The sequence below is a fragment of the Pinus tabuliformis genome, chromosome Q, assembly GCF_031772625.1.
Source record: "Pinus tabuliformis cultivar Carrire ecotype Pingquan chromosome Q, CPIR1, whole genome shotgun sequence".
In the NCBI taxonomy this organism is placed as follows: domain Eukaryota; kingdom Viridiplantae; phylum Streptophyta; class Pinopsida; order Pinales; family Pinaceae; genus Pinus; species Pinus tabuliformis.
In genome coordinates, this window is record NC_142296.1 from 1,050,513,685 (window position 1) to 1,050,585,773 (window position 72,089).

The 72,089-nt window shown below is 35.7% G+C and overlaps 1 pseudogene; it reads right to left on the bottom strand.

Annotated features, from left to right (window-relative positions):
* Positions 1–20,843: 20,843 nt before the first annotated feature.
* On the bottom strand, positions 20,844–34,153 carry LOC149223107 (receptor kinase-like protein Xa21 pseudogene; annotated as a pseudogene).
* Between the last annotated feature and the right edge of the window lie 37,936 nt (positions 34,154–72,089).

Here is a 72,089-nt window from a genome sequence, read left to right on the forward strand (position 1 = left end):
CTAATTATAACTCAAATATAACTCAATCTTATCTCCTTAATTAAGGGATTATCTCCTTAATTTACGGGATAACTCTTGCATGACTTCAGAAATACTTCTAACTTGAATTTCTCGAACTAATTAATCCATAATGAATTAATTAATTAATTCCAAGTAGCTGGTGAGAATAAATTCGATTTTAATTCACAATTTTAATTCAAGGACAAATTAAAATTGGAATTTCTCGATTCTATTTTTATCTTTTCTTATTGCTATTTTCAACACCCCCTCTCAACAATAAAGGAATTCAACTCAATCACGATCATGAACCTTTGGAATGTTATGCATGCAACACTTTTCTCTAGTGTTGTTGCTCCAGCAACTCCAGAAACAAAAAAACATCCAACTTGAATCGGTATGATGTATCTGTCATAAAAGTCTCTTACTGTTATTGCCTCTGTCAACTGAAAACTTTGCACTTCTACTGACTCTGCCTTTCTGCACTATTGTCAATCCTTCTCTGTGCTCTTCAGTATCTAACTGCTCTAGCCTATGTCACTTTGATCTCTGTCTGCATCAATCCCACTGATTCCTCCCGCTACTATGTACTTTGGGCTCCCATAGCAAGGTACGATCCATGAAATAAAACCTCTCAATGGACCCTGCCCGATTTCAGTTGTTTTGGGACTATCACTTCACATAGCTCCACCTCACACCTAGAGGTATGGCTGCATGTGATCCCTCTTCCCACTTGGATCAAAATTCCCCCCTAATGGAGGTATCTGCATGAGTGGATCTCTTCACTCGGTCTCCTCTCTACTTCTCCAATTGTGGCTCCTCCACAATTGTCTGATACTTCTTCTGGGACTTCATGTTGAGAGGTAATTTACTCTCCCTCTCAACCACCAAGTCTCTAATATTTGACTTGCTCCTCAAGGCTTTGCATGCATCTTGAACCTTAAGAGAATACAGGTTCTTAACTCATGAACCAATTTGTTTCACCTGTCTCGTGGTGATCTGTCTAAGGAAAACCTTTCCCTTACTAAAGACAACATCGTAGCCTTTGTCCTCCAACATCACGACCGATATCAAGTTCTTCTTCAGTCCAAGCACATACTTCACATCTTTCAAGGTGATAGGAGGTCCATGCTCCCTCTGAAAAGCAATTGTGCCCACTCCTGAAAGACTACACCTTTCGTCATCACCCATCTCTAGACGCATATTGAGGTCTTTCTCCTCCAAGGTACTGAATAACTTTTTATCACCGGTCATGTGGAATGAGGCTCCACTGTCAAGATACCAAACACAACCCATCATCAATGACACCATGCATGCGATGAGGGTAAAGTCCATTTCGAACTGAGAGGCTAATGCCTCACCTTCCGATCCTACTGGGGATCCCTTCTTGGACTTCTTCGATGGGAAATTAGTCACATAATGTCCCATCTCAATTAAAGTATGATATGAATTCAATTTGTGCCTGCAACCCCGAACTTCAAACTTCGAATTCTCTTCTCCATATACTATTCACAACTTCGATAAGTTAGGCTCTGATACCATGTAGAAATTTCTCTATAGATCAACAAGCTCTGATACCATGTATAAATTTTGTAAATTCTCTACAAATCTCGTTCTAAGACCATGTAGAAATTTCTCTATAGATCAACAAGCTCTGATACCATGTATAAATTTTGTAAATTCTCTACAAATCTCGTTCTAAGACCATGTAGAAAATTTGCCTGTAGATTAGCCCGATAATGCAATATAACCAAAGAAAAATACTATAATCTGCTTCTACTATCAATTTTCTTTGCAGAAGCTTAAAGATCGAGTTGAATCAAAGTTGAACACATATAACCATAGGAAGAAGAATTAATGCACAATACATATGAAAATACTTTGGGGAAAGCCTCAGCTAAAAACCCCACTATCTGTATTATCATACAAGGTGGAAATACATAGAGATTATACAAAGCCTTAGCTCTCACAGCTAGCCAGCTCTTAGTACAATCCTCACATATGCTCACAGGAAATCCTGGCTTCTCACAAGCCTTCCTCTCTACCCTCCAAGCTCCTATTTCCTTGTGGTGTTCCTCTGGTATGATCTTCTCCAACCAAGTGGAAAATTGATCTCACACACTGATCTCACACCCTGTATGAACTGTGCAATCCTCAAGGAACCTTATTCCTTCTGCATACATGAGTTTCCTTTATAGGAAAACACATGAAACTGATAGTACACTATCTTTGTCTTTAATCTCAACTGGGTCTTTCTCAGAATAGACAAGCATGAGTTTCTGATGAGGGAATCTTCAGTTATCTGGAGTACACTAGTTGAGTGCATGCATGCATCAACTGACTGATAACTCACAATTAGTTCCTCAAATAGCTTGGAACTAATTTAACTAGACTTAACTTAGTAAACTGAGTTAGCTAATTACAACTCAAATATAACTCAATCTTATCTCCTTAATTAAAGGATAATATCTTTAATTTAAGGGATAACTCTTGCATGAATTCAGAAAGACCTCTAACTTGAATTTCTCCAACTAATTAATCCATAATGAATTAATTAATTATTTCCAAGTAGTCGGTGAGACTAAATTCGATTTTAATTCACAATTTTAATTCAAGGACAAATTAAAATTGGAATTTCTGGATTCTATTTGTATCATTTCTTGTTGCTATTTTCAACAAGTTTCCTTAAAATCGAAAGTGGATTTACATCATTATCTCCTGATCATTTGATTTCATGAGTGTTCAACACCAACTCATATATTCACACTTAGTGGATTGTACTAGGTACCTTAGGGTACATTTTCATTATTGGTGGGTCTCCTCATGTCTATTAATGGTATACCTCATTGACTGGTAATCAAAGGGTTTCTACCATGCTCAAAATCAACTCATATATTCGCATGTCGTAGATTGGTACCATCAAGGTTATTTCAAAGAGTTTGAGTTAGGGACATTTCACTCTTATATGACACCCTTCCTTGGTTGTATTGGAGTTATTTATTCATTATATGCTGACCAGGCGCTCAAGTTTATGCTCAAAGATAAAATTGTTAGAATCATTTTAAGCTAAGCTTCAGATCGAAGAGATCATAATTTTGAATCCAATAGTGTGAACAGAACTCAAATCCAAGCTCGTATGAAAAAGTTAGAGCAAGTCAAAGTTCAAGTTTGACTTGTCTACATGGTAGGATTAGATAAAGTGGAAAAGGTCCCAGCGAATGAGGAGGTGCCAAGTAGCAAGATGCCATTGACCTTAGCATATCACATATCACATATCGTAGGTGGATTGGGCTAAGAATCAGCCCTCAGGTAGTGCTGATTGTGATTTGCAATATCATATATCGCAATCGCAGGAAAGGAGTTATAGAATCGCAGCCCGAAATAGTCAGGGTTGTGATGCAATATATCAATCGCATATTGCAGCTACTACCTGCTGATATATATATGATACAGGGATTATCTACCGATAGCAAAATGCGATGAGTTCCGATAGTGATAAGACCCTGGGCACGATATTTTATATGTTGTAGTTTATACTCCTGTCGGGTCTGTGATATTGTTATTGCAACATTCTGTCATGTTAACAAGAACTTCAGCTTGCCAAACCTCACCGATTGCGATGAGCGATAAGTTCCTGGATGCAATACATTTATGAGCCACAGTTTAAGTTCCCTTCGGGTCTGCCAATACTGCATCGCATAATCACCGCTTTGTTTACAAGACCATCACTGGGTTTTTATGTCGATTTCGATTTGCGATACGACCGATAGGTTATGGCCCATGATGCAGTCAAATTATTTCTCAGTTAGGGGATTTTGGAGTGAATTTGTAGGATTATGTCGGTTTTGGAGAAATTTATGGAACAAATAGTGGGAGAACTAGGAGAAGTCATAACTTCTTCAGTTCTTTTCCAAATTGGATGCAAAAAGAGGCTAGATAGCCATCTTTGAGAATTTTGAACTCATTGAGACAGGTTTCAGAGGCATTTGAGCATTGTAAACACACTTTTGTTGTAATTTTGAGCAAAAGGCCTAAGCATTGGAAGCTGGACCAAGGAGACGTAGCCCAGGAGGGGTGAACTCCTCATCAAATCTCTATGTTGTGTGTTATATTTTTATGTTCTTTGCTATTTTTTGCTTATGTTCAACAAATTTTTTATGTTAAATTGTTTATAACATTTACATAAGAAACTCTCATGGGAATCAATTAAGTTAGCAAAATTGTGAATCCTTAAGAACTTGATAAGAAAATGATAAGCATCTTGAGTTTTATTCTGAATGGGGAATTAGCACAACATTACTTATCTTTTCCATTTCAGATCAAGTTGGTATCAGAGGACTGATTTTTTCTTACTAGATTTTCTTGTGCAAAAGAATAATTTAATTATTTGCTTGTTTTGTGTCATGCTAACAATGTTAAAACTCAAAAGAGGTGAAGGAAAGCTGGTTTGAATCCCTCAAGTTGGGTCAAGGGGAAGAAGAGCAAGGTTTCCAAAGTCCTCTACATCGGTACATCCTCAAATTGTAGAAGTTGCATTTGAGTCTTTAGAGACCATGACTCATGAAGGAGAACCTACAAACATGACAGAAGATGAGAAGACCTTCAGAAAGGCTTTCTTTGATATGACAGAGATTAAGTTCCTCTGTGAAGAGAGGAATAGTAGATTGCAAGGAAAAAGTTCCAAATTTCCCAAAGGAGAAGGTTCTTCAGGAGGAGGTAATGGGAATGGATACAAGCCTCCACCTTCTCCACCATCTTATTCATCTTCTACTTCACAAGCATCTTCACACTCTTCCACTAATACAACCCTTACTCATACTCATCATCATTCTGCAAAAGGAATTGGTAAATCACCTTTTCTAAAGCTTGATGTTAAATTCGAGTTGCCTATGTACAATGGAGAAGTTAATGTAGAAAAGTTGGATAACTGGATTCGTCAGTTGGAGGTGTATTGTAGAATTCAGAACCTTCAAGAGGATGATATCAAAATTCAGTTGGCTTCATTGAGAATGGAGGGTGCATCACTCATTTGGTGGGAAGCAAGGAATCAAGATGAGATCAAAAAACATGTTAATATCTCTATTATTTGGTATGATTTCATTGCTGCTATAAAAGGCCAATTCTACCCTTTAGCTCATATGCAAAAAGCTATCATGAATTGGAAAATTTTCAAACAGTTAAAAGGTCAAAATGTGTAAGAGTATACTCAAGAGTTTAGGAGAAGAGCTCTTATGTTAGAAGTAGACTTATAGTCACAAGATACTTTGCTGAAATATATAGGAGGTTTGCATAGCTATCTTTGACACACCATTCTTATGTTTAATCCCACGAATCTTGATGAGGTCTATGTTCAATCTACACACCTTGAAGCAAGAGGAAAAAATGTACAAGAAGAAGGTAAGAAGAAGCCATTCTAGAGTGGTGGAAAAGGAAAGAAATTTAAAGGAAAGCAAAAGAAAAATGCTTATGTTAAGAAAGAAGGGGAGAAACACGTGTCCAAGAATTGTTCCAAAGAGGGCCATCATAAAGCACATTGCTGGATGCTTCATCTTGAATTACAACCGAAGAAATTTATCAATAAATGGAAACATAAGACCAACACTGTTGTACAACAAGACTTGGGTTCTAACTTAGGTGATGAAACCAAGATTTCAGCCACGGTCACTAAGGGAAAATTCCTGGCAAAAGCAAGCAAAGAGGAATTCGTGGCAAACATTAGTGTAGCAAATAACTCCAACAACGTTTCAAATGAGGAAAATAGAATTGAGTTGTTCCACATCATATTTTATTTCCAAACACACCAAGATCGATACACTATTTTAAAGTGGATCCTAGGCAAATTTAAATTCTACAGAATTGGTTAAGAAGTTGAATCTAGAAACCGTGCCTCATCATGAACTGTATCCGTTGGGTTGGATAACCAAGGATGCCAATATTTAGGTCACACGGAAATGCATTTTCAGGTTTTCAAGCCAATTTCGTTGATGAAGTCAAATTAGATGTGATACCACTGGATATTTCTAGAATTGTGTTGGGAAACTCATATCCGTATGACAGGAAAATTGTTTTCCATAGATTTGAGAACAAATATCATTTGTTCAAAGATGGAGTGGAGTATATTGTGAGAGCCCATCGTAGGAATATTAATCTGTCTTTAGCAAGCGCAGGGCAAATGAAGCAACTGGTCAATTCCAACAAGAGCCTTGTGCTCCTTATGATCAAGCAGAAGAATGGCACGAAGCATGAATCCTTTGTAGGTTGTGATGTGAAGTCGTAAGTTGAATTGGTTAATGTCGTCAATCAATATGGAGACATGTTGTTGGGCCTAGGAATTATCCTTAAAATACATCCACTTTCACTCCATTTACACATTTTCTCACCTCTATTCCACCATCATCTCACCACATCAGCTTCACTTTCATCATTATATGGGTTACCTTTGTGTTTTCCAAAAACATTATTAATTCTTAGTATTTTTAAGAGAATTTATGGTTAAACTTTAGAAAATAATCTCCATATACTTATACCTAACAATTAGAATGAGTTTGTTGACATGTGTAGGTACAAAGGAAGCTTCCAAGGCATATTTATGTGGCACTCTATGTTCAAATTCGAATTTGAGGAGATCATGGACCTCATGGAGGATAGGGTTACGTGTCACCATTGGTTGAGAAATATGTGGGTCAAAGGAGGGAATAGTGGATTTACATTTATGAGTTTGTTATCATAGCTTTTGTATAAATAGGAGTGTTATCTCCTTTATTTGTAATCTTCATTTTGTAATCTTAATTTTTAGAATCTAGAAACTTAGTCCTTCATTTGTAACTTTAGATTTTAGAATCATTGTAATGTAGAGTTTAGGACATGTTGCAATGTAGAACTTGGAGCTTGTAATTGCAATTTACAATTGACGATAAATAAAGTGGATTGGATTTTCTTCTACATTTGACTTCTTTTTAAAGCGTGCTTGTGGAGCTATGGAGGACCTCCATTGCCTCACTTGCATACTTGTTTTGGTATAGTAAGATTTCTTTCATTTATGTTTTTAATTTCATTAGTTTAAAGATCTTGATGCTGGAAATATAAATGAATAGTCTCTTGTAAGAGAGATTTAATATTTCTTGTAATCAATTTGAATTATATTTAAATGCCTTCATTTCTTAGTTAATTGGTTAAGATGTTAGAAATATTAATGAACAGTCTCCCATAAGGGAGCTTTAATATTTCTTACACTTGTCACAATGTCTTTAGATTTCATTTTGATTAAATGACTAAATAGGTGTTGGAAATCCCAATGAAAGACCTCTTGTAAGGGAGCTTTGGCATTTCTTCACCTAGATTAGTTTAGTTTGTCTCTAAGTCCATATATATTGGATGATCCTTGAAGTTTACTTACTCGGATTGATAGTAAATGAAACTCTAATTTGCATCCGCATTTTAGACCAAACATTTTGGCATCGTTGCCGGGGAGGATTATTTAGAGATAGACTTAGGAAGTCATTTTTATTGCAATTTCTTTTTATGGACTAACTTGTGAAACCTGGTGACAACAATATTTTCATAAAGGAGTTCAAGTTGAGTTTTTTATTTTTTCTTTTTCATACTTGGTTAGTTTCAAATTCAGTTTTTAAACCCCCCATTTCTTACTAATCCATCTACAGATGAGAAAATTAAAGATGTTGAACAGGTACATCTTGGAGAGCAAGGATAATATCAAAGACTAGCTTCAAAAGAACCCTGCGCCAAATCCAAGGATCAAACATGTTACTCACATCCTTGTAAACAATCAGGTAAAAATTTTAAATTTAGATGTGCGCATTTCTGAATTTTTAGTCCATAGATGGCTTCACTGGAAGGATTCTTTTACCTAAGAAACAAAAAAAAACTTTCAAGTTAAAATAGAATAGATTAGCAAAATAAAACCAGATCTGGTAGAGTTTTATTTTAGTCTTGTTTTTTTTTAAACATAAAAATAATAAAAAAATCATCATCATTTTTCATAAATAAATTTACATCCACACTAACCTGAAAAAATAAAATAAAATAAAATAAAAAAATCAATATGTTAGTATGCTCTCTTCCTACGCTTCAAGCGATCAGGAAGATCAGAAAATATATTGATTTATTTTCAAAATTAAATAATAAAAAAATTCTTGTTGGGAATGTGATGGAATCATTTCTTTGTCATGCACATTCGGAGAGACATCTAACACAAAGAGGGAGATGAGTTAATTTTCAAGGTAAATTTTTATCAAAAATGGACTGTTAACAACATCAGGAATTGGACTAAAATTACGGTTTTGATTATTCATAATCCATTTCATTCGGCATAAATTTTTGCGTAAGAATCATCAAGGAATTGGCCATTCCTTGATGAACACACTAATGTTTTTTATGCCAAGTTTTCTTTGTAGATTTCAGATGATCAACTGATCATTAAGGAAACTAATTGTGCGCTGACAAGGTTAAAATTTTGGTCATTGTGAATTGGCCAATACCCAAATCAGTCATAGAAGTAAGGAGTTTCCTAGGAGCAGTGCAGTACTGGAGGAATTTCGTTGCCAATTTCTCTTCCATAGCAGCTCCACTACATTCTTTGACCAACTTGAAGGTTGTCTTCCAGTGGGGAGGCAAACAACAAAAAACATTCGATGCTTTAAAACAAAAGATCACTTCAACCCCAGTTTTAGCATTGCCAAATTTGAAACAACCATTTGAAATACAAATAGATGCCAGTGACTACGCCATGGGTGCAGTTATTTTACAACATGGTAAGCCCATTTCATTTCATTTTGATATTTTTAATGGTGTTGTTATTAACTATCCTACATATGATAAAGAGCTTTACGCATTGGTGCAAAGTGTGAAGAAATGGAAACATTATCTAATGGGAAAAGAAACCATTATTCACACTGATCATCAACCTTTGAAATATCTATAATCTCAAACAAAATTGCGGCAATCAAGGCACTTCCGTTATATGGGATTATTATAGAAATTCCACTTGGTAATCAGGTATAAGAAAGGTATTTATAACATAGTTGCTGATATGCTTTCTAGACCAGTTGTTAATGTAGCCATTTTGCTCAAGAATAATTATGTTTTTCCTAAACGTTATGTTGAACAATACGCACATGATGCTGACTTTCAAGAGGTATATTCAAACTTGAGTCAAGGCCACCAAGTGGAGGAATTAGACTACCATGTACATGATAATTTGTTGTATCATTTGGGAAAACTTTGTGTTCCATAGGGAGAGAGAGTAAATGTCACAAGGGAAGCGCACAATTCTCTTATTGCTGGACATTTTGGTGTATGTAAAACAATGGAAAATATTCAGAGGTATTTTTACTGGCCTTGTATGCTTGAAAGTGTTTCATGTTTTATCAAATTTTGTTCATTGTGTCCAGACAATAAGCCTAATAATAGGAAACTAGGATTGTACACACCACTTCCAGTGCCTTCATGTCCATGGGAAAGCATTTCTATGGATTTTGTAGGAGGTCTTCCTTTATCAAGAAAAGGTTATGATTATTTGTACATAGTTGTGGATAGGTTCAGCAAGATGTGCATACTAATGCCTTGTAAAAAACAAATTATGCTGAAAAAACAACTCAACTTTTCTTTCAAAATGTAGGGGTTCATTTTGGATTACCTACTTCTATTGTAAGTGATCGTGATTCCCAATTTGTTGGGCATTTTTGGTCAAGTTTATGCAATGTGATGGACACCAAGTTGAAGAAAAGTACAACCTTCCATTTGCAATTAGATGGTCAAACTGAAGTGGTTAACATGACAGTTATTCATTTTCTAAGAGGATATTGCAGCAAACATCCTAAGTTGTGGGATGAATAGTTGCATTATATTCAGCATGCTTACAACCGAGAAAAACACTCTTCTACTCTAACTTTTCCTTTTGAGGCATGTCTTGGTTATTTTCCTAAATCACCTTTGGATTTAATCTTTGAGAAATATGTAGTTGTAGATGGACATAGTGACATAGACAAAGAAAAGAAATTCATTGAGCAAATTCAGTTGATTCACCAAACAGTTCAAGAACAACTAGAAAAGAGTCAAGGCAAGTATAAGGCAAGGCATGATAAGCATCGTGTGGATCATCAATTTCAAGTAGGTGATGAAGTTTGGCTTTACATTAGCAAGGAAAGGCTTCAAGGTGAAGGTAAAAAGTTGAAACCAATCCGTTATGGTCCATTTAAAATTCTGGAAAAGATTGGTAATAATGCTTTCAAGCTTGATTTTCCTTCATATATGCAAATTTATTTCGTTGTTAATGTTGAAAATTTGAGATTTTATGAGCCTCCTTTGATTCAAGATCAAGGATAAAGTGTACAAATTCTAGCAATTGAAGATTTTTCTCCTAAATTTTTAAATGAGCTTCAACAAGACACCATACTTGACAGAAGAACGAGGTCATCAAAGAGGGGAAATTTTGATTATCTTCGAGTGGGTCTCAAAGGTACAAATCCATCAAAGGAAAAATGGATTGAAGAGGGGAAGGTGAGGGAATAGTACCCTCATATGTTCAATAACTGAATATAATATTTTGGGGTCCAAAAGGCTTCCAGTGGGGAGGAGTGATCAGGTGCTCAAGTTTATGCTCAAAAATCAAAGTGTTAGAATCTTGTTAATCTTAGCTTTAGATCTAAGAGATCATCATTCTGAATCCAACGAAGAAAATGATACTCAAATCTGAGCTCGTATGCAAAAGTTAGAGCAAGTCAAAGTTCAAGTTTGGCTTTTCTACAAGGCAGGATTGGATTACGTGGCAAAGGTCTCAATGAATGAGGAGGTGCCAAGTAGCATGCCGCCATTGGCCCTCGCATATCACATATCGTAGGTTGTAGGTGGATTAGGTTAGGAATCGGCCCTCGAGCAGTGTCAATTGCAATTTACGATATCGTATATCGCAATCGCAGGAAAGGAGGAATTATAGAATTGGCCCCCGGCACAGTCAGGGTTGCGATGCAATATATCACAATCGTATATCGCACCCAGTACCTGCTGATATATATATGATACAGAGATTATCCTCCAATAGAGAAATGTGATGAGTCCCAATAGTGATAAAACCCTGGATGCAATATTTTATATGTTGCAGTTTATACTCTCGTCGAGTCCGCAATATCACTATTGCAACATTTCACCATGTTAACAAGACCTTCAGCTTACCAAACCTTGGCGATTGTGATGAGCGATAAGTTCCCAGATGCGATACATTTATGATCCATAGTTTAAGTTCCCATCGGGTCCGCCGATATTGCATCGCACAATCGTTGCTTTGTTTACAAGACCATGTGCTATTTTTTTACGTCGATTGCGATTTGTGATATGGTTGACAGGTTATGGCCCACGGCAAGGTCAAATTCTCACTCAGTTGGTGGATTTTGGATTGAATTTGTAGGATTATGTCGGTTTTGGAGCAATTTGTGGAACAAATAGTGGGAGAACTAGGAGAAGTCATAACTTCTTCAGTTCTTATCCAAATTTGATGCAAAAAGAGGCTAGATAGCCATTTTTTAGCATTCTGAATTCATTGAGACAGGTTTCAGAGGCATTTGAGCATTTTAAAAACACTTTTGTTGTAATTTTGAGCATAATAGAGAGGACCAAGCATTGGAAACTGGACCAAGGAGACGTAGCCCAGGAGGGGCGAACTCCTCATCAAAACTTTGTGTTGTGTGTTGTATTTTTATGTTTGTTGCTATTATTTTGTTTTTTTTCAGCATATGTTTTATGTTAAATTTTCTATAACATTTACATAAGAAACCCTCATGGGAATCAGTTAATTTAGCAAAATTGTGAATCCTTAAGAACTTGATAAGCAAATGATAAGCATATTGGGTTTTATTCTAAATGAAGAATTAGCACAAAATTAATAATCTGCTCCATTTCACATCATGTACTTTGAGGACTACTCTAAGACACCCCCTATATGTTATGTGTCCATAGTCTTACTGACATATACTGTGACATAGATCCACACTCTATTTTCTTGTGGCTATGATATTTCTGATTCGTCACATGGATCCACTATATATTGTTTGTGGCCATGTCCTAGAATTTCATGTAATGGATTTGGATTGTATTTTTGGCGGCCACGTTTAGTTTCTCTTTGTGACGGAGCATGGGTATGCATGCCTTAGTGATGTTATTAGAACAGTTGAGACTTCAAAACTTGAGTTCCTATGATCCAGCTTCATTGTCTTGGCTCCTTCCTCCCATTTTGAACTTTGAGTTTTGTTGTAATGCATTTCATCCATCAGTTTCTCTTTTAACCTCATTCATTAGGGGGCATCAATTATAACCCTATTTTCCACTCCATTATAATGAGAGAAACCCAAATTCAACTAACCTCAATTTCTAGCTAAAATGGATCCCCTTTAACCTTTTCTTTTACTTATGTGAGATTTATTCCATGATAAAATTATTGAATAATATCTCATAATTATTTTGTCGTAAATTTCTAATTTTTAGATAATAATTATTTCATAATTGAGATAATTGAGAAAAAGCCCATAATTGTGAAAAATGTTTCTAGAGTTTGTCATTCCTAAGGAGATCAACTTGACCCACTTGTTTATGAGTTGGCTAGGGGTCCATTATTGTAGAAGTTTCCTAACTTCTCAAGCCCCTAAGTGTCTAGATACATTCTCCCAAATGATAGAATGAACCTATAATATCTCACTAAGAGGAAATGGGTTTAGCGAGAATATCCATATTATAGTGTGAGATCTTTGTTGTATTGGGAGGAGGAGACCATGCTACAAGTTTGAGAAGAGGATCTCATTTGTGTGAAGGTATACTTATTGTATTATTTCATTTTATGATCAATGAAAGTGAATGTTCCCTTCCTGTAAATTTGAATTTATGATAAGTTATTCATGCCTATGTTTATTTGTTTATGCTTACAGTCCTTTACAAAAGGCCATTTGTGCTCCTTGTTTGGTGGTGGTTGTGTGTAGGTTCTAGATCTATTGTGGAGGATGGGATATCCTAGTTGGAGCGAGGAATATCTGCATCAAACACAACATCTGTCACTAATCTGTGAGGATTACAGGTTTCATCTCAAACCTTATTTAAGAAAATGTATGCATGAATGCTTGGATTGGATCATATGGTTTGGGATATATTTTCTTAATTTATTTTGGTAACATACTCCTTTATATGGTAGTTTTGTCAGGTCCATAAGATTATGGATCAATAGATCCTAGTGGTTATGTGTAATTTTCCATAAAAACATGCAAGAGGCATACTTATTGATATGTTCTTCTATATTTTTTTCAATACCTTCAAAACCATCTCCTTGTTTCCACTCATGTTGGATGATAGGAGATGCATTAGTTATTTCCTTCCATTGGATCTCTTCTCATTGAATTTGGCATATTTTCTGTACGAATTAGATTTAGAGACTTTATAGTACCTTAAGGCTTGTAGTAATCAGTGGCGGGATCCATCACTATCAAAAATAGGAATACATCGATGTCCCCTAGTCTATATATTCTTTAATTGTTTGATCATAGCTCATATATTCACACAATTTTTAATTTAGTTGGTACCTTGGTGCCCATTACCATTATTGGTGGGTTTTCACATCTGTTGATTGTATACATTAATGACCAATAACCAATTGATGTCTCTCATGTTCGATAATATTATTTATTCAAATAGCATATATTTTTTTCTTTAGTAGGTTTGGATTGAAGACCTTGGGCCAATAGTAGAATTCCCTCTTTATGCTATTACCTAAGCTACAAAAAGGAATGCTAGTCACCCATATGACATTGGTACTTTTTGAGGATCAATTTGTCTAGTTCATTGTTCCAGAGCTTCAATTCTAATATATATTGAGACATACATCCATTTTGTATTTTTTTATGCTTATGATCATGGTTTTTGTGTTTTTGTACTTGTCCTATCTTAATAACATCCTTAATATGATTCTCGATATTATAATTTGGCTTTGTGTCACTTGATTTTGGTTCCACATGTTCAAAATTGGATGTAGTTGAAGTCATGATTCCCCTACCTTGTAATTAGATGGCAATGGCTATCTTGTACAATTATTGTGGTTCATCAATATCAAGGTTGCAAGTTCATTATATACTTCCTATAACTATGTAATAGTTTTGTTGTGGGATTCATGTAGCCTACTTATGGCATAAGATGATGACACACTTCTAGGAAAGATAAGTATGTCATAAAATCAAATTAACACCAAATAGGTCAACAATATGAAAAAACATATTCTAATAAATATATTTTCTAAAGTTTCATTTTAAATACCAAAAAAGGTGGAAAACACTAGAAAAGGTAGGTAAGGTGTAGGTGGGAAATTGTTAAATTTGTGTAAAAACGGTGGCCATGCTAGGTTTCATCATCTCCCCCCAACTGATATTAGTGCATGTCCCCATGCAATTTTATTTTCTCATCCTAGTTTGAGGTCTTTGATTATGGAGTTCTCAAGGAAACACACTCTAGTCATATGAGTGGCCCTCTTCTTCCACTTTATCGTAAACCAAATTTTGGTGTGTAATGGTCCAAAATATTCTCCATCTTTTCCTTCCTCTCTAGTGTTCCATAAAATGGGTAAATTAAGTTTCAATTCAGTCCAATGATTTCCATGTTTTTTTAGAAAATTAATATATTTGTAAAATCAATCTAAAATTATTTTCATAGGTATGTTCCATGCACTTGGAATAGTTTTCTTTCGCTATGACATTGGTGATTCGTATTTATAAAGGAATGAATGAAATACAAACTAAAAATAGAAGCACAAAGATATAGTGAAAATGGAATTCAATTAATAAATAGAAAATGTTGGAAAATTGTTTACCTTTAAGAAGAGATATGATGGATACATGCCTTATAAATTGTCTTACAATGAGGTTTTGAGGCCTTTTATCTATTATAAGGGTTTATCCAAGTACAACTAATTTTGTCTACAAAAATAATTCTTTATGTGTTTCCATAAAAAATGTCATTTAGGGCCTTAAAATGGCTCCAAAAGTTTAGGACCCAAAAACTGACAAGAATAGAAAACTGTTGAAATAGAACTGTGCTGAAAATTAGGAAACTAATAAAAAAATGTTGGGGGTCCAAGTTGAATAGGTGGGTGGCAACCAATATCGACTTGGATCAATCCCCCCCCCTTAGGAGGTAATGGTACCTATTGTGTTGAGTGCCTCCATGAGGTGAGGAAACTTATGTTGAACTTGGTCCCTAGTGAGCCACTTACCTTGGTGCACGAGATGGTCAGCGTTGACATCCTCATACATTTGAATCCTTTATTGGTGAGTGTTATTAATTTGTGTTTCCATGATCCAATCATTTTTGGCCTATTAAATGCAATCTGGGTTGAGCTTTGTTTGTTTTAGCTGCTCAACGATGTTTGATTTGTCCAATAATGGTGGAAAGTATGGCTTAAGGTAGTCCACATTGAATATTGGGTGTAGGCCAAGGAATGGGGGAATACTTAGCTTGAAATCATTGTCACCCATTTCCTTGGTGATGGTGTAAGGCTCGTATCAAAGCAATCAAAGATTCCAATGGGCTTCAACAAGGCTTTCCTTCTAAAAATGCAACCAAACCTTGTCACCCACTTGAAACTTATATGGGACTCGATGTTGATCATGACATTGCTTGTATTTAGTATTAGAATTATCTAGGGTATCATGAACCTCTTGGAAGATGTGTTGAATGCATTCAAAAGACTTTATGGCCTTATCATCTTCAGATCGAACATGTGCAATCTTTTTTGTGTAGTTGCAAGAGGTATTGGGACACAATGGTTGAAATATCAGGCCCACCTGAAAGTTGTGGCATGTTAAGCTATGGAGAGCTCTATTGTAGATATTTTTTTCATGGTGGATACTCTCATCCCATGTTTGTGGATGCTTAGAGTTGTACATGCATAGTATGTGCACTATCATCATATTGACAAACTCTATCTGGCTATTAGTTTAAGGGTGGAATGTAATTGACTTGGTGATATTGGTGTCCAATAATGACAAGAGGCTTGACCAAAATAAACATAGGAAATTTCTATCTTGATATGATATAATGGCCTACGGGATCCCAAAATGTACCTATACTCATTTGAAGAAGAGCTTGACAATGGATTCTATTGTGATACTCTTCTTGCAAGCAACCAATATGGCCATTTTAGAAAATATATCAATGGCCACAAACACATAGTCATTACCATGCTTGGTAGAGGGAAGGTTAGACATATAGTCCATGGAGATGTGTTCCCAAGGATGGCTAGGAGTAGGCAGAGGAGTGTGTATGTCTGGCAATGGCACAAGTAGTGTAGGATAGGATATATTTTCTATCATCTTGTTAGAGTTTTGGCCAATAAAAATACTTGTGCAGTACTTCCATTGTCTTCTCCACACCAAATTCTCATGTGAACCAACTATAATGCGCTTCCCAAATCAGCTTGGCACGCTCACTTGAAGGAACACAAATATTGCACAATAATACATCCTAAAGGTGGAAGTCTTGAATTGGCTTTCCTGCCATCAAAATAATGTAGGTGGTAGTGAATTCCAAGTCATTTTCATATAGTTATGGCCATCCAAAGGTCTTGTTCCCACAAGTGTTGAGAATTGTGCTCAGTGCCACAATCAGGGGCTGAATGGGTAGTATGTGGTGTGATTGGGGCTACCTTTCTTGTATTTAATGTTAAATGGAATTGTTGTAGATATGTGGATCATTTCGAAGGAAATCATTCTGTAACTTCCATTGTGTCTACATAAATTGAAGAGGTTGGTGGTCCTTGTGGATGATTGTCACCTTCCCCAAAATATAATATTTACATTATTGGCAGGCCTACATGATAGAACACATTTCCTTATTATAGGTGAGGTATTTTCAAATAGTATGATAGAGAATATCATTGCGATAGTCCAATGGATGTCCTTGTTGAGTGAGGATTGCACCAATAACATACTCAGAGGCATCTGTCTCAATATCAAATGGTTGTTGTGGGTTTGGAAAGGTGAGGACTGGTGCAGAGAAAGGGAAGTGTTTTAGTTCAATGAATTCCTTTTGTTGTGACTTGGACAAGAAAAAAAAAAAAAATTCTCCACCCTTGGTAACTTGACTCAAGGACTAAGTGATATGAGAGAACCCCACCATGAATCTATGATAGAAATTAGCAAGTCCCAAGAAGCTGTGAAGCTCTGTTAAATTCATGAGGGTTGGCCAATCATAAATGACTTGGATCTCAACTAGATCCGCATGCACACCTTTCTCATCAATTATTTAGCCCATATTTTGGATTTGGTCCATTCCAAAAGAACATTTCTATAGGTCGGCACATAGCTTGTGTTATCGCAGGGTTTGAAGGACCTACCGAATATGTCCCAAGTGCTCTACCCAACTCTTGATGAAGATGAGGATATCATCTAAATATAAAACCATGAACAAGTTGTTTAAAGGTCACAAGATGTGATCCATTAGCATCATAAATGTTGCAGGGGAATTTGTCAACCCGAAAGGCATGACTAACCACTGAAAGAGATCCTCTTTGGACTTGAAGGTAGTCTTCCATACATCTTTGGGTTCTATTGGAACTTGGTGATAACTGGACTTCAAATCGATCTTGCTGAAGTAATTAGCACACTTGAGCTAGTCGAGAAGTTCATCAATCTATGGGATTATTTATTTGTTCATGACCGTGATTTTTTTCAGTGCCCAATAATCAATGCAGAGTCTCTAGGTCCCATCTTTCTTCTGCACGAGTACAATTGGGATCCCACAAGGTGATGAAGTTGTTTAGATGTTCCCTTTTGTATCAAATCCTGGATATGTCACTTGATTTCTTCATTTCCTAGAAGAGATCAGTGGTATATTGGCCCATTAAGTAGAGGTGCACCAACGGTCACATCAATTGAATGCTTGACCTGGCATTCTAAAGGTACCCCCATGGATAAGGAGAATATGTACATGTACTCTTCCATAAACTTATCCACTTCCTTTTGCTATGTGGAAAAGCTATTTATGGAGGCCATGGATGGGGCCATGATCTTCCCCTTACTTTGAGAGTGAATCATGAAGAAAAGAAATTTCCCAATTTAGGAGATGATCTTGCGGAATCGCTTAGTAGAGATCAAATAAATGTATGTAGGTGGGGTTACCTCTATAATCCTCTATGGTTGGTCTAATAAAACATCAAAAACTTTAAGTGGAGAAACATCACACAATACCTTATCCAGGAAAATCTTGATGTTGTAAGGTAGGCGACACTACTGGGTGATGCCAAGATCTCTGTTGGGCCTCAAAATAGTCCTTATTCTCACTCCATTATTCAGCAATACCTTCACATTACTTCCATATTACCTTCATGTCACCTCCATTCCACCTCCACATCATTACATTTACCTCATCATTGGGTTATAACTATGCTTTTCCAAAGTTTATTAATTCTTAACATTTTAAAGTGGATTTATGGTTAAACTTTAGAAAATAATATGCTTATACTTATACCTAACAATTAGAATGAGTTTGTTGACATGTGTAGGTACAAAGGAAGCTTCCAAGGCATCCTTATGTGGCACTCTATGTTCAAATTCGAATTTGAGAAGATCATGAACCTCATGGAGAAGATCATGGACCTCATGGAGGAGATCATGGAGGATAGGGTTATGTGTCACCATTGGTTGAGAAATATGTGGGTCAAAGGAGGGAATAGTGGGTCTACATTTATGGGGTGGTTATCATAGTTTTTGTATAAATAGGAGCACCTCCTCCATTCCAAAAGGGAGGACTCTTGGAGCATGTATCCAACTTATGATGGAATAGAATAAAGCTTCATTTTACATAAATTTCCATATTATAGTTTTAGATATAAATTGTTTTAATGTAGTATATGAATTTATGGAATAGTTTGTCACTTTGTTCTTAAGAGAATTGAGCTCACTCTAAAAGGATCAAAGAAACATTTATTTCATAATAGATTTTATTTCATTGCTTAGATGTTTGAGGATTTGTTTGTGATTGGTGAATGAGTTTTAAATTAAAATCTTATCAGCATATGAGGGAACAACCAATGGTCTAAGTTAGGCTCTCCCTCTATTTGATTTGCATGATAATTGAAATTCATTCTTTTGTTTTTAAGTTTCAAGTTATTTCATTTCTTATGCTTATGAATGAATCTTAGTTTAGTTTGGATCAGTATATGAGGGGACAATCAAGGGAATAAGTTAGTCTCTCTCTCTATTTGAATCTGAACAACAATTAAATTCATTCTCCTGTCTTTATTTCAAGTTTATAGTTTTACATAATCAATGATTTCTTTTCAATCTATAATACTGTAGGGAAGGAAAACCAGGACTTCCTCAATGACGAGCCTCTTCCCTTGCATATTATATTGAATCATAAATCATTTAGTTAGACATAGAGTTAGTTGCCTACTCCTGCATATATTTTGCTGGCATCATCACAAGCTTACGAGTTTCCCTGGTTGATAATTTAATGAAAGCAATTTAAGCAATTAAATTGCCCAACATTTTGGCGCCATTTCCGGGGATGGTGCTAAGGGATTAGGCATTAGGAATTTAATTCAATACTAGTATTTTTCTTTGGAAAAACTAACTCATGTTGAAAGGATTACTTGGTGACAGTAAGATCTTAGTAACATGGGGAAGTGTACATAGGAGTTAGCTTTGAATCTCATTTTTAGTTGCATATATAAATCATGATAAATAGGATGCATAAATTTCAATCAATATTTTCATTATAAAAGTGTTAAACTAATCCATTTATGGACAGGAAATCTAGAATGATGTTCAAGCATTTTGAGGAGAGTCAAGAGAATGAGGACTACATTGAAGATTGGTTTCAAAAGGTGACTAGGCCACAACTTTCTTCCATTCTTCAATGAATCCTAACATTTAATCCAAATGTGCAATTGATTTCTCATATCCTTGCAAACATTCAGGTATATTTTTCAAATTTGGATGTGAGCATACTAGAGACTTTGATCCGTAAATGGCTTTATTAAAAATACTCTTGAAAACAAAAATAAAAATCTCTTTCTCAAAAGGGAGTAGGATAGAAGAGGGAAATAAAACCAAGCTTGGAAAGTTTTTTTAAAAGTTTTTTATTTTTAAAATTTGATTTCATTTCTTTCTTGGAAATTTTGGTGGTGCAGTAAGAGCCACCTAATTCACTAACCATTGGCATGAAGATCTACAATCAAATGAATATTTGTGAAGAAGGAAAACAAGTGGAGATTAGAAAGTTAAAATTTGAGGTTTGAAATCAAATTCTTCTTACATTTCTTTTCAAATTTCAGATTTCAATTACATAAAGAATCCATAAGTATGCTCTCCTCTTGTGCTTTGTGTGATGTGGAGGATCAGAAAAAGGATTTCATGTTAGTATATTTTTTATTGAAAAAAATCAATATTTGTTTTTCTAAATAATAAAAATAAATAAAAACACAAAAATAAAAATGAGAATAAAGTAAACAAATAAAAATTCATGGAAGCCAAGGAAACAAATCGCTGCAAATGCTATGTGTGATTTAAAAATATAAAAGATATTTGTGCATTGTTGTGATTTAAAAAAGAAAAAAACGAATTTCACTGTAGTTAACTGAACAGAGGCCAAATTCGCAGAGGTTAAAAACGTCATTTTTAAAATGAATTTTGTGACCAAATGAAAATGAATATGAAAAATCTAAAACATGGGTTTTTCTCAGAACGGGGTGAATTATGTTAATTGTGCAATATGTTTGCAAAATTATTAACCATTTGAGAGATTTTCAGGGTTCTCTGGAGTGTTATTTGTGAGGTTACGTGAAAAAAACAGTTTTTCAATTAAATGCAACCGGCAGCCAAGGCCATGGCCATCCATTGGCTCAGCCACAGAGCTATGGCTAGCCACCCAGTAGTGTTGCCAAGCTGCAGAGAAAAAATCAATCAATAAATTAAAAAAAAAAAAAAAATTAATAATTAAATAACAAAAAAATTAATTAAAAAAAATTTCTTACCACAAAGATGAGATTTTCTCCATGCTTACAACCTGCAACAAAAAAATATATAAAAAAATCATAAAAATTTCCCAAGCTTTTATAGAATAAAATTTGGTTAAAGACTCCACTTTTTAGGCAAGAAGAATGAGTTCAAAATATATGAAAAATAATTTGCCAAATATTTTGGAATTCCATTTTCTAAAAAAACTTGGAAATGATAAATTCAAAAGATATAAAAAATAATTTGGCAAATATTTAGGAATTTCATTTTTCTAAGAATCTTGGAAATGATGAACTCAAAAGATATGAAAAATGATTTGGCAAATATTTTTGAATCATATTTCCTAAAAATCTTGGATTTAGATTGGGCACTTGTCAAGTTGTTATTTCAATTTTAATTTTAGAATAATTTCCAAATTTCCATTAAATTCATGAATGTGACTTGTGATTTATTGGTAAGTCATTGAAATTACATAATGGAGGTCATGAGTTCAAATCTTCTAGGGATTGGAATTCGTTAATTATTCTTCAATTTTGACACAACATTAATTAAACAACAATTTTGCCACCACATGGCAACACAACATCGATCAATATTGCACATTCACTGCCACATCCTTCAACACATTGACTCCTTTTTCTACTGCACAAACTCTCTCTGACATTCAAGCATTTGATATTTGTTCATGCGTAACGTTGTGGGTTGGTGATGTTATGGAATATGGGCAAAGCACAAAAAATCACAACATGGCGAAACTTTTGAGAAGGAGTAACAATTAGTTTTCATTCTAAATTTATTTTTAATTTTATTTTTATTTGATGCATCAGTATTAAACATCTTGCAATGACGCAGATTTTGGCAAATACAAGATCAAGGATGACATGTGAAATTCGATATCCTCGACGCAAATCATGAAACAATTTCGACTATGTTCGGGATTTGCATAATTGCAACAAAATTGAATTTTATTTACAAAAGCTACATAAGAAGGGAGTTTACTATACTCATTTCATATTTGAAAATGGATTTGTAAAAAATCATGGAATTGGGCTAAATTATACATTTGATTTTATTTAAATATGTTTCATTGGTGTTTAATTTTTGCATAAAAAACCAAGTAGAAATTGATCACTTTTGCTTGGATATATTTATGTTTTCTGAATGCCAAGTTTTTGCAGGTTTGCATTAATCAGATGATCATTCAAAGAGTCTAATTTGTCGACAATTGGACTTCCAACAGATCAATTTTATGATGAATCATGTGAATAAGTCCATATTCATTACAACCAATATTTTCTTCCCTTTGTAAAATTGTAAATCGCAATGAGTCCTCAATGCAAGCCTTTCAGATGCCAGTATGCTTCTTCAGTTAATAAACATTCACCTCATTTCCCTTTACATTCACCATTATATTTCTACTCCTTTTCCATTCCATGTTTTCAAATAAAACCTTGATAAATTTTCCATTCTATTTTCCTTCACAGTCATTTTCCTGTCTCTTTCACTAACCTGTAGCCCATGAATAAAGTCATTCAGCTTCCTTACAAAGTTGAGTCACCCCATTTTCCTTTTCTTCCAAATAAACCTTGCTTCAATGAAAATTTCCATCTACGGTCCTTCAAAATCATTATTTCATACTCGTGTTAGATGATGGAGGATTCCTTAAGGCCTCCCTTCTAACAAGTCTTGACCCATCGACCTCAGCACCTTATATGAGATAAAGACTAGAGTCATTATTAGTACCTTGAGGCTTATATGCCTTAATGACAGGCTCTCTCGCCAGCAATCATGGGAATACACCAATTTCCCTTGATCATTGGATCTTGCAAGTGCTCGACATCGGCTCATCTATTCGCACTTCGCAAGATGTACTTAGGTACCTTGGCACTCATTGACATTAATGGTGAGTTTGCCTCGCATTAGTTAACGACATTCATCAATGTTCAGTAATCCAATGACTTCTTTCCATGTTTGACATCGACACATTTATTCACATGGAAAGATTTGTGCCATCGAGTGTTGAAGACTTGAAGACCCAAATTTTGTAGCAGATGAAGACAATTTCCTTTCATTGTTTTTTAGTTTGACTTAAGGACAAGTCAATAAATAAGGCTGGGGGGAGAAATGTAACTTCTATATTTTGTATACCTTCCAAGCCTTATACATTTTCAACCACATTTAGCGGTAGATTCCAAACATTCAGCAAAAGATCCAACAGCAGATTCAGCAATAGATGCAGCAACAATAAAAGATTCACTTTTTCGATTTCATCCACCATTTTCACAACCAAGTAAAGAAGAATATGAACAACATTTTTGCAGCCACACGTGCACAACTTTCATCCATTTTTGGAAGGGTAAGTTAAGGTATGATATTTTCTAACTTTTAACCATTAAATTCCTTGAAGAGTTAGAATAATAATTTTTGGAAAAACTTCACTCCCTTTCCTCATTTCACATAACTGCCAAAACCATCCGTTTAAGGGGAAGGATACATTTACATACATACTTTTTCACATTCATATAACATCCATATTCATATATCACATCTTAAAACCCACTTACATTCAAAATATATTACATGAGCATACAAATGGCTTTGTCAAAAGTATTTATAAGTTAATTGGATGCCAACACAATCATGGTTTTTACACAAGAACCAACCATGATGCATTCCAACAAAAATACTCTGCAAAAAAAAATCACATTATCAATATGCAAAGATCATACATTAAAATTGAATGCAACAAAGAAAATATGGTTGAAACACAAGAACCAACCAAGCTGCAGTTCATAAAAAATGCTTTGCAAAAGTTATGTAAATGATATCATGCAGAGTTTAAGCCAAGCTCGAGTATCAAAAAGTAATGTAATAGATTGCATGAGGACATGCAAAATCTTCAGTTTGGGGGTATGTTGGGCCTCAAAATAGTCCTTATTCTCACTCCATTATTCACCAATACCTTCGCATTACTTCCATATTACCTTCATGTCACCTCCATTCCACCTCCACATCATTACATTTACCTCGTCATTGGGTTATAACTATGCTTTTCCAAAGTTTATTAATTCTTAACATTTTAAAGTGGATTTATGGTTAAACTTTAGAAAATAATATGCTTATACTTATACCTAACAATTAGAATGAGTTTGTTGACATGTGTAGGTACAAAGGAAGCTTCCAAGGAATCCTTATGTGGCACTCTATTTTCAAATTCGAATTTGAGAAGATCATGAACCTCATGGAGAAGATCATGGACCTCATGGAGGAGATCATGGAGGATAGGGTTATGTGTCACCATTGGTTGAGAAATATGTGGGTCAAAGGAGGGAATAGTGGGTCTACATTTATGAGGTGGTTATCATAGTTTTTGTATAAATAGGAGCACCTCCTCCATTCCAAAAGGGAGGACTCTTGGAGCATGTATCCAACTTATGATGGAATAGACTAAAGCTTCATTTTACATAAATTTCCATACTATAGTTTTAGATATAAATTGTCTTAATGTAGTATATGAATTTATGGAATAGTTTGTCACTTTGTTCTTAAGAGAATTGAGCTCACTCTAAAAGGATCAATGAAGCATTTTATTTCATAATAGATTTTATTTCATTGCTTAGATGTTTGAGGATTTGTTTGTGATTGGTGAATAAGTTTTAGATTAAAATCTTATCAGCATATGAGGGAACAACCAAGGGTCTAAGTTAGGCTCTCCCTCTATTTGATTTGCATGATAATTGAAATTCATTCTTTTGTTTTTAAGTTTCAAGTTATTTCATTTCTTATGCTTATGAATGAATCTTAGTTTAGTTTGGATCAGTATATGAGGGGACAATCAAGGGACTAAGTTAGTCTCTCTCTCTATTTGAATCTAAACAACAATTAAATTCATTCTCCTATCTTTATTTCAAGTTTATAGTTTTATGTAATCAATGATTTCTTTTCAATCTATAATACTGTAGGGAAGGACAACCAGGACTTCCTCAATTAGGAGCCTCTTCCCTTGCATATTATATTGAATCATAAATCATTTAGTTAGACATAGAGTTAGTTGCCTACTCCTGCATATATTTTGTTGGTATCATCACAAGCTTACGAGTTTCCCTGGTTGATAATTTAATGAAAGCAATTTAAGCAATTAAATTGCCCAACAATCTCAATCTTAGTGGAGCCATTCGATGGTGTATCGATGCGGGTGTGGTGTTGTCGGAAATCCCAACTGATTAATGACATTTCTTAAGATCATTTTCTTTTGACTCCCATTATTGAAAATGAACTATAATGGAGAACCCTTCACCCACATCTGTGAGTGGAAGAGATGCTCACCCTCCTCCAGATCTTTGGGCTCACTTTTGGTGGTGGAAACAATGGCATTGGGTTCTATATCAATGATTTTTTCCATTGTATGGTTATGTCTCAGAATCAGAACATGCATCTAATTCTGAAGCATTCATCTCAACCATTACTGACTTCTTTGCATGATATTCACTTATGTTGTGAGTGGGGCTCTTATGGAACTCATACCACTTTCATGTGTCTTTCTTTGTCTGCCCATTGCTATTCTTTGCTTGTAGCTTTGACAGGTTGTAATGCGTCATTCCACCTTAGATATTTCCTTTGTTATATGGTTTGGGGGTTCCATTTCCCTGCTTTGGGTTTGCAGATGAAAAGTCCCACTTCTTCTATTTAAATTTTAGCTCGATCTTGATAGTATATCGGCATGCTACACCAAGCAAGAAGATGTCCAAGAACTCCATTTCTACCTAGATGCATTTGTGCAAATAGCCATAGTACTTGAGAACTAATAGTCACTTACAGTCCATGATACCCATCTTTTTGTGTAGGGTATGAAATATATTTATGAAATCTCACACTCTTGGTACCTTACCTATCATATTGTGGTTGTACTTGTCTTCATAGTTTCCAGCAAGGTAATACTATTCCTTAATAACATCTCAAAAATAGTCTTAGGAGGGTGCAACTAAAATTAGTGAGGACTACTCCTCAACCCTTTACTCACAGTAAGTTTCCCACCAGTCCTTGACATGGAGGCAACCTTAAGGAGTGCAAAAGTAATATTTTCTCTATTGGAAAAATTATGAACTAAAAGATATCCTTTCAGGCGATTTATCCATTTATCTAAAGCAGCTGCATCTATCAAGCCTTTAAATATGGGAATGTAAAAATTAAATTGTACCTTAAATGGGGTGATGCCTCTAGGGTGACTACTGCATGAAGATGCTTTATCCATTGGTATTCTTCGAAGGATCTGGGAAAAACTATCCATCATCTTGTTCCTTTGTTGGTCGAGGGATTATTTGAGGAAAAATTCGAAAGGATGTCCTACTCCCTCATTTTTTTTCTTCCACCGTGGGAAGCTGTTAAGGTCGACGAGGATGGTCTTGCATGGGTTCAAGCAGTTTGAGTCCCAACTCCTTATACCCTGACCTTACTAGGGAAATGCACGAAAAAAATAGAGAAAGAGAAAATTGCTCTGATACCAATGATCCAAATTTATGAAGGAATGGAATGAAATACAAATTTAAAATAGAAACATAGAGATACAGTAAAAATAAACTTCAATTAATAAATAACAAATGCTAAATAGTTTCTACCTGAAGAATGAAAATGAACTAGCTACAACAATGGTAGCTTATCACTAAGAAGAGATGTGATGGCTACACACCTTCTGAACTATGTTATAATGAGGCTCTAAGGCCCTTTTATCACTAAGAAATAATGAGAAACCCTAAACATCTAAAAACCTAATCCTGGGAGATGAAGTGCCAAAAGGAATGGGCCTTGATGGGGTTAGTTGGAACATCAACATCCCAGGGTCATAACTTTGGCATACAATCTCTATTTGGTGTGAACGATAGCCCATTAGAGAGGTATATCCTAGGAAAAAAACTTTAGATTGAAATCTGTATTTTTTTCTGTTTCCCCAAAAAATGTCATTTAGGGCCTCAAAATGGCACCAAAATTTCATGACCCAAAAATTGCCAAAAATAGAAAACTGTTGAAATAGGATACTATGCTGAAAAATAGGAAACTGATAGAAAACGATTTTGGACTTCCAAGTGTAATAGGCGAGTGACCACCAATATACACATAGATCAATTATTTTCCTCCATTATATTCTATCATTATTTTATTTATTTTCAAGATTTAGTAACATGAAAAAAGATAAAAAAATACCTGCTCAATGGACAAACGAATGGATGGAGTATACAAGTGCACTATCTCAAGCACATATCAGGCTCACTGATGGTCCGGATGAAATCATATGGGCTTTTGCCAAACATGGTGTCTATACACTGAAGCTTGGATATCTAAAACTTATGGAACCTTATAAGCCCCCGGAAATTTAGCCCACTTGGAAGGCACTCTGGAAACTAAAATCAGCCCCCCGGACGAGACTGCTGATGTGGAACATCCTATTTGATAAAATTCCCACTGGCACCAATCTCATGAAGAGGTCCTTTTATGGACCCTTCCGATGTCACCTCTGCCACAACGCAGAGGAAAGCACCGAGCACTTATTCCTCTCTTGCAGATCTTCACAGCAATTCTGGCAATCTCTTACAACGCAGATCCCGCTTTTAAAAGACTGGCAAGGCAACAACCTCATGGATGCCTGGACTGCCTGGTGTCAAAATCACTCTGGGAAAGCTATTAACATGCCACTGCTGGCATGTTGGGCCATTTGGATCGCTCGGAATCAGTCTATTTTCAATCTTAAAGCCCCTCATTGGCCTTCTATCATTCTCCACACTGTTGCAGACTACAATATGCTACCTGATGAGGATCCCCCAACCCCGCCCCGCATTCTCAGACCTGTACCCATTGACACATCCAAACCTTGGGCTTTCTTTGATGGCTCGGCTCAAGAAGCGGGCTGTGGGGGAGGAGCTATCCTCCACCTAAATGAAAGGCATTGTTATAAGCTACAAATCAACCTTGGGAGAGGCACTAATAATTTTGCTGAGCTATGCACCGCCAAACACATCATTCATTTTGCTCTTCATAAGCAATGCAGACACCTTCAGCTATTTGGAGACTCTAAAATTGTTTGTAATTGGCTGAATAATGCATCACATTGTTATGCATTTACTTTGAGGCATATACTTGATGAAGCAAAGAGATTAACAGCTGCTTTTGAATCCTTTGTCTGCCAACATGTATAGAGGGAGCATAACACCGTTGTCGATCAGCTCTCCAAAGAGGCCACGCATAGAGATGGAGAAGACTGGTTGATACAGGAGGAGATCGATGGCACATACTACAGCATTACCACAGACCTTTTGACGACCTCTTGGATGCGGGGCTGTGAAGCCCACACATATCAGCACAGTTTTTGTTTATAATATGTACATAGATACTATCCGGATATGTCTACAGCACACTTTTTTCGGTTATACACAGCATATATATTGCTCTCTGCGAAGAGCACAGTCAATTTAGATCTCTGATAAACTTAACAGTTCTATTATTTTTGAAATGCTCCCTGCGTGGAGTCATTATGGACTGCTCTACAGTTATTTTTTGAACTCTGATAGGCAATGCTGCCTACATATGAATATGCTACGGCATCTGCAAAATGTAATTTCTTAACTCATAATAGAAATTACGACTTTTTACGAGGGGAAAAAAAAATGAAAAAAGATAAAATATTCAAATATGATAAAAAAGAGAGAGCGAAGAAAGAATAAACGTCTTTATTTTGTCAGTAATTGTTTTGATTTTCCTCACCCTTGAACAAACAACCAAAATTTGAGTTGTATACTCAACGTTTTAGATTTTAGTATAACCTTAATAAGATTAACTTGACTTTTGAGTTGATTACTCCTTCAACTAGTTAGTCTTCCAGTCACTATGGAGAGTTTGTTAGTGCCTCCTGTGTCACAAATTTATATTGTTGTTCCACTTTGAATCAAATTCCACCAAAGTCACCAATCTTTTGTGCTTATGATCAAGGGAAGTTTCACAATGTGCCATCCATTCCTCATAATTTCTTGACTATCCATGCCATCCTTCCTAGTTGCCAAGTACCATCATTATCTATTTTCTTTACTCATGTGAGTATGGAAAGCTCCATTGACCTCTTATTAGTGAGTAATCTCTTATTGACTGACACATTACTCTAAGAGTTTAACCTAGATTCAATGAAACCCTAGTCCTATTTCCAACATTGATAGGTTACTTTGTGCATAGACAATAATGCAACAATGGTTACTATTTGAGTGGTTTCCCACGTGTTTAACAACAAAATTGTTTTTAAACACTCAGATTCGTGTTATACCTTGGATTTTATTTTCATCATTGGTGGAAGTGCTCACCTATATAAGTGGTTGTTCCTCATAGGGTATCAACTCTCTTTAATGCGTTAGTCCATTTAATACATTTGAGAGGCATATTTGTTAATATCTTCTTTTATCTTTTGTCCAAGACCTCCAAAACAATATCCTTACATTCTCTCATGTTAAATAATTGGAGATGCATTAGTTCCATCCTTTAAATGGATCTCTTTCCATCGAATTTGGCACATTTTCTCGAGGAATGAGATTTAGAGACATTATAGTACCTTGAGGGCTTGTAGTCATTAGTGGCAAGATTTGTCACTATCAACCATGAGAATACATCAATGTACCCTGATCTATAGATTCTACAAGTGTTTGGTGATATCTCATCTATTCATGCTTGCTTGAATTTAGTTACTACCTTGATGCCCATTACCATTATTGGTGGGTTCTCACATCCATTGATGGTATACGTTAATTATTCATAACCAAATAATATCTCCCATGTTCGATAAGCTTACCTTTTCAAATGGCATATAATTTTACCCTTAGTGGGTTTGGACTGAACACATCAGGCTAATAGTAGCATCCCCTCTTTATGTTATTGTCTAAACAACAAAAAACAAATACCAATTGCTCATATGACATTACTACTTTTTTAGGATCAAATTTTCCAATTCATTGTTCTAGTTATCATTTTAATCCATATTGAGACATACATCCATAATGTATATGTTTATTCTTATGATCTACTTTGACATGGATCCACTATATTTCTTTCATGGGCATGATCACTATATATATATATATATATATATATATATATTTCATGGACATGCAATTTACTTGATTTGGTGGCCATGCTTTTCCACATTTGAGCATGGGTATATTTGCTTCAAGAAGAGATTCATCTAATATCTTATTTTCTATTGTAGATGCTTTCCTAATCCAAAATCTGGTCAATTCCATCTATTCCCACTCAATAGCTTCCTCCATCATAGCATATAATGCATTTCAACCGTCACCTCCCCTTCCGACCTCACACATAAAGGGAAACATAATAGCATATTTTACAGTCGATATGCCTTTGTTTGGCCTTCGTCACTTTCATATTTATAATTGTTAGCATCGATACACTGGAAACTCTATTGAAAAATCCTTCTTAGCAATATACTTGCACTTTATGCTCATTATATGAGCAAGTACATCCCTTTTCATTCATCAAAGATGTGAGCACACTAAAAAAAGACTAAAAGTATATAAAAAAAGTGTGAAAACCATGTTCTCTTGAGAGAGGTTTATAGGAAACCACTTTTGAACTCACATAATCCCATGGAAAACAAAATTAACAATATTGAAATGGTATAAAAGTGACCTGCTTGAAGGAGAATGCTACAAGCTATATTGTTACATCAAAGTTATTTTCTGGGTAAAACTAATCATTGCCATTATATTTTTTTTTATCTTAATCTCCAAAGTCCTTGTTTTTAGTAGTTTTCTTCTCCTTTTTTGTGATTGAGGCCTAACACATCTTGGTATTCCTCTTCCTTGTCTGGAGAAGAATAGAGGAGATGAAGTATTCCTAAGTGTCCCGAGGATGGAGGAATCTAAACAATGGTTGTAGATAGTGTGGATAGTAAATTTGTGTATACTTTTGTTATTTTGTCATTGATTTTAATATATATATATATATATATATATATATATATATATATATATATATATATATATATATATATATATATCTTCTTTTCCTCCCCTAAATTTTGGATTTATTTGTATCTATCTAATATTTATTTTAACATTTAGTAGTAATCCTAGCTATCCTAATAGATATTAGTTAGAGTAGTTATTTTATTGTTGCTTATTATTAGAGGAGAATTGTTTGCTTCATTATATTCAAGTCTACAAGTTTGAGTAGAAACAAACATAATTTGCGAAGCTTATATCGAACCAATTATCTAACTAGATGAATTCCTCATAACGAACTAATACTTATTTTGAAGTTCACATAAGTTGCTGTAAGGAAATATCAATACTATTCTTTAATTTTTTAATATATTATGGTTAATATTAACCATAAAATACATAAGTCTTATTTGCAACAATTTTTTTAATATAAAATATTTACAATATTTATTAAATTCCCTAAAATTATAATATTATATATATATATATATATATATATATATATATATATAGATATTCCTTAATGAATACTTTGAGACTACTTTCAACTTTTTTTTTCCAATTTCAATAATAAAAACAAGAAATTTTAAATAAATTTAAATATAATTAAAATCATTAAAATTTAAGGATGAGTACAATAATTAACAAATAATAAGTTTAAGTGTTCATAGCATATAAGAACCATTAGAGTAAGAAGCCAATTATCGATGAGAATCCTTTACTATGAGAACTTGAATAACAAGAAGACTTGAAAGGGCATGACATTTCTTAAAAATTTGTGGAATAATGTATGGGGATAAAAAAATTGCAAATAACATATCTATAATATAATTGAAAAAGGGCGAAATTATTAAAATATATAATAAATCATAGTTTCATAATATTATTTTGCATACTTTTCACCATAATTTATAGATACGAATTGTATAATAATACATACTTTTCACCATAATTTATAGATAAGAATTGTATAATGAAGTATAACCTTAGTTCTAATGGTGGTTAGTAATTTGATTTATTTAAAATAAAAATTTCATAATATTATTTTGCATACCTTTCATCATAATTTATAGATAAGAATGGTATAATAAACTATAACCTTAGTTTTAATGGCGATTAATAAATTGATTTATTTAAAAATAAAGATATCATATTTAAAATGAGAGTTCAATGTTTAAATTTTTATGTATTATAGTTAAATATTTTAAATGGAATAAATTACATATTTAAAGAGTAATATTTTCATTTATCATTCGTCATTTTCAATTATATAAAAAAATAAAATAAAAATTACATTCAAATGGGATTTCAACATTTAAATTTTGGTTGAAAATATAAATAAGTTATTTATAATTGAATTTTAAATAAAAAATTATTGGCTAATGTTGTAAAGAAAGAATGTAATTAATTTTTTTGTAAATTTTTTATTTTATTGATATGAATATTGACATCATGGATAATGAGGATATATTGCATCAAAATACAAATTTTCATGAAGGTAATAAAATGTTTCTAAAACATTACTAATATTAATTACAAATATATAATAAATACAAATAAAAGTTTGTTCGAACAATTAAAAGTAATATTAACAAATAAATTAAACTTTCAACATAGTTTACAAAATCAATTCATCAAGCTAAAATATATGTTTATAAGGGATAGGTGATTTTTTTTTAGAATCATGTCCTTTCTTTTTCTATAAAAACATAAAAAATAATGAATATGAATTTTAGACAATTAAAAATATTGACATTATGAATGGATAATAAAATATACAGAACTTAGATTTGTCATTGACATAATATGGTGTTACAAAAAGTGTCTATTTTTTAATGACACTAATTACAATTAGATATAAATGCTAATAGAAGCTTATCTCAACCACTATAAGTTGAAAAGAAGTTGTCATTATACAAACAATGGAAAGTATACTGAAATATTCTAGTATTGCAATTTTCACAAACTAAGATGTAGAAGAACCATGGGAATTTGATGCTAGAATATCATTCCATGTTTCATTTGCATTACTAAGCAAATTGAACATGCTTTGTCTCATCCTCCTAGAAGTGAATGCATTTCCCCCCAAATCATTTTTGAGGCTTTCCAATACCATTACCACATCTCTCATAGTTGGTCGTTCATTAGGTGAATCTTTTGAACAAATCAAACCAACTTGTAGCAAAGAAAGTAGGCATTTGTATGCGCTATTTTTCTCAAATTCATCTCCATCCACCTCATTTAAAAGTTGGTGGTCAATTACCTCCTTCACTCTATTTGGAAAGGCTAGGTTCACCCACTTGTGAATGTTAAGGTCTCCAGAAAACATGTCACTGGTTGGTTGTTTCCTTGTAAGTATTTCCAATAACAAAATTCCATAGCTGTAAATATCTCCTTTGGTAGACATTGACTCACCTAGTCCACACTCTGCATTAGAGATAACCTTCATTAAATTTTACTCAACCAATCCATAGAAAATTGTTGATAAGAAAAGACAAGTACAAGTCTACCATTCTAAAATAACATACCTGGTGCAACATAGCCCACAATGCCTTTTAAAGCAAGTGTTGAAGTAAGTGGCTCAGTAGCAGCTTCATTGATCAATCTTGCAATACCAAAATCAGCTACATGCCCTGACATGTTTTCATCTAGAAGCACATTGTTGGGGTTTAAATCACAATGCACTACTTGCACAATTGAATCATGATGAAGATATTCAAATGCATGGGCCACATCAATTGCAATGTTCAGACGTGTTGTTAGTCCCATCTGACACACATATTCACCATTTTTATCATCTTTATTAGGATACAAATGCTCCTTCAAGCTTCCATTAGACATAAATTTGAACACCAATGCTTTGAAATCAGGGTTGGAACACAAGGTTATGATCTTCACCAAATTTCGATGCCGAACCTTTTGCAAGACACTACATTCTACTGTAAAACCATTTTCAACCATGTCATTTTGCAAATGGAAAACTTTCACAGCAACAACGGTGCCATCTCTCAGAGTCCCTTTATAGACTGAACCAAAATTCCTTGCTCCCAACAAGTTTTCCTCGGCAAATCCATTAGTTGCTATTTGAAGCTCTTGATACGAGATCCTTTTGTGCTCTAGCTTTTGCAAAATGGAATTTAAGGAATCAAAGTTTTGCATAGACATATTCCCTTTCTGAAGGAATCTCAAAAGTAGACAACATAGCATAAAAGAAATTGCTCCACTCACTGGCAATAATATTATTTTGACAAGTACATAATGACCTCTTGGAACTTGACATGCAGGTAATTGGAATGATTGTGGTCCACAAAGGCTAGGATTTCTGATTAAAGAAACAACAATCTTTCTGTTTGCAAAAATCCCTCCTTCTGGAACTTCCCCTGTGAAATAGTTGAAAGAAAAATTCAAGCTTTGAAGCATTTTTAAGTTTTGGAGAGGGGCAACTGGTATTGGACCTGATAAGGAGTTGGAAGAGAGATCGAGGCTTGCAAGACTCTGTAAATTTCCAAGTGAGTCTAGAATAGGCCCTTGGATGGCATTTTGAGATAAGTTCAATAATTGTAGTTGACTACAACTTCCAATTGCAAGGGGAATTGTCCCGGTTAGTTGATTGACAGAAATGTCTATAGCTTGAGCCATTGTAATTTTACCAATCTCCATGGGTAAGGAACCTTCTAATAAATTCCATGACAAATTCAAATAGAATTGGAGATGAGAAAGTTTCGCAATTTCATGTGGTATACTTCCTGCGAGCATATTGTGAGACAAATCGAGCAATTCCAAATTTGTACAATCTAGTAAGTTGGAAGGTATGGTTCCCGATAAATAGTTATGATGAAGATGGAGTCTTCTCAGTTGTTTAAGGGGTGCAAGGGAATTTGGAATATTTCCAGAGAGAAAATTTCCACTAATGTCCAAGAGACCAAGGTTTTGTAAACTTTCAAAGTCTTCACGGATGTTTCCTTCTATCTGTTGTTACCTAAACACAATCTTTCTATTTTTTCAAGCTTTCCTATATGTAGAACGGTACCATTTAAAAGATTTTCACTTAAATTTAGAAAGGATAGGCTACTAAGATTGCCTATATGTAGAGGGATGTTTCCTTGTATGTCATTGTTTGATAATGACAAGTGAGACAAATTGGTAGAAAGTCTTCCTATGTCAAGGGGCAAAACACCACCTAGTTTATTGTTGTGCAGTTTTAGTGATTGCAGGTGAGAGCAATTGGTAAGAAATACAAGAAAGAGTATGTTTGTAGTGTTTCCACTATCAAGTTGATTAGAGTGCAAGTATAATTTTTCCAACAGGGATAACTTACCGAACTCTATAGGGACACTCCCACTCAAATTGTTATAACTTAAATCTAGTTCTATGAGTTTGGAACAATTTCCAACAGAATCTGGAATATTTCCACTAAATTGATTTCCCCACAAATAAAGCATACTCAAATTATGCAATTTTGAAAAAGATGCAGGAATGGATCCTACCAAATTATTTTCATATAGCATAAGCATTTGTAAGTTGATGAGCAGCCCGAATTCTTGTGGAATGCTACCCTTGAGATCGTTGGTTGCCATATCTAAGTAAGTCAAAGTGGATAGATTGGAAAACACAAGGGGAATGGTGGCTGAAAATGCATTTTGACGAAGGTCGAGCGATTGCAAACGGGAGAGTAAACCCAACTGTGGCGGAATGGGATCGACGAGATAGTTCATTTCAATACCCAAGTCAGTCAAGGTAGAAAGATTACCGAAGGAAGAGGGAATGGTACCTATGAGGCTGTTCCCTCCCAAGTAAAGGTGTTGCACATGTGGGAGCGAACCCAACTCCTCGGGGATAAATCCAGTCAGAGCATTGTAGGAGAGTGCCAAGTGAACCAAATTTCTGCAGCGGCTGAGTTGACTTGGAATGGGACCGGTGAAAATATTCCAATCAAAACGCAAAAGAATCAAGGAGGAAAGGTTTCCCAAGAAGGAGGGAATGGTACCTGTTAGCTGGTTGTATTCCACGTGGAGTTGTTGCAGATTTGTGAGGGAACGCAACTCTTGGGCGATAATGCCGGTGAGATTGTTGTTTGGAGAGCATCAGGATACTCGAATTTCTGCAACCACATGGAATATTTCCTTGCAATTCATTATCTGCCAACTGGAGCTCCCTCAGATGAACGAAGCGTCCCAATTGAAGCGGGATATGACCATGCAACGCATTGTGTGGCAGGAGCAGCGAGCGGAGAAAGGAGAGATTGCCGATCGAAGGAGAAATGGAACCGCGCAGATCCATGTCAGCGAGGTCTAGGGACGCCACTCTGTTTGGATGATGGTGGCTGCAGGTAACACCAGTCCAGTTGCACAAGGGATTGGCGGGACTCCAATCTATCATGGAATTATGTGGATCGCTGGTAATCAGATTCTTGAATGCTACCAGGGATTGCCGATCATCGGGAAATGAGTGGGTGGGGGTGAAGCAAAAAATGAGGAGCAGCAACAGCCTCGGAAAAGCAAGAGCAAGAGCAAGAGATGACATGGTCGCAGAGATGGAAAGTGTAACGCTGCCTTCCCACAGCATTGGAAAAACAGAAAGAGAGGCGGGGCGAGTGTTTCGCAAGAGGGAGCAGAAATGCAGTGCGTTTTGTGAGAGGCGAGGCAACTATTTATAAATAGAAAAAGAGGATGTAGGTGTGTGTTTCGGCGAAGTTAACGGAGTTGTGAGTGGACGTAGATGTGTGTTTCGGCGAAGTTAACGGAGTTGTGAGTGGCATCATGCATCATCGGTCATCGAATATTATTATTTGAATCCAACTTCTTTCCACAAAGTGATTTTTTTTAACCATAAAGTTCGGCGGCCACCATCTCAGAACCTACTTTTACTTTCAAAGATTTCAAGAAAAGATATCCATATCACTTTCGAAGATGACCAAAAAAAATTTATATAAATTTTATATTTTAATTAATTATAAATATTTCAATATCACTTTGAAGATGGGAAGAAAAGATGTCAATATCACTTTCAGACCAGAATAAATAAATAAATAATTATATAAATTTTATACTTTAATTAATTTTAAATATTTTAATATCACTTTCAAAGATAAGAAGAAAAAATATCAATATCATTTTTAAAGATGAGAAGAAAAAATATCAATATCACTTTTATATTTTAATTAATTATAAATATTGAGACATTCAAAAGTCTTAACAAATTTGAAATGAAAAAAATTACATGATTTCTATAATTTAATTTAATTAATTATTTGTCTTTCACAAAGCTGGTGGAGTGTCTATTCAAAAACCACTTATCCAATATATTTTCAAATTTGAAATGAAAAATCTACATAACTTCTACAATTTAATTTAATAAATTACTTGTCCTTCACAAAGTAGTGGAGTGTCTATTCAAAAACCACCTATAGAAAACCCCTTTCAACAACTAATTGTTTAATTTAATAATAATAGCTTTTTACTTGAAAAGTGAATTAAAACTAAAATAATAATAATAATAATAATATTATTATTATTAATTTATTTACTTATTTTAAAATTTTGACTATTTAGTATTTTTTCAAATAACTTAAAAACAATTAAAATCAAAATTAACCATTTCTTTAAAATTTCCATAAAACAATCATTTTCAACAAAATTTTCATAAACCAATCATTTCTGGAAATTCTTTATAAAACAATGTTTTCTACAAATAATATTTTTTTACAAATTTTCTAAAACAATAACTTCTAACAAAATTTTATTTAATTTTCAAAATGTAAAAATATATTTTCTATGAAATTTCTCTAAAACAATAAACCTATATAAATTATAATAATTTGCAATCAAATTTTATTAAACTTCAAAAGCTAATTAATATGAATTCTACATTATTAAATCAAACGCCCAATCCTCCCCACAACAATCTGGTGCCTCTGGAAATGGAGAAATCTAAAAGTTTTTGAGGACTCTAACATCTCCTCCAAATTTGTCCTATCTTCTGTCTCGGCACTCTATCCTCCTTCCTCATGACAGCTTCTCGTCTGAAGGGTATAGAGTTTACAATTTTGTTTTTGAAGGCTCTAATCAGATGTGCTATATGTCTCATTAGTGATGATGTCTTTTTTCCTCAATATGTTTCTATGTTTCGCTTCAGTTATGAGGCTATGCTGTTTCTCTCTTAAACAATGGCTCTCCCTATCGCTGTCTTGTTTTCTTAAGACCTATCAGTTTTGTGATGTTAAATATATTTCCTTAATATAAATATTTATGCTTTTCTTTCTGGAAAAAAATGAATTCTACATTATTGATTATTTTATTTAATAATAAAATACTTTTACTTTTAAAAGTGGACACTCTATTTTTTAAGGTAAAAGTATATCTAATTTATTTAACTTTTTGAAATTTTGAAGACTTTGCTTTTTAAATAAGCTAAAATTCTTAAAAGCTAAATTTCCATCCATCATCAATTATGTGGTACAATAATTTTTTACAAAATTTCTCTCAAATTTGAGAAGAAAAATATAACATTCCTATCAAAGTAGACAAAAAAAATTATATGAATTTTATATTTTAAATAATTATTTTTTTATTCAAAAAGCTAGACTTTTCAAAACCATCTGCCTAATATTTCTATCAAGCTTGAGAAAAAAAAATATAAATTTTACATTTTAATTAATTAATTATTTTTCCTTGATAATGGGTGGAGTGCCACTCAAAAACTACACCTTTCAACAGCTAATTATTTTATTTAACAATAATAGGTTTTTACTTGAAATAATTTTATTTTACTTTTTCATGAAGTAAATTTCTATTTAATTCACCTATTCCTTTTACATTTTTGACCATTTAGTAGACTCTTGAAAATAAAATATCCATTAATTACTTGATTAACAACTCCAAATATAGTGTAGAGAGACATTACTACTCTAATACCACATTCTAGGGACATTATGACTGTAATATTACTTTGTAACATTCCCCAACCACTAGTTGACCCACACTACTACTTTACACCAACTATGATGCCACCAACTTGTTTAAAACTTCTTCAATCTACCTTTATAATCCCCCAATTCCATTTCCATTTTCCATAATACACCCTAGTCACCCAACCAAGTCCCAAATTGATTTAGATTGGACCATTATATTACTTGTCTTTCATATTGATCCTTTCATAGTATAAAATTTGGAGGAATTAGCTCATAGGACCATTTTTATCAGTAGGTCCCAACTTGGTAAACTGCAGTCTAAAACCATTCATAACTAGTTTGGGGCATTAAATGGTGTTATTTCTGGTAGGTTAAACTTTTCCTCTTAAACATCACACCACCTAGTGTTATTCTACACTCAAATACCTTTCCAACCGTGCAAGAAAGACCCCAAATGAAATTTGTATGCACCCAAAAGTTTACCATCCTTTTTTTACCACCATGATTAGAGAGGATGCCATGTCAACCTCAATTATACATGGAAATGGAGCTAGTCACGTGATTGTGAAGAAGAAGACTCTAGAAGAGTTGATATTGTAGCTCTAATTGATAGTCTAAGGAGTCAAAATTAACCATTAGTATGCTATCGGGTTGTGTTATATCCAAACCGCTAGGAGGAAAAGGGGTTCCATTCTAGTGGACTGCAAATATAAACTATAATGTGAGTCTTCTCATGGCGGTCATGACTAATAAGTTCTAGCTATTCGAAGAATACTAAGGTTATAATACAGAGCTCATATTAGAGACTCGGGTATCGAGAAGAACTAGAAATATATCCCAAGAAATAACTCCAAAAAGAACAATCTAATTTGAGTAGCGTCAACCATTCATAGTCCCTATTCAAGATAGAAGAAAAAGTTGGAATAAAGACATATCAAGGAGAGATTGAATTATTTAAATTAAATCGTTAGTTGGAGTAGTTAGAGATTTACTTTAGTGTTTACTACATAGTAATAATAGTTAGAAATTTACTTAAATTAAATCAGATTCTTGAATGCTACCAGGGATTGTTGATCATTGGAAAATGAGTGGATGGGGTGAAGCAAAAAAATGAGGAGCAGCAACAGCTTCGGAAAAGCAAAAGCAAGAGATGACATGGTCGCAGAGATGGAAAGTGGAAAAACCGAAAGAGTGTTTCCGCAAGAGGGAGCAGAAATGCAGTGCGTATGGTTTTTGTGAGAAGCAAGGCAGCTCTTTATAAATGGAAAAAGGGGATCTGTGTGAGAAGAAGACGGAGTTGTGACATCACCAATCATCCGTCATTGGAAAATTATTATTATTTCATCCAACGAGTTTCCACGAAGTGTTTTTTTAATGATAAAAGTTAAGTCACCATCCCAGAAGTTACTGAATCCGTTAAATGATAAAAGTTACGTCACCATCTCATAAGTTATTTTTTCTGAATCAGTTATGAACCATTACATATTGGAAATTTACGTATTCGATAATTTCGATAATTTAATCATTCCATCAATTGTTTGTCCTTTCTCAAAGGTGAAAATGTTCAGCAAATTCTCAATATTTCTTAAAAAAATATCAATATCCCACCTAAATATTTCTTACAAAATTCCTCATAAATTGAGAAAAAAATATCAACATTGCTAAATTTTTTATTATATGTTTTTTAATTAATTATAAAAGTTAGATCATTCAAAGGCATTACTCAAAAGTCCTGTCAAATTTAAGAAGAAAAAATTATATAAATTTTACAATTTAATTAATTATTTGTCCTTAACAAGTGAGGGAACTTCTACATAAAAACCACCAATACAATGTATTTCTAAAAAGCTTTTTAACAATATAATCTTTAATTCAATAATAATAATTTTTCACTTCAAAAGTCAATTGAAAGAAAAAATTAAAAATGAAATATTTTATTTTATTTTATTTGTCTATCAGTTTTAAAATTTTGAAAATTAACCATTTTCATAAGAAAATAATTAAAATAGATAACCTAATTTTTAAGTGAAGGTATATCTAATTTATTTAACCTTTTTTAAAAGTGGATAACTTATTTTTTAGGTGAAGATATATGTAATTTATTTATCCTTTTTGAAATTATGATGATTTTATTGTTTTCAAAATGAGTCAAAATTTTTAAAAGCAATGTTTCCATCAATTATCAACTATGTTGTAAAATAATTGTTTACAAATCTCCTCTCAAAGTTGAGAAGATGATTATTAACATTGGTAGGAAAGTTGAAAAAAAAAATTATGTGAATTTTTTATTTTAATTAATTATTTTTCCTTTATGATAGAAGGAATGCCCACTCAAAATGTTCCGTTTGCCCAATATTTATATGAATTCTACTTTTTAATTAATTATTTTTCATTGATAGTAAAAAGTGTAATTACAAAATCATTACTCAACTATTAAATTTAATAAGGGTGAAAATTAAGAGATATATAGTTGTCATATCATTAAATGAAAATAATTTTACAAATATGAGTTATGGAAATTTAAAAAAAATTACAATTTATAAATACACTCGAATCTTAAAACATTATTAAGTATCACCCATTTTATATTATTATGAAACACACACACACACACACACACACACACATATATATATATATTTGTAACGCCCCAGGAGAATGTAAATATTTAACGGTACTATGGTTAAAAACTGAATATGACATTTTTTATTGTTTTGGAATTTAATAATATTTTTATTATTTCTTTAATAAACAATAAAACGATTGCAGTAAACTGCAACCCTCACTACCTCTCATAACTGGAAAGGTTTCCAGGAAAAGGGAGGAAAAAATTAGTTTGCGCTGCAAGGACAGGTAGAGAAAGAAAGAAGAAGGAAAAAAAGACTAAGTCTTGTGAGGACTAGATAGTCTTGGAAAAGGGAGGAAAAAGTTAGATTGCGCTGCAAGGACAGGTAGAGAAAGAAAGAAGAAGGAAAAAAAGACTAAGTCTTGTGAGGACTAGATAGTCTAGTACTAAGTGCGGAATTTCTTGCTGAGGACAGTGGTCTTGCAAGAGAGCACGGGGGAGAGATTCTGGTCCTGAAAGACGAATCTCGAGGCTGGGTGGCAAATTAGAAGCGACAGACATGAGACTCTGTTCTGTAGGACTACGGGGTTCGCCACAAGACAGTGAGCAGAAGTGAGCAGTTCGATTGCAGTATTACTGGCGCACCGAGTGGACGGGTATGGAAAATTCTAACTGATGTGAATAAGTAAGTCTGTGGTGTTTGGAAACTCTAAGCATTGAAAACAGAAATTTCTGTGTAGCTATGTTTTATAAAAAAAGAAAGAAATTGAGACAATGTTATAATAATAACAGTAGACACCACCAAGACTGTAGGGAAAACAAATTTGTTTTAACAAATTCTGCTATCTGTGTTATCCAAGGAATAATTGATGCACAGTACGAGGCTATGACTAACCTTATCAATTGTTTAAAAAAAAAAAAGAAATATATGTATGTATGTATGTATGTATATATATATATATATATATATAGATATAAGGACTACGGTCCTTGGAATTACCGGAATAGCAAGATTAAGCGGGTTTCCGGAATTTCTGTATAACTCATTAAAAGAAAAAACAGAGGACTTGACATGAGTTGTCATAGTCGTAATCTTTACTACAAGCAAGAAACTATGATCACAATTCCCATGAATATAATTATAACAGTTATAGCTCAGTTGATAGCCAACCAGGTTCAAACCCTTGAGTCATACGCATACTTGGACATGTACAACATATATATAAAAAAAGGGAAACAATAACTTAACTGGAACAAACTGTAAATCTTAATGCCCGAGAAAGAATGTCTAAGGGTATATACACATTTCGTGAAAAGTATTCAGGTGTAAACGGTGCAAAACGCTATGAAAATTTTACCCTAAGGCACTGACAGAGGTGGGCTCTGGTGTTCCGAGTTGGTAACCCCTGAGCTATGCGAAGAAGCATGATGGGTAACGACTGTAGTTTGACAGTACAACGAGCAGGACAAATTAAAGAGATGACAACTAAATTTATTAAGTCAACTTTAAATAAACCAGAAGCAAGCAATATATAAGCCAATGAACGAGCACAGTTAGGGTCATCCCCAAAACTTCCATAAAAGATATAGTGGAAATCAAAGAAATCTGTGTGAAACCCCTTTTACAATTTCTTTAACCATATAAGACGAAGAACGATTGAAAAAAACAAAGCTATAAGATACATTAGATCTCTGTCCACTGCTGCAAAAGGAAGAAAAGCATGTAAGACAAAGTATACATTCTCACACCAATTTTCCGGCATCGACCAGGTAAATCATGAAATATAAGCAAACATCGAACAAAGTGACCCATAGAGATGGAAAAACGAGAACCTGACCGAGGCTGTTACAGTCGTGCATTTCTATTCAAATAAGAACTAGAATTATAAAAATATTACATGCTAATGTGCAACAGGTGTGGCTGAGCAGAAACCAATACATATCCAACCCCTGATTCACATTCATAGACATATCGAACTTATTACAAGAAAAGCAGTAAAATGTCAATAGACCGACAACTCTCAGATTATCCTTGGAGGTTTGACATTGAAATACTGTAGTCCACTAAGTAAACAGAAGTCTCAGGACAAACCCTGATAAGGAAAAGTTCAAAATTACAATATATAACCTCTGTTCGACCCTTATGTCCATATGGAGATTCAACACCTTACGGCCTATAGCCGATCAAACACATAAAGACTCTGAATACTGCGAGACTGTAGACTAACTGGAAAATCAGTACAACTAAGGAGTAGAAACCAAAACTCTGTTTCAAATTGCAACAAGGCAACTTTGTTGGAACCTTCAAGCTGGAGATGAACCCCTTACACGGAACTTTCGTGGCGAGTCTGGTGAAAAGCTTCCATACATCTACGGTTTATAGCTCCAGGAAACTAGTGAAGGATTCCTACCATTAGAACCGAACAACCATTGGTTAGTGTTGTAAAACAAAATAAAACTGGCCAAAAGAGTATTATGACAAGAAACTCTAAACATTGAAAACAAGTCACCCGAGCCTTGCTAATAGTGCCGACACCTTAACCTAGTACTGAGAAGATAACACCTGCAAGGCCGGGAGCCATAGCAGAGCGGGTCGCGGAGAGCCAGCAGCAGAAAATGGAGCTGCCGCCAAAATGTGGAGACAGCATAACCAAACAAGTTATAGCCGAGTTAACCCAGGTAAGAACCTGAGTCGTAGATCTCCCCAAACTCATGTCCACCGTCAATGAGATCACAACCCCGAGGTTAGAAACTACGAGAATGAGCCTGCTCGTGCCACGCACAGGGCAGAGTTGTAAGGAAATCACAAAGTATCCAAAAAGCATACAGTTAATCAAATGAATATTTAATAGAAATTGCTAGATGACCCTCCGTTATATCTCTTTACAGATCACGAGGAGTTGGGAAGATTTCCCAAGGGATCAAGCAGTTAATGCAACCAGAGTGATCATGACCAGACTCTTTACAGTTGCCAGAAAGTAATGAAGTTATTGACGGATAAGTGTAGGGGTGGCCGGAGTAGTAAAATTCCTACATGTCATAAGAACAATTCATACATTAGTAAACCATGTAATTTTTTTTTTTTTTCTTTAGATGGAGACATTACAATTGGTTTCAGAGCCTAGTTACAAAACTGAGGCCTCTGGGAATTGAAATTGAAGTTGAACTTGAAATTGAAATTGAAATTGAAATTTGAAATTTGAAAAGTGACATTGGAACAGAAAACAGCTCCTACAATTTAATGTGGTCCCTATTTGACCAATTCCAATTAAAAAAAAAGAAGTAGTTGTGTGTTTGATTTATGTTTCTCATGTTGAAGACAAGAAACTGGAGGACTGACAGTATGAGAATAGGGGACAGTGCGTCACACAAGTATGCAATGGGTCAGGGACCTGTACCTGGCCCTGAGGGTAATCCTGAGCTGTGGGTGCAGCTCGGAGAGGAAGCTCGCAATTCAAACCAGGCTATTTTGGAGACGGTGTAGGAATTGAAAAATGAAATGGCCCAGTTACGTGAAGATAATGCATGAGTAACGATGGAACAAGAAAGAATTCTAAAAAGCCTGTCTGACAGATAGAACTAGCTGCCAGCTAATCCCAGTGTGGAACAGCAGAAAATGTCGAAAGAGCAGAACCATCATACAGAACCTGAAGGGTCGGAAGAGAGGGAGGAACGATCTGATAATGCATCTGAATAACAGACCTCAAAAAGGAAACAGATAGAGTTGCAAGGAGAGTTTCGTAAGATTAAACCGCCGCACTTCGATGGGGAACAGGAGGAAGCAGCTGAGGCCTGGTTGATTAATATGAAAAAATATTTCCAGCTATATGAGTACAATCACAACCTTAAGGCACTGCTGGCCATTTTCCAACTATAGGGAAAAACTACCCTGTGGTGGGAAGAAGTGAAGATCATAAAGGGAGTAAGCGAACAGACCATAACTTGGAAGAAATTTCAAAGGTACTTCAAAGAAAGATACCTGATCGAGTGTTTTTACGATGAAAAGGCAAGGGAATTCCATGACTTGCGGTTGGGGCAGCAGACCGTGGATGAATTTATCACCCGTTTTACTTCCTTGCTTCATTACATGCCTTATATTAGAGAAGAAAAAGCTAAGGTGAAAAGATTTGTTAGTAGTTTACCCCTGTATATGTGGGAAAGGATTGAGTTTGACAATCCAAAAACAATAGACGAAGCTATTCGTAAAGCTAGGATTTGTTACCAGCAGAGTAAACAGAAAGGAGAAGTTTCAGGCAAAAGATGGAATGAGAAAAGAGGTAATAAGTCAGCTGGAAACAGTAAAGGAAATCACAGTGGTGGAAGTAAGGGAATTGGCAAGGGGCAGAACAGCAGAACTATACAGAAAAACTCATTCAAATCCAAGCCAACCAGTGAGTCCAGAGTTGGCGAACAACCTACAAGATTGGACAGCGAAGGGACAGCAAGACCCCCAGTACAGTGTTGGGGTTGTGGAGGGCCTCACTACATCAAAAACTGTCCACAGCACAAGGGAACCGAACAGTTATCCCAGATCCATGAAGCATCAACAGTCGGCGATGTAGGATTTATCATACCGAGGATTAATGCAGCCCTGGACGATCGTTAGGCGGAGTACCAACCAACCATGGTGGAATTTGAAGGTAAAATTTCAGACCTTACTATAGCTATTTTGATTGACCCTGGAGCCACATTAAGCTATATTAGTCCTAAAGTAGTAGAACATTGTAAACTGCAACCTGTTAAATTCAAGAATCCATGGCTAGTACAGCTGGCTACAGGGGCCAAGAGGCGAGTGCTGGAAAAAGTCAATAACTGATCTTTAACAATAGCAGGGCAACGAGTAATGGCAGATTTAAATGTGCTTCCCCTTGGTTCATATGATGCTCTAATTGGTATGGACTAGTTAGAAAAGCACTAGTCATTGGTCAATTGCAAGACAAAGACTATTTATTATAGGGATGAATTTGGAGCTAGGCAAGAGATGCAAGGAATTAAGCGGCCGGTACAGGTTTGGCCAATAACCACATCTCAGTTAGCGAAATGCATCAAGAAGGGGTGTCAGATTTATGCCATTCAAGTGGGTTATGCTGACTCGAAGGATAAGACAGCCATGTTGGATAACATCCCTGTGATACAGGAATTTGCAGATGTGTTTCCAGAAGAGATTCCCGGACTACCGCCTAAGAGGGATATAGACTTTACCATCGAATTGGTACCAGGGGCAGCACCAGTATCGCGAGCACCCTATAGAATGAGTGTACCTGAGTTGACAGAGTTAAAAATGCAGTTACAAGAACTGTTAGATAAAAACTATATTCGCCCCAGTGTGTCTCCGTGGGGAGCCCCAGTGTTATTCGTTAAGAAAAAAGACGGGACCCTTCGCATGTGTATAGATTATCGTCAGCTGAACAAGCTGACAATCAAAAACAAGTATCCTCTACCTCGGATTGATGAACTTTTCGATCAAGTGAAGGGTGCAACAGTATTCTCCAAGATCGATTTGCGATCAGGTTACCACCAGATCAAGATTAAGGAGGAAGACATAGCTAAAACAACTTTTAGAACAAGGTATGGGCATTACGAGTTTGTGGTGCTACCCTTTGGGTTAACTAACGCCCCTGCAACTTTCATGTGCTTGATGAACAACATATTTCATCAATATTTGGACAGATTTGTGCTAATATTTATCGATGATATACTGATATATTCCTGCACTATGGAAGAGCACAAGGAGCACCTCAGATTGGTGCTACAAACCCTCCGAGAACACTAGTTATATGCTAAGTTCAGCAAGTGCGACTTCTTCAATGAAGAAATATAGTATCTGGGCCATATAATCACAAGGGAAGGGATCGTGATTGATCCTAAAAAGATAAGAACCATAATGGAGTGGCCTGTGCCAAAAGATGTAGCAGACATCAGGTCCTTTATGGGGTTAGCTAGTTATTACAGACGATTTGTGGAAGGCTTCTCAAGAGTGGCATACCCCATCACTTCTTTACAGAAAAAAGGAAAAGCATTCAAATGGAGCCCGGAATGTCAAAGAAGCTTTGAGTAGCTTAAGCATCTGCTCACCACAACGCCCATTTTGAGCATAGTTGATCCTAATAAGGACTATGTGGTGTGCACTGATGCAAGCAAGGAAGGTGTGGGAGGCGTGTTGATGCAAGAAGGGAAAGTGATTGGTTACGAGTCAAGGAAACTAAAAGAGCATGAGCAAAAATATTTTGCCTATGACTTGGAGCTGGCAGCCATCCTACATGCCTTAAAGATGTGGCGACATTATCTCATGGGAAGGAAATTTTTATTACTGAAAGACCACCACAGTCTGACCAATTATTTTAGCCAGCCCACTTTAAACGCGAGACAAGCGTGGTGGGTAGATTTCCTAAGCGGTTTTGACTTTGAAATCAAACATATGAAGGGGAAAGAAAACCGGGTGGCAGATGCCTTAAGCTGGAAAGTACAATGTTTGTATGAAATTTCCTCTAGCGAATGGAAAATCCCCTTCGAGGAAATGATAAAAAAGGCAGCAGAACAGGATGCAGTATACCAGCAAATAAAATAGCAATTACAACAGTCTACCAGCGAGAAAAATCAGCAAGGATATGAGGTAGATGATGCTGGAAATTTGTATTACAGAAAGAGGCTATATGTACCTAGTCAAAACAGTCTTAAAAATCTGATTTTGGATGAATTTCACATCAGTCACTATAATGGACACCCAGGGTATCAGAAAATGATCATTGCACTGCGAAAAGAGTACTATTGGCCAGGTATGAAGAAGAATGTGGCCGAGTATTTAGCACGGTGTTTGAAGTGCCAACAAATTAAGGCAGAGCATTAGCATCCAGTAGGGCTATTACAACCCTTACCCATTCCGGAATGGAAGTGGGAAACCATTTCTATGGATTTTATAACAGGGCTGCTTAAGACAAAGAAGAATAATGATTCTATTATGGTGGTGGCAGACAAGTTAAGTAAAGCAGCACATTTTATACCTGTGCAATCCACCTACAAAGTTGTACAGATTGCCCATATCTTCATGCAGAATGTGTTTAAATTGCATGGACTCCCGAAGAGGATAATTTCATATCATGATATGAAATTCACGTCGGCTTTTTGGAAGACATTATTTGCAGAATTAGGAACACAGCTGAAGTTTAGTACAGCATACCACCCCCAGACCGACGGACAAACAGAGCGGGTGAACCAGGTGGTAGAAGACATGTTAAGAGCATATGCAATGCAGCAACCAACGCAGTGGGAGGAGTATTTGCACTTGGTTGAATTTTCATACAACAACGAGTATCATACCTCATTACAAATGAGTCCCTTTGAGGTCCTGTACAGGCGGAAATGCCGCACACCCTCAAGCTGGGGTGGACTTGAAGACAAATTAAGGTTAGGGCCAGAAATGCTTAAGGAAATGGAGGATATGGTGAAAAGGGTACGCTCTAACTTAAAATCTGCTCAGGATAGACAAAAGAGCTTTGCTGATCGAAAGAGGAGGTTCAAATAATACCAAGCCGGTGACCATGTTTATGTGAGGATCCAAGCAAGAAAGAGTACACTGCAATGGAGCGGTTGTGCCAAGTTGGCACCCCGATATTATGGACCATTCCAAGTCTTGGCAAGAATTGGGTCGGTGGCTTACCAGCTCGCCCTGCCAAGTCACATCCATGTCCACAATGTCTTCCATGTCTCTGTGTTAAAAAAATATGTTTATGATCCTAAACATGTGATTTGATGGAAAGATATACAGGTAAGGATTATTTCCAGTAGACCAGTCTAAAAGTTTTCTTTAAAAGAAACTGATTTAGAATATTGCATGTGCAGGTCGAACTGGAAGGAGAAGTCTTGGTCAAGCCGCTGAGCATCCTCAACCGGAGAGAAGTACAGCTGCGGAAGTGAGCTATTACACAAATTAAAGTGCAATGGCAGCACTTTGGGCCTGATGAGGCCACCTGGGAAGATGAGGAGCTCATGAGGAAGACTTATCCGGAGTTGTTCTTGACCAACGGATGTCGGGACGATGTCCAATTTCAAGAGGGGGAGATGTAACACCCCAGGAGAATGTAAATATTTAACGTTACTATGGTTAAAAACTGAATATGACATTACTGTTTTGGAATTTAATAATATTTTTAATATTTCTTTAATAAACAAGAAATGTTTACTTGGTGAAAGTCGGCAACTTCTAAGAGGGGAGTTGGGGAAAAACGGTTGCAGTAAACTGCAACCCTAACTACCTCTCATAATTGGAAAGGTTTCCAGGAAAAAGGGAGGAAAAAGTTAGTCTGCGTTGCAAGGACAGGCAGAGAAAGAAAGAAGAAGGAAAAAAAGACTAAGTCTGGTGAGGACCAGATAGTCTAGCACTAAGTGTGGAATTTCTTGCTGAGGACAGTGGTCTTGCAAGAGAGCACGGGGGAGAGATTCTGGTCCCGAAAGACGAATATCGAGGCTGGGTGGCAAATTAGAAGTGACAGACAAGATACTCTATTCTGTAGGACTACAGGGTTCGCCACAAGACAGTGAGCAGAGGTGATCAGTTCGATTGTAGTATTACTGGTGCACCGAGTGGATAGGTATGCAAAATTCTAACTGATGTGAATAAGTAAGTTTATGGTGTTTGGAAACTCTAAGCATTGAAAACAGAAATTTCTATGTAGCTATGTTTTATAAAAAAAGAAAGAAATTGAGACAGTGTTATAATAATAACAGTAGACACCACCAAGACTGTAGGGAAAAGAAATTTATTTTAACAAATTCTACTATCTGTGTTATCCAAGGAATAATTGATGCACAGTACGAGGCTATGACTAACCTTATCAACCGTTAAAAAAAAAAAAAGAAATAAGGAAATATATGTATATATATAAGGACTACGGTCCCTGGAATTATTGGAATAGCAAGATTAAGCGGGTTTCCGGAATTTCTGTATAACTCATTAAAAGAAAAAACAGAGGACTTGATGTGAGTTGTCATAGTCGCAATCTTTACTACAAGAAAGAAACTATGATCACAATTCCCATGAATATAATTATAACATTTATAGCTCGGTTGATAGCCAACCAGGTTCAAACCCTTGAGTCATATGCATACTTGGACATGTACAACATATATATAAAAAAACGGAAACAGTAACTTAACTGGAACAAACTGTAAATCTTAATGCCCGGGAAAGAATGTCTAAGGGCATATACGCATTTTGTGAAAAGTACTCAGGTGTAAACGGTGCAAAACGCTATGAACATTTTACCCTAAGGCACTGACAGAGGCGGGCTCTGGCGTGCCAAGTTGGTAACCCCTGAGCTATGCGAAGAAGCATGATGGGTAACAATTGTAGTTTGACAGTACAATGAGTAGGACGAATTAAAGAGATGACAACTAAATTTATTAAGTCAACTTTAAATAAACCAGAAGCAAGCAATATATAAGCCAATGGACAAGCACGGTTAGGGTCATGCCCAAAAATTCCACAAAAGATATAGTGGAAATCAAAGGAATCCAGGTGAAACCCCTTTTACAATTTCTTTAACCATATAAGACAAAGAACGATTGAAAAAAACAAAGCTATAAGATACATTAGATCTCTGTCCACTGATACAAAAGGAAGAAAAGCATGTAAGACAAAGTATACATTCTCACACCAATTTTCCGGCATCGACCAGGTAAATCATGAAATATAAGCAAACATCGAACAAAGTGACCCATAGAGATGGAAAAACGAGAACTTGACCGAGGCTGTTACAGTCGTGCATTTCTATTCAAATAAGAACTAGAATTATAAAAATATTACATGCTAACGTGCAACAGGTGTGGCTGAGCAGAAACCAATACATATCCAACCCCTGATTCACATTCATAGACATATCGAACTTATTACAAGAAAAGCAGTAAAATGTCAATAGACCGACAACTCTCAGATTATCCCTAGAGGTTTGACATTGAAATACTATAGTCCACTAAGTAAACAGAAGTCTCAAGACAAACCCTGATAAGGAAAAGTTCAAAATTACAATATATAACCTCTGTTCGACCCTTATGGCCATATGGAGATTCAACACCTTACGGCCTACAGCCGATCAAACACATAAAGACTCTGAATACTGTGAGACTGTAGACTAACTGGAAAATCAGTACAGCTAAGCAGTAGAAACACAAACTCTGTTTCAAATTGAAACAAGGCAATTTTGCTAGAACCTTCAAGCTGGAGATGAACCCCTTACCCGGAACTTTTGTGGTGAGTCTGGCGAAAAGCTTCCATACATCTGCGGTGCATAGCTCCAAGAAACTGATGAAGGATTCCTACCATTAGAACCTAACAACCATTGGTTAGTGTTGTAAAATAAAATAAAACTGGCCAGAAGAGTATTATGACAAGAAACTCTAAACATTGAAAACAACTCACCCAAGCCTTGCTAATAGTGCCGATACCTTAACCTGGTACTGAGAGGATAACACCCCCAAGGCCGGGAGCCATAGCAGAGCGGATCGCGGAGAGACAACAACAGAAAATTGAGCTGCTGCCAAAATGTGGAGACAACATAACCAAACAAGTTATAGCTGAGTCAACCCAGGTAAGAACCTGAGCCGTAGATCTCCCCAAACTCATGTCCACCGTTGATGAGATCGCAACCCCGAGGTTAGAAACTATGAGAATGAGCCTACTCGTGCCACGCACAGGGCAGAGCTGTAAGGAAATCACACAGTATCCAAAAAGCGTACAGTTAATCAAATGAATATTTAATAGAAATTGCTAGATGGCCCTCCGTCATATCCCTTTGCAGATCGCGAGGAGTTGGGAAGCTTTCCCAAGGGATCAAGCAGTTAATGCAACCGGAGTGATCATGACCAGACTCTTTACTGTTGCCGGAAAGTAATGAAGTTATTGACGGATAAGTGTAGGGGTGGCCGGAGCAGTAAAATGCCTACGTGTCATAAGAACAATTCATACATTGGTAAACCATGTATTTTTTTTTTTTTAAGATGGAGACATTACAATATATATAATAAACTATATAATTATATATATGTACATATATATTACATGTAGTTATTCTATGTCATATATGTGTTAAATGCTATATATATATATATATATATATATAACAAAAAAATCTTATTTTGGATTTTTAATTTAATTGATATTTTATTAAGTACAATTATTTTTTTAAAAAAATTACTATATTTATTATTAAAAGAATATTTAAAATATAAATTAATTTATATTTAAAATAAAAAACGAAATAAATTTTCTTATTTGATAAATAAAGGTTCACGATGATAATAATATTCATCATGCTATTCCCAAGTTTCTAATTTAATTTATTTGTTATAGTTTGGTGTTTTCTATTTGAAATTTGTTTGGGCATAATTTTGGTTAAAATTGTTTGAAATTTAAATAAATAAAAAATCAATTTTTTGAAAAAAAAATCACTAAAAAGAAATTTTAAAACCTATAATAATTATAAAAAAAAAATTACTATAGAAAAAAATCATAATAAACATGCTATCATTGCAATTATTAAAAAATAATACAATGAAATGAAAAAAAATTAAAACCTAAATTATTGTTTTTTTGGTGGTTTTCAAATGTTTTCCTAGTGGTTTTCTAGGTTGTTTTTTTATGGTTTTCAGGGGCTTTCTTGGTGGCCTTTTGTGGTTTTCATGGTTTTTTTTGTGGTTTTTATATGGCAGGTTTTTATTTCGAATTAATCTATTTTCTTTTGCAATAAAACTAAAATAAAGGAGAGAAAAAGATAAGAAACCTACCTTGGCTGGAGCCTCTACGATGTTGGTGGGGTCATTGGGTAGCTAGATCGAGCTCCTCTATCTAGGTTGAGCTTATAAATCCTCAATTGAGCTCCTTCCTTCTCATAGTCTATAGAAAATGGCTTGCATGGACCAGGAATGGGATTTTGATAAGAAATAATGGCTAGATTGAGCCCTAATTCTCAATTGAGCCATAACCGTCATTCCAGCCATAAAGTTCAATCAAGCCCTAATGCTCGAGGGAACTCTTACCTTGATAAGGGTTTGTTTTAACACTCAGTGTAGTTGTTTCTTAGCCCTCAAGAAGCTTGATCGAGCGCTTAAAAATGGCTCAATCGAGCTCCCTTTTTTCACCTAAAAGTGTCCTCCCTTTTCTGAAAAGTGTAACCCAACTCCTTGCATAAAGCTTATGAAACAACATTTTCTACAAAATTTCTATAGAATAATAATTTGTTTAAAATTTTTCTAGAATTTTTATATAAAACATAATTTTTAACAATTTTTTTATTGGAAAATAAAATTAATATTTTCTTTGAAATATTTATAAAATAGTAATTTCTATAAATTTTCCATAAAATTTTTAATTATTAAACTTTTTGAAATAATGATGATTTGTTTCTCTTGAATAAGTTAAAATTTTTAAGTAGCAAAATTTCAATCAATTATATAGTACAATAATTTCTTTCAAAATTAGAAAATTTACTTATTCAATAATTCAAAAATTGTTATAAATTTACTTATTTGATAATTTAATTATTTTTCTTATTTAAGAATAATACAAATGTATTTGAAAATAAAATTAAAAGTAGGAAGACATAAAGTCTCCTTTAATTTACATATTTGAAAATTTCATCATTCAATATTCTTTTAAAGTGAGTTAAAAAAATAATTTCCTTAAAAACAACAATGATTTCATGAAATTTCCATGAAACAATAATTTTCAAAAAAAAATCATAAAACAATATTTTCTTTAAAATTTCTATGAAACAATGTTTTCTACAAAATTCTAGATAACAAATACTTAAAAAAAAAAATATTTGAGTTTGAAAGAAAATTTTGATATTTCTATGAATGTTATATTTGGACATGATGATGAGGTTCCTTTCATGAAGATTGTTAAAGAATAAGCTACATTAAGATTCTTCAATGTTGGTTTTCTTTTAGAGTAGAGTTTTGAGGGGAGATTGGTTTGTAGAAATAATGAGTGGGCAGGATGAACTCTTGAGGGGGAGGGGTGAGAACCCCTCCCTCAAGGATGTTGTAGTTGGTAAAATTCAGAAAGGAAAGGGAGGAAGGGGGGGGGGGAGGGGAAGGGGGCGCAATGGACATTGAAACGTAGAGGTAAATGCATTCCCAAAGAAGCTCAAAACCCAAAATTTATAATCCCACCAAAAATCTTGTAGAAGAATAAAAAGAGGATGAAGGACCATGTCTTCATCTATAAGTTTATAGGGAGCTAACCGATAGAAAACGATATCAAAAAATAGATAGAACAAAAATGGAAATCGAAAGGGGAGGTGGATCTAAGGCTTGGGCCGAAAGGATTTTTTATGGTGATTTTCTCTAATATAGAGGACAATGCAAGACTATTCGAAGGGGGTATATACTTCATGAGTAATGTTGGATTACATATAAGGAATTATTTAACCCAAACAAAGAGGAGTTTATTGTGGGTCCAGTCTTGGTGAGGCTCTACTCTCTACTAGTTGATTTTTATATTCCAGAAATCGTGGAAGAAATTGGTAACTCCTTGGGAAATTTTCTCAAAATTTATGAGGTCACTAGAATAGGAAAGATTGTGACTTATGCTAGAATTTGTGTCTATATGAATATCTCTCAATCTCTACCTGAATTGATAGATCTGAAGTATAAGGGGGAAATTTGGTCTCAACCATTGGAACATGAACATGTTCTATTCAGATGTTTCTATTATCACAAGCATTGCCACCTATTCCTAGATTGTCCTATGAGAAAGGAGGAAATTCAAGAAGAAGGCCAACAAAGGGTGGGTGATGGATTCATGAGGGTGCCCTTCCATCGTAGAAATCTAAGGGGTCAAAGATCAGAGGTGAAAGAGAACCCTTGAAACAATGAGAATGTGTTTTCTAGCCTAGAGAATATGGAGGAATAATTTGTTCTATCGAAGGATATAGCTATGGAGGAGTTTCCCCTAGAAGCCACAAGTGACAAAAAAGTAGCAAAGTGGAAGTCCCCATAAGATAAAGCCCCACCAAAATGCTTCATCTCCTTACCTGAGACTAGTGAATTCTTATCAATGCTTGAGGAAAGCCCATATTCTTTTACAGAGGAAGGATTTCTAATGGGACTTATCAATTGTTGGGTGCAGAAGGACCTCTCATATCTTCCCTAAGATCAAAAATAAATTTATGTGTAGGGGTATTTGTGTTGAAAAAGAAAGGGTTGTGCGAGAGAGATCAAAGACAAAGGGCCAGGAGATATAAATGGGGAGAAGGATAAAGGAAAAGAATCAATGATCAAAGAAGTGAAACACACAGGTAGAAAGACAAAGAAGTATCCACTCTCTATAACCTAGAATAGAGAAGAAAGCAAGAGGATTTGTTGTGGAGAAGAAAATGAAGAGTCTAATAGCTAAAGGAAGGGGAGAAAAATTCTAGTTTCTTCCACAAATCAATGATTAAACATAGGAATAATAACTTGATATTCTCCCTAAAAGGTAAATATGGGTAAAGGAAGCTTATTCATGAAGAGATTGAATATGAGTTGGTGTTCCATTTTAAAGATATTCTACAGGAGCCTCCTCAGAATAGGTTGCAAACTATTAATAAGATCAAAACCTGCATTCCTAAAATAGTTACTAATGATGACAATGAATATTTGATGTGGAGGATTAATTTTTAAGAGGTAGAGTTTGTGGTGAAGGAAATGCAGAAAAACAAAGCCCCATGTCCATATGGTTTCACTTTGGAATTTTTCAAGGGGTGTCAGAACTTCTTGGGTGAGGAGGTTTATGAAGTGGTGGAGGAATCCAGGAAATCTCAAAAATTATAGAAAGGGTTGAATGCTACCATTTTAGATTTTATTCCTAAGGCTGGTAAGACTGAAGGAACTGATTGATTTAGATCAATATCATTGTATAATTTCATTTATAAAATTATTTCACTTGATATAGTGAATACACTGAAGCCCTTGTTGAACCAACTAATTAGCGCTAAACAGATTGGTTTTCTGGAAGGGAAGAATTTATTTGATGGAATAGTTCCAGTGCAAGAGGTGGTTCAATTTCTAATATCCAAGATGTATCCAAGTATGACGATAAAACTCAATTTCTCAAAGGCATATGATAGGTTGAATTGGGATTTCCTCTTGTAGGCTTAAATGCTTACGATTTCTCATGGCAATGGATTTCCTGTATTAGATCTCTTGATTCATCTCCATTTTTATCTATATTGATTAATGATTCTCCATCAGTCACTTGTAATCCAACTATGGGTCTCTAGAAGGGAGATCCTTTATCCCCCTTTTTTGTTTATCTTGACAACCGAAGGTTTAGGGAGACTTTTTAAAGATGTGGTTTCTAGGGGAAAGCTTAAGGGTCTGAGGATATTCGGGGAAGACCTTCGCATCACTCCTCAACAATTTGTTGATTATGTGTGTCTATTCGTGTTGGATAATTTCATGGAAGCAAGATCAATTCACTCTCTATTGGAAGTCTTTATGTAAGAATTAGACGCTCTAATAAATAAAGAGAAGTATAACATTTTATTTTTTAATTGCAATGTCTCAGTTCAATGGTACTTGGCTAGGACTCTAGATTCTAGGATGCATCCTTTCTTTCTAAGTATCTTCGAGTGCCTCTTGCACTTAATTCAAAGAAACCAATATGTTTCTAGGAGATGTTAGAAAAATTGGCAAATAAGTTCAGAATTAGCCCTTCAAAGCTTTAAATTTAGTTGGGAGAGCAGTGTTAACAAAATCAGTGTTATAATCTATTCCTCTATACCAAATGGAAGTGATGCATATTCCAAGAGGTACCATCAAGGAAATAATCATTGTTTGGAGAAATTTCGTTAGGAGAGGTGCTAGCAAGACTAAGAAGTGGGCGTTGATGGCGTGGGAGAAGCTTTGTTTGCCCAAAGATGTTAGAGGTTTGGGCTTAAGAGACCTAGAAACCTTATGTGAAGCACTGAGGGCTAAATTACGGTGGCCATGGGTGATGGGTGGTAAAGAAATTCAGAGACAAATATGGAAGAGAAAGTATAAGCTCCAATCTACTCAGGAAGCTTGTATTGAAGATCTCAATGACTATCCTAGATCCCAGTTTTGGATATGGGCACAAGTGAGTATGAAACTAATAAGAGACCATGCATTTTGGGAAGTGAGAAAAGGGGATATAACCAAGATTTGGGAGGAATCATGGTAGCATCTCCTATGACTATCGGAAAATTCAAAGTGGGTGGAGATAGAAAATTTTACTAAATCAAGGGGAGGCCAAAAGGTGGGGTGCTTTTGGAAGGAGAATTGTGATTCTTGATTTTGGTGAACCTATAAACTTAAGGAGGATTGGGAAGGTCAATAGGGAGAAATATCTTGGGACAATTTTAATAAAGAATTTGTGAAGAGGAAGGTTTAGATAGCTCATGGCCATGACAAAATGAGGTGGGATTATAATCCAATTGGTATGTTTACTTTCAATGAGGAATATGTCACCTTGGCAAGACATAAGGAAGTAGAAAAATATTTTCTTTGGAAGGTGGCATGGTCTCGCAATATTTGGCTAAAGGTAAGCCACCTCCTTTGGTTATTGGTGAAAAACAAAACTTTTGTAGAAATTCTCGTTGTAGATCACCTGATAATGCAATGTAACTAAAGCAAAATACTTGATCTACTTCTACTATCAAACTTTGCAGAAGATTAATCGATTTGAGCAAGATCAAACATAACACATATAATAGAGAAGAAGAATCAATCACACTTGAAACATAGAAAATACTCAGGGGAAAGCCTCAGCTAAAAACCCCACTATCTGTATTATCATACAAGGTGGAAATACATCAAGATTACACAAAGCTTTAGCTCTCACAGCTAGCCAGCTCTCAGTACAATCCTCCTAGATGCTCACAGGCAAACAAGGCTTCTCACAAACCTTCTCCTCTGCCCTCCAAGCCTCCTATTTCCTTGCGTTGTTTCTCCTGGGTGATCCTACTATTACCAAGTGTAACACTAATCTCACACCTTGTAAAACTGTGCAATCCTCAAGGAACCTTATTCCTTCTGCATGGATGAGTTTCCTTTATAGGAAAAATTCCTCCAATTGATAGTATAATGTCCATGTCCTTAATCTCAACTGGGTCTTTGTCTAAACTGACATGCATGAGTTATTTATGAGAGAATCCTCAGTTATCTGGAGTACACTAGTTTCATGCATGCATGCATTAACTGACTGAACTCACAATCAGTTCCACAAACTGTTTGGAACTAATCTAACTGGACTTAACTCAGTTAACTGAGCTAACTAATTACAACTCATCCATATCTCCTTAATTGAGGGATAACTTCCTCAATAAAAGGGATAAATATTGCATGACTTCACAAAGACTTCATGTTTGCATTTCTCCAACTAATTAAATCAGGATGAATTAATTAATTATTTTTCAAACAGCTGGTGAGACTAAATTCGAATTTTAATTCAAGGACAAATTAAAATTGGAATATATCCTCAAATGCTATCCTTAGCAATGCTATTTTTAGCATTTCTTGTTGCTATTTTCAACATTCCCTCTCAACAAGAAAGGAATTCAACTCGATCTCGATCCTGAACCTTTGGAATGTTCTGCATGCAAACACTTATCTCTAGTGTTGTTGCTTCAGCAACTCCAAAACCAAAAAATATCCAACCTGAATAAGAATGATGCCTCTATCATCAAAGTCTCTGACTGATATTTCCTCTGTCGACTGAAAACTCTGCACCTCTGTGCTCTTCAGTATTTGACTGCTCTAGCCTTTGTCACTTTCATCTCTGACTGCATCAATCCTACTAATTCCTCCTACTGCATCCGTGCTGTTGTTGGTCCTATCTCCCAGCACTGCATCCGCACTGCGCCTCCTCCCATCATGTTTCATCGTGCTACCTGCTACTGCACTACAACTCAGTTACTGAGAAGTAAGTAACTGATCTCCCAACTAACCTCCCCGGTGGGCTAGAAACACCCTTTGATGCTGAAGCTCCCTCTGTTACCCCATCCGCATCTATCTCTACCCACTCAACCAGTCCTGCTACTCCTCGTTGGGGCTCCCATAGAAAGGTATAATCAAAGAGGCTGGGTACTCAAGGATCTTGCCCCTATTTCAGCCTTCATGGGACTATCACTTCACATCGTCCCACCTCACACATGGAGGTATGGATGCATGTGATCCCTCTACTGACTTCTTCAATTGTGGCTCCTCCACAATGTTCTGAGACTTCTTCTGCTGCTATTGTGGCTCCTCCACAATTGTCTGAGACTTCTTCTGTTGCTGCATGTTGAGAGGTAATTTACTCTCCCTCTCAACCACCAAGTCTCTAACATTTTTCTTACTTCTCAAGGCTTTGCATGCATCTTGAACCTCAAGAGAATACAGGCTGTGTACCTATGAACTGATTTGTTTCACCTATCCCATGGTGATGTGTCTAAGGAAAACCTTTCCCTTACTAAAGACAACATCGTAGCCTTTGTCCTCCAACATCGAATCGATACCAAGTTCTTCTTCAGTCCAGGCATATACTTCACATCTTTCAAGGTGATAGAAGCTCCATGCTCCCTCTAAAAGGTAACCGTGCGCCCTCCTGAAACACTATACCTTTCATCGTCACCCATCTCTATGAGTATCTTGAGGTCTTTCTCCTCCAAGGTACTGAATAAACTTTTATCTCTAGTCATGTGGAATGAGGCTCCACTGTCAGGAAACCAACCACGACCCAACATTGAAGACACCATGCATGTGATGAGAGTGAAGTCCATTTCGAACTGAGAGGCCAATGCCTCACCTTCAGATCCTTTTGAGGATCCCTTCTTGGACTTCTTCGATGGGAAATTAGTTGTACAATGACCCATCTCATGACAATTAAAGCATCTCACTTTATATTTGTCAATATTCTTCCCACCGTGAGAAGAACAAGATTTGGAATGGGAAGCCTTCCCTTTCCCTTTCCTCACCTTACTGGCTAAGGCTAGATTTTCTTCATCATCATGCTTAGATGAAGAACCATCTCTGGTGCTCCTCCTGATCTCCTCCTGCATCAGTTCCAACCACAGTCGTTCCTAATTCGGCAGTTTCTCTCTTCCATTAATTCAGTCTTGGTAGCTATTCCAGCTCTTAGGAAGATTGAGGAGAGCAAGACTCACCATATCATCATCGGCTATCATGATTCCTACACTTCCAAGATCATCTCTACAGGTGGTGAGCTTGTTCAGATATGTAGAAATCGTGTTGCCCTTTTCACACTTGATTTTCTGAAGCTTTTCCTTCAGCGCCATCTTCCTCTGGTCACTATTGTTCTGATATAGGTCCTTCAAAATCTTCCACATTGAAAACAGAGTCTCCTTCCCATGGAGACTTGAGACAATATGGTCTCGAACTCCCTCCAGAAGAATCCTCCTCGCTCTCGCCACACATTTCTTCCGTTCCACCAATTCTTGGGCATTAGCTGTTGTTGGCTTGGGGACTTCTTGATCAATGAAGTCCTTCAAGCCATTGTCTTCTAATACCACTTCCATGTGATCCTTCCATGCTATGTAATTCGAGTTGCCATCCAGGGAATTCTCAAGTCTCAAGCCATTGAACTCCATTGGTGAACTTTGAGATGTGATAAGAAATCGATTTTGTACCTACAATCAAGAACTTCAAACTTTGAACTTTTCCCCTTTCAATATGTTGTTCATAGCTTTGATCACCTTTGCTCAATAAACTTGGCTCCAATACCATGTAGGAATTCTCACTGTAGATCACCTGATAATGCAATGTAACTAAAGCAAAATACTTGATCTATTTCTACTATCAAACTTTGTAAAAACTTAATCTATTTGAGCAAGATCAAACAGAACACATATAACATAGAAGAACAATCAATCACACATGAAACAAAGAAAATACTCAGGGGAAAGCCTCAACTAAAAACCCCGCTATCTGTATTGTCATACAAGGTGGAAATACATCAAGATTACACAAAGCTTTAGCTCTCATAGCTAGCGAGCCCTCAGTTCAATCCTCCTGGATGCTCACAGGCAAACAAGGCTTCTCACAAACCTTATCCTCTACCCTCCACACCTCCTATTTCCTTGCGCTCTTTCTCCTGGGTGATCCTAACATTACCAAGTGTAACACTGATCACTCACAGTGATCTCACACCCTATAAAACTGCACAATCCTATAGGAACCTTATTCCTTATGCATGGATGAGTTTCCTTTATAGGAAAAATTCCTCCAACTAATAGTACAATGTCCCTATCTTTGATATCAACTGGGCCTTTGTCTGAACTGACATTTATGAGTTATTTATGAGAGAATCCTCAGTTATCTGGAGTACACTAGTTTCATGCATGCATGCATTAACTGACTAAACTCACAATCAGTTCCACAAACTCTTTGGAACTAATCTAACTAGACATAACTCAGTTAACTGAACTAACTAATTACAACTCAAATACAACTCATCCTTATCTCCTTAATTAAGGGATAACTTCCTCAATCAAAGGGATAACTATTGCATGACTTCACAAAGACTTCATGTTTGAATTTCTCCCACTAATTAACTCAGGATGAATTAATTAATTATTTTTCAAACAGATGAATTAATTAATCATGAACCTACTGATGGATGTGTTGAATGCATTCAATAAATTGATTGGCTAGAAAATTGGGGCAAGGGTGGGTAAGATATATTTTGAGAACCCCTCCCTCAAGGATGTCGTAGTTGGTAAAAATCAGAAAATAAAGGGAGGAAGGGGCGGTGTCCTAAAACCCTTGGTGTTGGAAGCTCATCCAAAGAATCTCCAATTATATGGGCGTAATGGTAGTTGAAACTTAGAGGAAAATCCATTCCCAAAGAAGCTCAAAACCCAAAATTTGTAATCCCACTAAAAATCTTATAGAAGCATAGAAAGAGGATGAAGGACCATGCCTTCATCTACAAGTTTATCAGGAGCTAACCAACAGAAAAAGGATATCAAAAAATAGATAAAACAAAAATGGAAATCGAAAGGGGAGGTGAATCTAAGGCTTGGGCCGAAAGGATTTTTTATGGTGATTTTCTCTAATCTAGAGGACAAGGCAAGACTATTTGAAGGGTGTATATAATTCATGAATAATCTCGGATTATACATAAGGAATTAGGAGGAATTACTTAACCCAGACAAAGAGGAGTTTATTGTGGGTCTAGTCTTGGTGAGGCTCTACTCTCTACTAGTTGATTTATAGATTCCAGAAATCCTGGAAGAAATTGGTAACTCCTTAGGAAATTTCGTCAAAATTTATGAGGTCACTAGAACAGGAAAGAGCATGACTTATGCTAGAATTTGTGTCTATATGAATATCTCTCATTTTCTTCCAGAATTGATAGATCTGAAGTATAAGGTAGAAATTTGGTCTCATCCATTGGAACATGAAGATGTTCTATTCAGATGTTTCTATTATCACAAGAATGGCCACCTGTTCTTAGATTGTCTTATGAGAAAGGAGGAAATTCAAGAAGGCTAGTAAAGGGTGGGTGATGGATTCATGAGCATGCCCTTCCATCGTAGAAATATAAGGGGTCAAAGATCAAAGGTGAAAGAGAACCCTTTAAACAATGAGAATGTGTTTTCTAGCCTAGAGAATATGGAGGAAGAATTTGTTCTATCGAAGGATATAGCTATGGAGGAGTTGCCACTGGAAGCCACAAGTGACAAAAAAGTAGCAAAGTGGAAGTCCCCATAAGAAAAAGCCCCACTAGAATGTGTTGTCTCCTTTCCTGGGACTGGTGAAGTCTTATCGATGCTTGAGGAAAGCCCAGATTATTTTACAAAGGAAGGATTTCTAATGGGACTTATAAATTTTTGGGTGCAGAAAGACCTCTCATATCTTCCCTACGATCAAATATAAATTTATGTGTAGGGGTATTTGTGTTTAAAAGCCAAGGGTTCTGCGAGAGAGATTAGAGACAGAGGGCCAGGAGATAAAAAGGGGGAGAAGGATAAAGGAAAACAATCAATGATCAAATAAGCGAAATGCAAAGGTAGAAAGACAATGAAGGGTCCACTCTCTGTAACCTAGAATATAGAAGAAAGCATGAGGAGCTGTTGTGGAGAAAAAAATGAAGAGTCTAATGGCTGAAGTAAAGGGAGAAAAATTCTAGTTTCTTCCAAAAATCAATTATTAAACATAGGAATAATAACTTGATATTCCCCCTAAAAGGTGAATATGGGAAAATGAAGCTTATTCATGAAGAGATTGAAGATGAATTGTTGTTCCATTTTAAATATATTCCACAAGAATCTCCTCATAATAGCTTGCAAGCTATAAATCAGATCACAACATGCATTCCTAAAATAGTTGCTAATGATTAGAATGAAGTTTTGATGTGGAGGGTTAATTTTGAAGAAGTAGAGTTTGTGGTGAAGGAAATGTAGAAAAACAAAGCCCCATGTCTAGTTGGTTTCACTTTGGAAAATTTCAAGGGGTGTCAGAACTTCTTGGGTGAGGAGGTTTATGTAGTCGTGGAGGAATCTAGGAAATCTCAAAAAATATAGAAAGTGTTGAATGCTACCTTTTTAGATTTTATTCCTAAGGCTGGTAAGAATAAAGAACCTAATGGATTCGGATCACTATCATTGTATAATTTCATTTATAAAATCATTTAACTTGTTATACTGAATAGAATGAAGCCCTTGTTGAGTCAACTAACTAGCCCTGAAAATATTGGTTTTGTGGAAGGGTAAAATATCTCTGATGGAATAGTTCCAGCGCAGGAGGTGGTTCACTTTCTAAGATCCAATATGTATCCAAGTATGATTATAAAACTCAATTTCTCAAAGGCATATTATAGGTTGAATTGGTATTTCCTCTTGTGGTTTATATGCTTACGATTTCAGGTTGGATAATCTCATGAAAGAAAAATTGATTCTCTCTCAACTGGAAGTCTTTATGTAAGCATTAGACGGTCTAATAAATAAGGAGAAGTATAACATTTTCTTTTTTAATTGCAATGTCTCAATTCAATGGTACTTGGCTAGGACTCTAGATTCTAGGATACATTCTTTCCTTCTAAGTATCTTGGTGAGCCTCTTGCAGTTAATTCAAAGAAGCCAGTATGTTTCTAGGAGATGTTAGAAAAATTGGCAAATAAAGTTAAGAATTAGTCTATCAGAGCTTTAAATTTAGTTGGGAGAGAAGTGTTAACAAAATCAATTTTACAATATATTCCTCTATACCAAATGGAAGTGATTCAAGAGGTACCATCAAGGAAATAATCATTGATTGGAGGAATTTCCTTCAGAGAGGTGCTAACAAGACTAATCAGTGGGAATTGATGGTGTGGGGGAAGCTTTGTTTACCAAAAGATGTTGGCGGGTTGGGTTTAAGAGACCTAGAAGCTTTATGTGAAGCATTGGGGGCTAAATTATGGTGGCCATGAGGGATGGGTGGTAAAAAAATTTAGAGACAAATATGGAAGAGAAAGTATAAGCCCCAATCTACTACGGAAGCTTGTATTCAAGATCTCAATTACTATCCTGGATCCCAGTTTTGGATATGGGCACAAGTGAGTATGAAACTAATAAGAGACCATGCATTCTGGGAAGTGAGAAAAGGAGATATAACTAGGATTTGGGAGGAATCATGGTAGCATCTCCCATGACTATTAGAAAATTCAAAGTGGGTGGAGATAGAAAAATTTACTAAATCAAGGGGAGGCCAAAAGGTGGTGTGTTTTTGGAAGGAGAATTGTGATTCTTGATTTTGGTGAACCTATAAACTTAAGGAGGATTGGGAACGTCAATAGGGAGAAATACCTTAGGATAGTTTTAATAAAGAATTTGTGAAGAGGATGGTTCAGATAGCTCATGGCCATGACAAATTGATGTGGGGTTATAATCCAATTGGTATGTTTACTTTTAATGAGGCATATGTCACCTTGGTAGGACATAAGGAAGCAGTGAAAGATTTTCTTTGGAAGGTGGTATTGTCTCGCAATATTTGGCCAAAGGTAAGACACTTCCTTTGGTTATTGGTGAACAACAAAATTTTAACATGGGACCAGATCATAAGGACAGGTTTCCGAGGGACCTCTATATGTTTGTTGTGCTAATATCAAGAGGAATCAATAGAACACATGTTTAATTCCTACCTATTTGTGGAGGAAGTTCAAAAATCGATTTTGGAAAATTTTGGTCAAATGAATCGAAACAAGGAAGATGTGGGCCTGGGGCTTTGTTAATGGAGAAGAGTAAAATATAAAATCCCATGATTAGTAGAGAATGGGAATTGGAAGGAGGATTTATACTATGGACATTCTATAAGGAGAGGAATGTGAGGATATTCAAGGGTAAATGTAGAAAATAGAGAGACATACGTGCTATTGTGAAGAAAAATATTCGAGAAACAATTATTGTGGTTCCATGGTCTAGTGACGATTGGAAAATGTGAAAAGGGGATGCATACATTATGAGAAATATGGATCTGAGTGTGGATATGATATTGTTCAAATCAAGGTTACCCATAAAGATGAGAAATAGTGAAGCAACAAGATTCTTCCCCGTGGAAGGTTTCATCAAACTAAATTTTGATGGTGCATCAAAGGGAACCTTGGGGGTGGTAGGTTTGGGAGGTGTGATTAGAGATAGCAACTCCAATGTAATGAGAGTGTTCAATCAGAGTTATGACTCCACTAGTAATAACATGGTGGAATTATAGGCCCTCGAACATGGTCTCCTGATTGCAATAAGAGAGGGTTTCAAATCATTGCAGGTGGATGGGGATTCACGCTTTGTAATTAATTTCCTATAGCACTTGATCATATTTCAACCACAAGAGAAGGTAGTTAATAGCTGGAGATTGGAATTGCTGGTTTAGAGCATTAAAAGTTTGAGTATATTTTTTTATTATATAACTACCCATCATTCAAGAAGATCTGGCAGTAAGGTGGCATATTTTATTACCAGTTTGGGTTGTCAGATAAGAGAGTTGGACATAGATGATTGTTGGCCCCACATGTGGACTATGATTAGAAGGAGGACCTCAATCTTTTGCTAGCAGGTGATGGGTGGATCCTTGATGGGGGTGTTATGAAGGGCAACAAGGGGCTTGGGTCTTTGTGCCCACCACCATTGGTGTATTAACAAATATTTATGGATGGCGTATGCACTTGGTACTTGGCATGAAACTCTCCTGTTGGTGCAGGGTTTAGGAGGCAATGGAGTCGATAATCGAAAGCATTAGTGAAGTTGAGGATGGTAAAGATGAGGGTTATTCATTGCTTCTGGTTTATGAAGGAAGTGGCAGTCATTGATGGAAATTCCTTAGCGAGGGTGTTGAATCCCTAGCTTATGTGGTTCTGTGATTCCTCAGTCCTTGCAGAGAGTAATTCCACATCCTAGAGTGAAGATCTTGAGTGCTAGGTTTTCAATTCTTGGTCACCAGATAGTTTTTGTCAGCTTGATTATATAGGGGAGGGGAGTCGACGACCCCCGACGACTCTTTTCTACTTTATATGGAATTGGTAAGCCTTTTAGCCTTCTTTTGGTCCCCTTTTCTCTTGAGAAGTCAAGTTTGTTTAATTCTTATGTGGCTTTAAGTTATTGGGGTCCTAGATCTTATTTAAGGGATGGCTCGTTTTTTTTAAGGTTTGGGTCTCTATCAAAATTCTACCCTTGTGGGGGTTGTGTTCTTTGAATTTGAGTCTTCTTGGTACAGTTAAATTGAATATTTTGAGTTCAGGTATTGTCAGGGAGTCTTGGCAAACAAGTTCTATTGTGTGTTGGAGTCGATGTTGGGTTATCTCTCCCTGGGCTGTTGGGTATTATAGTGTCTAGAGTCTAGTGTTTTATTTGGGGCGCTCAATGTTTAAGGGGTTTGAGTCTTTGGCTGAAAAGGAGCTTCCCATTTCCCTGGGGTGTCATTCTATGTCAGAGGTAGCTTGTTCAATTGTAGCTTGTTCCATGCAATCTGGATTTAACTTTGTGGGTGTGAGTTGTTCTGCAATGTCGAATGTGTCTAGTAATGGTGGAAAGTATGGCCGAAGGCAGTCCACATTGAGCACTAGGTGTAGGCTAAGGAATGGGGGAATGCTAAGCTCAAATGCATTGTCTCCCACAGCCTTGGTAATGATGTAAAGACCATATCGGAGTGGTCTGAGTTTCCGATAGGCTCTAGTAAGGCGTTCCTTTTGCAAATGCAACCAGACTTTGTCACCCACCAGAAACATGTGTGGCACCTAATTTTGATCATATCGCTACTTGTACTTGGCATCTGATTTCTCCAGAATGTCATGGACTTGCTAGTGAATATGTTGGATGGGCTCAATGAAGTTGTTTGCCTTATCTGTTTCAGACTGGACATGAGTCGAATCTACGTGAGTAGCTGCAAATGGCATGGTATCGGAGTGGTCTACTTTTTCTCTGTTTTTCGTTGCATGTCCCCAACGAGGTCAGGATATAAGGAGTTATGGCTTGAACTGGTCAAACCTTTGCAAGACGAGCCTCACAAATCCCGATGGCCTCCCATGACGGATGAGAAGAAAGATGAGGTGGCAGGAGATCCTATCAAAATCTTGCTTGAAGAAGCCCTCAAGTGACAAAGGAACGCGATGATGGACAACTTTGTGCAGATCTTTCAGTGGCTACCCAAAGGCGACACATTGGCTTCCAGCAGCTACTCTAGAAATGCCACGCCCTTTAAGGTACAAGTTAATTTTGAAATCCCCATATTCTAGGGTCAGATAGATACGAATGTCGTAGATAAATGGTTAAATCTGCTAGAGGGTTATTTTTCTATTCATGAATTTTCGAGTCGGGAAAAGATTTTTTTCACTCTTCTTAAAGTAGCCCCCCATGTTAAGGACTGGTGGGAAACCTACTGCGAGCAGAAGGATGAAAATACCAGCTCACTATTTTCAGCCGCACCCACCTGGAATTCATTCCGAGATGCCATCAAGGAGCAGTACTACCTTGTCGGAAGCTATGAGTATCAATACATAAGGTGAACCACACTGCGACAGGGAAGGGACCAAGACGTGTCGGAGTTTACCAATATTTTCCATACCCTTCACACAAAGTTGGGTATCAAAGATTCAGAGCAGCATTTGATACTCAAATACTGTAGTTGCCTGCACAAGTACATCCAGGAAGAAATAGAATTCCTGAACATCTCCTCGCTCGGCACGGCATATCGATATGCTATCAAGGTCGAGCAAAAGTCTAAACAGAAATGGAAAGAAACCAGCTAGGGTGATTGTAACTTATCTCTGAGAAGAGATGTGGTGGCTACATGCCTCTAAACTGTCTTACAATGAGCCTTGAAGGCCTATTTATTGTTGAGAAACAATGGAAAACCCTAAACATCCAAAAATCTAACCCTAGAAGATGAAACGCCAAACTGTGGGCCTCGTTTGGGTAAATTGGTACATCAACTTCTCGGGGTCGTAACTTCGGCATACGATCTCCATTTGACACACACAATATCTTGTTAGAAATATTTATCCGATATCTACAACTTTGGAAGAGCAAGTTTCTCCCAGTTTTCCCAAAAAAAACGTCGTTTATGGCCTCAAAACGGCTCCGGAAGTTCAGGACTTGAAAAACTGCTAAAAATAGTAAATTGTGCTACAATTAAGGAAACTGAAAAGCTAAAAGAAACAATGGTGGGGGTCCAAGTGGACTTGGTGGGTGGCCACCAATATCTACCTGGATCAAGTAATTAGGTGGAAATGACTATCTTGTAGAATTATTGTGGCTCATCAATAGTAATGTTGCAGGTTCATTGTAGATTTCCTATAACTATGTAATAGTTTAGCCGTGAGATTCATGTAGCCTCCTTCTGACACAATATTATGAACACTTCAAGGAAAGGTAAGTCTAGAATCTAATAAAATTTCAACCCAATAGCTGAAAAAATATGACAAAACATACTCTAATAAAAATATTTTCCAAAATTTCATTTTACATACCAAAAAGGGTGGAAAACACTTGAAAAGGTAGGTAAGTTGTATGTTGGAAATTGTTAAAACTATGTAAAAAGGGTGGACATGCTAGGTACCATCATCTCCCACCAAATGATATTAGTGCATGTCCCCATGCAATTCTATTTGACCCTCTTGATTTGAGGACTCTGATTATGGAGTAATCAAGAAAATAGTGTTTTAATGATAGGAGGAGTGGCCCTCTTCTTCCACTTTATAGTAAACCAAATTTTGGAAAGTAATGGTCCAAATATTCCCCATATTTTCCTTTCTCTCTAGGGTTCCATAAAATGGGTAAATTAAATTTTATTTTAATCCAATGATTTCCATGTGCGTTTAGACAATTAATGTATTTTTAAAATCAATCTAAAGTTATTTTGCATAGGTATAGTCCATGCGCTTGGACTAGTTTTCTTTCCCTATGACATTGGTGATCCAAATTTATGAAGAAATGAAATGAAATACAAATTTAAAATAGAAACATAGAGACACAATGAAACTGAACTTTAATTAATAAATAGTAAATGTTGAAAATTGTTTACGTGCAAAATGAAACTAAACTAGCTCGGGTGATGGTTATCTTTGAGAAGAGATGCGATGGCTACATGCCTTTGAACTGTGTTATAATAAGGTTTAGAGGCATTTTTATCATGAAGAAATAATGATAAACCATAAACATCCAAAAACCTAACCCTAGGAGATGAAGCACCAAAAGGTATTGGCCCCGATGGGGTTAGTTGGAATGTCAACTTCCTAGGGCCGTAACTTTGGCATACAATCTTTGTTTGACATGTAGTTACCCATTTCCCTACAAACATCATTTACGGCCTCAAAATGGCTCCAGAAGTTCAAGCCCTGAAAACTAAAAAAAATAGAAAATGAACAAAATAAGAAATTGTGTTGAAAAATAGGAAACTGATAGAAGACAATGCTAGGGGAGCAAGTGGAATAGGAAGTTGGCCACCAATATCCCACTAGATCAATCCTCCCACCTTAGGAAGAAATGGTCCCCATTACATCGAATTCCTCCATGAAGTGAGGAAACTTCTACTGAACATGTTCCTTTGTGAGCCTCTTGCCATGGTGCAAGAGATGGTCAACATCATAACCTAATATAGTTGAAACCTTTGTTGGAAAGTGTTCTTAATTTTTGTTTCCATGATCTGATCAGTTATGATCTATTCAATGCAATTTGGGTTGAGCTTTATTGGTTTCATTTTCTCAACAACATTTGATGTGTTCAACAATGGTGGAAAGTATGGTTGAAGGTGGTCCACACTGAATATTGGGTGCATGCTAAGGAATGGGGGGATAGTTAGCTCAAAAGTGTTGTCACCCACAACCTTGGTGATAGTGCAAGTCCTGCGTTGGATTGGTTGAATCTTCTGATGGGCTCCAGAGACGCATTCCTTCTATAAATGCGACCAAACCTTGTCACCCACTTAAAACTTATGTGCCATCTGATGTTGATGATGATGTTGTTTGTACTTAGTATTGGATTTATCCAGTATATCATGAACCTACTAATGGATGTGTTGAATGCATTCAATAAACTTGATGGCCTTATTAGATTCAAATTGAACATGTGTAGATTTTTTCTGTGTACTTGCAAGAGGCATTTCAACATCAATGGGACTCAAGGGTTCATATCCCAGGATCGCTTGGAAGGGGTTGTGGCTAGTTGAGCTATCGAGAGCTCTTTTGTAATTGTCATTCACATAGGGGCAACTCTCATCCCATGTTCATGGATTCTAAGAATTGTACATGCATAATATGTGCATTATCGCCTTGTTGATGACCACTATCTAGCCATCATTTTAGGTGGGGAATGCAATCGATTTGGTGAGGTTGGTGTCCAAGAATGACCAGAGGCTCAACCAGAATGTGCTTAGTAAATTATATTTCTCTCTGATATAATGGTCTATGGGATCCCAAAATTTACCCATACTGATTAAAAGAAGATCTTTGCAGTGGCTTCTACTGTGATACTCTTCTTGTAGGCAACTAATATGGCCATCTTAGAAAATATATCAACAACCAAAAACACACTGTCAATACCATGCTTGGTAGAAGTAAGGCTTGACATATAGTCCTTCGATATGGATTACCAAGATTGACTAGGAGTAGGTAGAGGATTGTATAGGCCTTGCTTCTTAATGGTTGGCTTAACAATGACATAGGATGTGCAAGACCTGATATATTTTCAAATATCTTGTTAGAGTGTTGGCCAATAAAAATACTTTTGTAGTATTGCCACTATCTTCTCCACACCAAAGTGTGTTGTGAATCGACTATAATATGACTCCCAAATTAGCTTGGCACACTCGCTTGAAGGAACACAAATATGATCTAGATAGCACAACAGTCTACCTGAAGGTGAAAGTGTTGAATTGGATTTTCCTATATCAACATAATGTAGTTGACAACAAATTTTGAGTCATTTTCATATAGTTGTGGCCATCCAGAAGTATCATGGCGACAAGAGTTGAGAATTATCGCTAGTATCACAATCAAGGGCCAGCTGAGGTCATATGAAATGTGATTGGTTCTCCATTTCTTTTATTTAATGTTCAAATGGAATTATTGCATGTATGTGGACCATAGATTGAATATCTATGTGTATGGTTGTCTCCTTCCCATGAATAGATTATTTCCATTGTTAGTAGACCTTCATGATAGA